Source organism: Nicotiana tomentosiformis, chromosome 10, assembly GCF_000390325.3.
Source record: "Nicotiana tomentosiformis chromosome 10, ASM39032v3, whole genome shotgun sequence".
Classification (NCBI taxonomy): Eukaryota; Viridiplantae; Streptophyta; class Magnoliopsida; order Solanales; family Solanaceae; genus Nicotiana; species Nicotiana tomentosiformis.
Window position 1 is genome coordinate 31,447,166 of NC_090821.1, and position 72,089 is coordinate 31,519,254.

The 72,089-nt window shown below is 37.7% G+C and overlaps 3 protein-coding genes across 20 annotated transcripts; 1 reads left to right on the forward strand and 2 right to left on the reverse strand.

Annotated features, from left to right (window-relative positions):
- Window positions 1-16,943: 16,943 nt before the first annotated feature.
- Window positions 16,944-17,768, reverse strand: LOC138899955 (uncharacterized). Its single transcript, XM_070186657.1, has one exon. It carries the CDS (start codon window positions 17,766-17,768, stop codon window positions 16,944-16,946), a length of 825 nt encoding a protein of 274 aa, XP_070042758.1.
- Window positions 17,769-19,939: 2,171 nt separating this feature from the next.
- LOC104088935 (calmodulin-binding transcription activator 4) lies at window positions 19,940-37,846 on the reverse strand. Of its 6 annotated transcripts, none has more exons than XM_009593709.4 (13): window positions 37,599-37,845; window positions 32,954-33,079; window positions 32,668-32,783; window positions 32,303-32,391; window positions 31,999-32,044; window positions 31,190-31,625; window positions 25,279-25,409; window positions 24,895-24,982; window positions 24,533-24,753; window positions 23,464-24,149; window positions 21,653-22,238; window positions 21,128-21,418; window positions 19,940-20,277 (listed from the first exon to the last, which is right to left on the reverse strand). In XM_009593709.4, the coding sequence occupies exons 1-13, from the start codon at window positions 37,609-37,611 to the stop codon at window positions 20,209-20,211; spliced, it is 2,898 nt and encodes a 965-aa protein (XP_009592004.1). In that variant the 5' UTR covers window positions 37,612-37,845; the 3' UTR covers window positions 19,940-20,208. The 6 variants fall into 6 exon arrangements, with proteins under 6 accessions (XP_009592004.1, XP_033510084.1, XP_033510083.1 ...); XM_033654193.2 differs by lacking the exon at window positions 37,599-37,845 and adding an exon at window positions 35,526-37,529 and having other exon boundaries at window positions 31,190-31,616; XM_033654192.2 differs by lacking the exon at window positions 37,599-37,845 and adding an exon at window positions 35,526-37,529.
- Window positions 37,847-43,141: 5,295 nt separating this feature from the next.
- Window positions 43,142-56,652, forward strand: LOC104088933 (uncharacterized). Of its 13 annotated transcripts, none has more exons than XM_033654186.2 (11): window positions 43,161-43,390; window positions 46,013-46,042; window positions 49,865-49,966; window positions 50,060-50,135; window positions 50,215-51,336; window positions 51,422-51,669; window positions 52,793-52,999; window positions 53,083-53,175; window positions 53,256-53,354; window positions 55,894-55,951; window positions 56,416-56,652. In XM_033654186.2, the coding sequence occupies exons 5-11, from the start codon at window positions 51,309-51,311 to the stop codon at window positions 56,448-56,450; spliced, it is 768 nt and encodes a 255-aa protein (XP_033510077.1). In that variant the 5' UTR covers window positions 43,161-43,390; window positions 46,013-46,042; window positions 49,865-49,966; window positions 50,060-50,135; window positions 50,215-51,308; the 3' UTR covers window positions 56,451-56,652. The 13 variants fall into 13 exon arrangements, 12 of the variants coding, with proteins under 12 accessions (XP_070042405.1, XP_070042407.1, XP_070042415.1 ...); XR_004505001.2 differs by lacking the exon at window positions 55,894-55,951 and adding an exon at window positions 53,436-53,767 and having other exon boundaries at window positions 43,165-43,390; XM_070186307.1 differs by having other exon boundaries at window positions 43,160-43,390; window positions 55,894-56,652.
- The last annotated feature ends 15,437 nt before the right edge of the window (window positions 56,653-72,089 follow it).

Consider the following 72,089-nt stretch of genomic DNA (forward strand, 5'->3'; position numbering starts at 1 on the left):
TCCCTCATACGATCACCAAATTCAAAGAGTCTTTTTGCGTGGTTCCATAATTATGATACAGATCGAATGCTCTAATCAAAATAGAATTTAGAGCTCATTTGCTTAACGTGGTACCATTATGCTTAAAGAAATGACGTCGAAACATCAAATACTAGCGCAACACAATCCAAACATATCTGAAACTCACCCAAGCCCCTTGGGACCCCGTCCGAACATACTAATAAGTCCCAAAACATAACATTGACCTGCTCGGGGCCTCAAATCCCACATAACTGTCATGCCCCAACCTCGAAAAATGCGACTGGCGCTCAACCGAGTGAACCCGATCGAGCAAGCCTGTTAGATACTTTCTACCCAACTCAACTATGATCAAGAGAAGACATGATTTCATTAATTAGACAGTAAGAAGATCATATATACAATACTAAATCATCTTGTTGGTTACATCATTTTAAAGTCTCAAAATACACACATTCTTATGATTCGAGTGGAACAAGAGATCAAAACACAACATAATATGTTTGACTTTTCTAGCACCTATGTACAAACTACATAGTGTCTACGGAGCCTCTAAAAGATACAAAAGGGTGTTATGATAGTGTCGGCAACAAGGCCCCGGCTATATCTCGATACGTGATAATAATATGAACAAAAGATACAATACGTGACCCCGGGATGAAGTGGGGCTCACCAAGTCTGCTAGGAAGAGGATGTACCACTATCGTTGATAAACACTGCCTGCTATAGAACCACCTACATCCATTTAAAGATGCAGCACCCCCGACAAAAGGGACGTTAGTACTGTCAAATAGTACTAGTATGTAAAACTAAACACCATCTTAATAGAATGAATAATAATACAAGGGAAAATAGTCAAGAATTCAATAAGAGCCTCAAATAATACTAAAACATCAAGTTAAGGATCACATAAGTTTTCAAGTTAATTTCCATGTTATTAGGTTGGGTGATCTTTAGTGCCGATATACCATAATTCACAATACCACTGTATTCTTACACGGAGTACGATCACAACCCGATCGGCTAGGTCATCTCATTTGAGACATCAACCATAATCACATTTTCAATTATCATTTCCAGCATAGTTACCACCATATGTGCGGCATGGCGTCCGATCACGGCCCAATCGGCTAGGCCGTCTCACCCAAGACATTATCTTTTTCAGTCAATCATCTCACATCATACTTCTTTTATATCTATTCAATTCATTGGCACTTATGGCCAAAATTATAATACCGTTCTTGGTACTTGGCCGAATTTCATATTTCATGCTCCCCTTTTCATTTTCATACACCATTACCATTATCGGCCACAAGACTCTTCAATTCAAGGCTTTTAGGTACACATGAGAGCAATTAAGAGTCTTAGACATATATAGAGATTTTGTTCACATAATTTGGCATGATAACCTTCACTCAAGCATAACTTGAAATTGTAACAATTATAATACACACAGCCACACTTTATACTCAAAAGATAACATAGCATGAATAAATGCATTTGAAACACATATTGAACATGTATCTCTCAACACCAGATTACTCGGGATAACCGATTTCATAATGATCAATTAGGGTCTTTAATAACTTACATGAACACCGTGGAATTCGATTCTAAGAGAGGGGTTTTAGCCAACATACCTCAATTGAGCTTCCTTAAACCTTTAAAACGTTCCGGAATTCTTAGCAACTTCAATCTATTTTAGAAATATAACAAGTTGAACCAAAATTAGGAAGATGATTATGATTCTAGCTCATTTTAGCATATTATCAAGCACTAGGTGTGCATTGAGGTTTTTAAGGCCCTTTTACGAAAGATTCAATCATCCCTCAACCCATTCTCTACCATTTTTAGCTCACAACCTTTCTACATTATTTGATAACACATGCATGCAAGATAACAACTCCCGTACCCAAAAATTGTCTTGCTAATTACTCCCTTTTTTAGTAGATTTTCGAAATTAAGAGCTAGGGCATAGATTCTTACCTTTAAGATGAGGACTTACTTGTTTAATGATTGAGCAAGAATTGATGGATAATAGGTTAAAGGTTACTCCCCTACTCTAAGCACTCTTTCTCACTTTAGAAGTATCAGAAATTTTACTCAAAATGGACTATGGCATATGTTTTAACGAAATAGGGTCGGGTTTAAAAACTCCAAAAATGAAGCCCCAAGACAGGATTTGCGGTCCGCATATCGGCCGCATAATTTGGTGCCAAAAAAACTGGAAAACTCTGTTTGGGTCTGCGGTCGTTATGCGGCCCGCAGACCTGTTCTGCGGTCGCATAATGCGCTGTAGAACCTCCCTCCGCAAAAATCTCAAAGCTAGATATGCGATCAGAGTGCGGCCCACGAAATGGTTTTGCGGTTGCATAATGGGCCGTAAAATTGACATAAAAAATGGCCCAGAAGACTGTCTCACTCCGCGGCCATTCTGCGGCCATTATGCGGCCCGCAGAGTGATTATGAGGCCGCATAATGGGCTACAGAAATGCCTATTTCTGCCAAATGTTTCCTTCAACTCCCCAGCGCACTGTTCAATCTAAAAAGTCCGAACCGCGGCGAGCAAGCTTGGCGCAAAGAATTTCTACTATTATTAACCTCTACGCCTACCCCGGCATCACGGAACCGCGGTTTTTAGAAAAACAAAATTCACGGGGCCTTACAATAACAATATTTGTTCCACGAATCGCACATCAAATCAAGCTTAGTGAACTATTTCAAATTCCAAACTTACACCGAACACGTCTAAACAAATTGGAATCACCTCAAATTTTGCACACAAGTTCCAAATGACATAACGAACCTATTCCAACTCTCGGAACAACAATTTGAACCCGATACATCGAAGTCAATTCCCGATCAGACCTATGAACTTTCCAAACTTTCAAATTGCCAACCTTCGCCAATTAGGTCCAAAACTTTCTAGAAACATCCAAATGCAAATCCGGACATACGCCCAAGTCCAAAATCACCAACCGAACCTAACGGAACCATCAAAACTCCGATCCGAGGTCACATACACAAAAGTCAAACTTTGTCAACTCTTCCAACTTAAAGTTTTCAAATTGAGAATCATTCTTTATAATTAATCCTGATGCACTTAAAAACCAAAATCGACCATACACACAAGTCATAACACATCATATGAAGCTATTCAAGACATCAAACCTCCAAATGGAATGCAAATGCTCAAAATGACCTGTCGGGTCGTTACATTCTCCCCCACTTAAAATACATTCATCCTCGAATGTGCCAAGAGTCGTTCCAAAGCCATCAAAACTCCGTATAGACTCACCATACACTTACCAATGGGTGATGCCACGTCACCTCAATCCACATAAACCCGTCAACACCACCCAACCGAAGATTCTTTCTTCAATCTTAGTCCATAAACCTTGGAACCCCATCTCAAACATCCGAAATTAATTATAAGACCCGATTCTCGCGTCTATGCAATGTATAAGTCTGAACAAGGTGTATCAACCACAACCATATTCTAAGATATAATCACATGATATACCATATAACTCACGTACTCCTAGCAATAACTCCCGATCACAATAGTTGCCCATTAATAAACCCGGTACCGATGATATACCTCATATCAAATAAAACCTTGTCCTGAACCTTCGTACACTACCAAGGATGAAAGAAACATGTAGAAACTCATAACCACTCATCATATCAGCTAGTCATGGAGCTCTCTCAGCCGGCAAGAATCATAGCCAAATGCTAAGCTGAATAATAACATTAAACTTCCAAACATACCTTAATCAAACCCGATAGCACTCATTCGAGTTACAATAACCTTATCTCATCCAATACAAGCTTCTCGACTGACACGTCACACCAGCACCACCTTAAGCCACAACGTGCAATCCGTGCACCAAACGAGCAACAACTTGAATGTACCCAATGATGGAAAGAGAATCAAATAAGAGAACTGTCTCGCAAGATCAACAGATACCACCACGAAGCGCAATGCTATGAACCCATCGCACAAAGGAGAAACCACGAAATAAGAACAAAGGATCATATCCCAACATAACTTTGTTGTGATGCGTGACCCAATCTAAATACCGGTCCACATGGAATACCTCGAGCCATGATGCTCACAATCAACAACCATATGCATATCAACCGCAAGCACGCGAAGTGTAGGACTGTGAACATGGAGAAATTGATAGCACAATATGCCACAAACAGCAAGACCATAATAAAGGCACAATCCATCTATTCAACACCCCAAGAGCCACCTTGCTCGAATTTCACCCCAAAGCCTAAACAGAACCGCATCATGTGTGTAAATAGTTAACAATCTCACAACCCATCGTAGCATAGAAGAGAAATACATGGAACATATCAAAATAGGAATAAGATCAACTTTAGCTGATGACACACTCATCAACAATAGTTGTGTTGAGTAAACAAATCCGACCCGATATAGAACACACATTCTCATTAGGCCTACCAGTAGCCACCAAATCAATTTTGATCCTCCCAAAGAAGGTAGATAACCTCCGAAAAATCAACAATAATCTATCCATAACATATTCACTCAGCCGTCAACCTCTCAATATGTCACTGTCCATAACCAAGGAACAATCTGCCTCTAAGAACCCTCCTATTTTTCAAATCCCTAGAATACAAGAATCTCCATGACTGATCCCAACTCCACCACTCAAATGACTTACACATCCCTCACACGCAATCATCTCACGAGAAATATTTCCATAATGCTTTCGTGCGACATAGCAAAATCTAAACATCAGCAGTCGACCAACCAGGCGATTACCATAATACCAGTCAAGCATCCACAAGTCAAAATATTCAGAAGGCGCACCCTTCTCAGGTAATACTAGATAGTGCTAGCATTCTTCTAAATATCTAAAACCATCCATGTTGTCTAGAACTCATGACCTTCCCTTCGAACGAAATGGCAACCTCGTACATGCAAACCTCAATCCCACATGCCATACCACATCTATCATGCCATTATATGAAAGCGCGAGAACCCCATTATCAACTCTAAATTACAAGCAGGATACATATTCCATCAGCCAGAAACCTTTCACTTAACCCTATCACTAAAAAGATCACCACACGTAACAAAACTCTCTCATGCCTGCAGATAACATCCGCCCCAAGCCGTGGTCAAAACCATCGAGAACTCTTTGAACCCTATTTGCACATAACCAAGCCAACAGAACTGAATCCCTCTAACCCAACCAAGTCATGTAGGTCGCCAAGTCCAAGAGTATTTCCACAAAACACCTGTAGAGTCTTACTACACCAGAGGAAACGATCACTTCTATTACTATGCTGATCCAACCCACTACTAAGTTGTCCTATTTTTTCGAGTTCCTCTCTACTTGCCTTCAACACTACGGTCCTTAACCCAAGCTCACCCCAAGAGATCCTAGCATGAAACCATGTCGTCCTAAGGCCCATAAGCCAATGTATTCCCTCTTAAGCACCCAATAATGGCACAACCGAGATACCCACTCTGAAGAGACCTTCTAAGAATCTTAAGTTGTTTCTTTAACCTCTCTGATACAGAAATGTAGAATCACTAATGTTATAGAAATACCGCAAGTATCAACACTACCCACTGCAAATCTCATATCTTAGCCATATGCACAATCCAGGGAAACCCTCAAATACCACATATGAATCATGAACTCAATAGAATCTTCTCGAGAGTCATTCCATCTACTCCAATATCCAATGCACCGCCTATACGAACCGAAAGACTTGTGCCCCATTAGCATACAAACACCTAAAGAAGTAATCCTCGTCTCTTAAGCAACCGAGTGAATTCCTTCTCCTTGCACACTACGTCCACCACAAATATCAAACTCGAATCACTCCAAGATTTCCATTTATCCATGAAGTGTAATACATCATACATCCAAAAAATTTCTTACTCGAGTCATCCTCGAAATCAACCTCTTCAAGTCATAACTCATCCACAAGTATGCCTCAGACCAAAACTAACATGACAGATGACCACGCAATCTGATTCGATAGCAGACTCCCCCACTTGACTCGAAGCTATAGAATATAACATCAGATAACCCATAATACCCTTACTTTATGACTGCCATAGCCACGTACTGTAATTCAATAAAATCCTTCATATGCTCATGTAGCACCAGCCATAGAATACCTCAAATCTTCTGCTAAACACATCTCCATGTTTGTGACAGCTGTGCAAACTCCTTCAAGCGTTCAAAACTCAAATTGTAACACATACACATCCCCATGGTTAGAAAGAAAATTATTCACAGAAACATCATAGGGATCACAAAACCTCAGAACAACTCGCAGGAGATAACCCACTTGCTTAACCTCGAATTGGTATCTCTATATGCCCTTTCATGGCCACAACCACTATGCAATCACTTAATCCTCCTGAGTCTGAACTCGTTAGCAAGACACAAGAATCTACTTCATTCCACAAATAAGTAACTAAAAGACCCCTAACACACTCATAACTCGAGACTATCTAACACATCAAGACAGAAATCGAGCATCCATAATCCTTTCGCATCCCAAGCAAAATTCTTCTCGTCACATCCAAATCAGCTAAGCATAGTCCTCAGTCACACAATACTCATCATATAGCTATCCAACAACTCATTGAGCCATCAATCTCACTCCTACGGACACTACCAGACATATAAGTCCAAAAGCACATACTCACACAATTGAAACCACCGAGCCCAAGTTGCGGTCAGAACTTGGCCTCAAGTTCTCCAGGCTAGCCTACCTCCACAATCACAGAGAACATATCTCGCATCACATCCATGACATCACAAGTCGTCTTATGCACAGCTGATACCGAGTGCTCAACATAACATACGAGTGGATGGAAGGAATTCAAAGAGATATGCTTCAAGCTAAATCGATGTCGCACGATAATGAAAGAAAGATGGGAAATTTTCCTACATGCCCTGTAGCCTCTCGAAGATAGGTATGGACGTCATCATACCGATCTGCGAGACTCTACTAGACACTTGTTCATGACTCATAGAACCTATGAACCTACAGCTCTAATACCAACTTGTTACGCCCCAAAATCCACCTAGTCGTGATGGTACCTAACCCAACCCACTAGGTAAGCCAACACAACTCTAATGAAAATAATAAGAATTCAATAAGTGAAATAACTGAATTTCCATACAATAACTCAAGGATTTATAGTACAAGTCATGAGCCACTAAAACTTAGATTTACAAGGCTGGTATGAACATAAATGCAACATTTATTTAGAATATACATAAAAAGGTTACAAATCTGAAACTACCAGGGACAAATGGTAGTTATATCCAGAAAGCAGGTACATATTCAATGACAGCTTCCGCCATCCACAACAACTTAGCTCCAAGATTTGCACGCAAGGTACAGAGTACAATCGACCATCTGTACTCAGCAAGTATCATAACTAACCTTAGCGAGGTAATTGAAGCAAGAATTACAAATGATACTCGCTAATCACCTGTACAGTTCATAACTCCAACAAGTGTAGAATAATAATATGATCAAGTCATGAATCATAGATAAAATCACCTTGGTGCACACAATAACTTAATATACTCTGCCAAGTCACTAATCCAACATATAAAGAAGATATGCAAATAAATCAGGTAAGCAGCAATCAAGGAAATTACAAGTAGAGATGAAATGCAATAACCAAATCAACCACTTGCCATATTTCCTCAGAAGCACAATAACTGAACCAAATAACTGATCAGCTTTTTCAAAAGTCCACATCAACCAGAAGCCCGCCAGTTTCTCACACTCTGCGTGTACACTATCAAGAAGGAATATGAGAGGGTGTCCCTGGGGGGATGGATCCATATCCACACGCTGCACAGATAACTCATGTGCTATCATAATCTATCCGGCGTGGTTACAGGCTCAATATCATAATTTGCCCAGCGTGGTCATAAGCTCAATATCACAATCCATCTAGCGTGTTACAGGCTCAATATCACAATCTACATTGTGTGGTCACGTGCTACCAGTCAAATCCATATCACACTTAAAGAAGATATACAAGAATACATATACATGATCAATGAACATCAAATTTCATACTCTAGGACTGGTATAAGTGATATGCTAAGGTGTATGCATGTTCAAAGTATGTTATCATAGCTCAAATCAAGCAAAGACATCATGAAAGTAGCAATTCTCAGGTTCAATCAGGAGATTAACCTCTATGTAACCTCAAACATGGCTCAAATAGCTCACAACAGGGGTACAAATATAAGAACCATCACAGCATAAAGCTTAGCAATCAATCCAAAGCATATCATGACCTAAACACTACCCCAAGCATAAAAAAATACCTAGATGCACGTGCATGGGCTCAATCCCACACATGTGCGCCAACCATAGCACGTAGCTATCACAAATAACTCAGGCAACTAGTTCCTCAACTAAGTTTAGGTAAGATACTTACCTCAAGCAAGTCAAAATAATACTCTAAACACGTCATCCCGCGCGAATCGACCTCTGAACGGCTCGAAACTAGCCAAAAGCAACTCAAAAATATCAAATAGTGACATAGGAATCAATCTCGAACGATAAAGGTCGAATCCTTAATCAAATACTTAAAGTCAACTAAAAAGTCAACCCGAGCCCACACTCTAGAAACCGATAAAACTTACAAATTTCGACACCCATTTGAATACAAGTCAAACCATATAAGTTTTATCCAATTTTGACTCTGAATCAATGTTCAAAACTAAAATATTCACTTTAGAAATATTTTTGACAAAAAATCCCAATTCTCCAATCAAAATATGGATTAATTCATAAATTAACTAGTTTAATAATGTCAAAATACAAACAAAATTGAGGTTAGATACTAACTCCCATGAAAATATGAGAAGAAAGCCGCAAAACTCACCTCAAACGGAGCTCTAGAACTCAAGATATGCTCAAAATACTAAATGAATGCAGCCTGATTTTTTAATATATAGAGAATCCGCTTCTGCGCCCAAAAAGCTGCACTTGCGGTCTGCCAACTGTCATTTTCGCACATACGGACCATTTTTTGCACCTGCGGGATCGCGGGTGTGGATCCCACTTCGCATCTGTGAAGCACCAGCACCAGCTATCTTCTCTGACACTAAAATCGACATAACTCCCTCATACGATGTCCAAATTCGATGATTCTTTTTGCTATGGTTCCGTAATTATGATATGGATCTAATTATTCAATCAAAATAGAATTTAGAGGTAATTTTCTTAATTTTGTAGAATTTATGCTTGAAGAAACGACATCAAAACATCAAATACGAGCACAACACAACCCAAACCAATCTGAAACTCACCCGAGCCCCTCAGGACCCCTTCCCCCCTCCCTCCCCCCATCTGAACATACCAATAAGTCCAAAAATATAACACGGACCTTCTCAAAGCTTTAAATCCCACATAACAACATCAAACTATGAACCGCACCTCAAATCATGCTTAATGAACCATTTCAAATTTTCAAATTTTCAAATTCCAAACTTACGCCGAACACGTCTAAATAACTTGGAATCGCCTAAAATTTTGCACACGAGTTCCAAATGATATAACAAACCTATTCCAACTCCTGGAACAATAATCTGAACCAAATAACATCAAAGTCAACTCTCGGTTAAAATTATGAACTTTTCAAACCTTCAAATTGCCAACCTTCGCCAATTAGTGCCAAAACCTTCTAGAAACATCCAAATGCAAATCGGGCATATGCCCAAGTCCAAAATCAACATCCGGACCTAACGGAACCATCGAAACTCCAATCCAACATCACATACACAAAGTCAACTTTGTCAACTCTTCCAACTTAATATTTCCAAATTGAGAATCATTCTTCCAAATCAGTCCCGATTCACTCGAAAACAAAATCGACCATACACACAAGTCATAACACATCATATGAAGCTACTCAAGATTAACCACCAAACGGAATGCAAAAGCTCAAAACCGGCCGGGTCGTTACATGGCCCATATTAACCCATCCCCTGTGATACTTAAGCCCCATCTCTCAGACCCCGATCTAAACCCCAATCCTTTATACCTTCAGAGACCATCGCCCCCATTTCCTCTTCTTTCCTCATTCCTCTCTATTGACCATCAGTAACCACCAGTCGTCCACCGACCTCTCCCATCTCTCTTCTCTTTACCTGCTACAGAACTTTGCACACACTTCTCCTCCCATCATATTTCCCACATTCCACTCTTCTTCGTCAAACCTCTGAGGTTCTAGAGATCTCAGAAGCTTCGAAACCCTATGAAAGGATCGAATCAACCGAATCTTTCAGAGATAAGATCGAATGGTCGATTTGATGAATCCACTTGAGATCCATCAAGTAAAGCATCATCATGTCTCAGAACCTCTAAAACCATCAGCGATTCAAACTTCTTTGTGAGACCTGAGCCTAACGGTTCACTTCCTCTCAAATCAGTCTCTCAAGATGTCCAAAAAAAGTGAGTTTCTTTGACCTCCTTTCACCTTTTTGTAACAACATGGCTAGTCGTTTTGAGTATTTTAGCCCGGTTCCCCCTATTTATTGTCTCCTCTATATTCTATTATGGTTATGTGACTTGTCGGAGTAGTTGTTTTGGTTTCAAGAGAGTTTCTAAGTGAATCGGATGTGTTTCGGATGAAGTTTGGACCATTCATTCATGTGTTGTGACTGCTGGTTTTCTGTGCTTCTAGTTTCCTTTATCGCGTTCTCGAAGGATTAGTCGCAATCGCGTAGAGTCCTTGTTGGCTGATGGGCTTTTGCTCTTCGCGTTCGCGAAGTATATAATGCGATCATGAATGTTGGGGTGCTTGTGCATCGCGAATGCGGGTGAGGGATCGCGTTCGTGTATAAGGAAGGAGAGGTTTTATGGTGGCACGCATTGTTCATCGTGTTTGCGTGGACTCGACCGCGATCGCGTAGCCTGAGGATGACTGGTCATCGCATTCGCGACTATAGTCTCGCGATCGCATAAGAGGCTGGAATTTGTTCTCCTCGATCGCGAGTGCTTTTCTGCGATCGCATAGAATAATAACTGGGCAGATTAAATAGTAATCTATTTCGAGGGTTTGGTTCATTTTAGCATATTTTAAGTTGTAGAGCTCAGTTTTTGGCGATTTTGGAAAGGATTTCTATTTCTTTTAAATAAGTCTGTTAGTAATAAGGGCATAATTGTGCCACTAAAATAACGGTGAGAGTATTTTTGGCTCAATAGATGAATGGAGGTCATTTTTGTACCAAATCGAATAGTGTAGGGACAGTTTTGGCCCTTTTCTGTTTTGCAACTTGTCATGAGTTTCTCTAGTTAGTTGGTAAAAGCTGCAATTCCACTACATAATTTTACTGCTTTATTGTGTTAGATAATAAGTAAGAAGTAACAGCACCAAAATAATAGAGAAGAAGATTCAAATCTTTGACTTAAGAGGACAAAGCCAGGTGTACGAAAATTATTTAAGAATGGGATAACAGAAATGGGGATAAGGGCAACTTTGTCTATATATTTACTATGTTATATATAATAAAAATAAGAATGAGTAGGATTTTTGGTAAGTGTTGATTTAAAAATACATATGGTGCATCTAAAATTATGTCATATTATAAGGACACTTAGCGTAATTTGTATCTTGTAGTTTAAAAAATCTCAACCGTTAAATCAAAATTAGACACTTGGATCCCATCCACCACTGAAGAAAACTCTACTGGAGAGGATCTCATCCTGTATATTAGGGCATTAAAGGAGATTTCGTTCTAAGATTTCGTTATTGCCGTCATCATTGTGAAGCAAATATTTATGACAAGATAAATTTCCCATGTTTATTGAGCTTGTGTCAACTGTACACTTGCACAAGTTTGATCCATACGGATGAAGTCCTAATTTGTACTCCCTCCGTTTCAGTTCATGTGAACCTATTACTTTTTTGATCCGTTCCAAAAATAATAACCCTTTCTAAATTTGAAAATAATTTAGCTTAAACTTCCAATTCTACCCTTAATAAGAAGTTTTTATAACCACACAAATACTCTGGCCCCTTTTTAACTTATTTAGGACCACAAATTCCAAAAGTTTTCATTTTTTCTTAAATTTCGTGCCCAGTCAATTGAAACGGATGGAGTATTAAAGTACCATCAAATACACTACATTGAACCTACTAGGTATGTTTTTAAGTTTATAGTCACATAGCTCATTATTTTCTTGCAACCTTATTTATACACCCAGTATGCAATATTATACATCATTATACACTTACAATAATGTTATATAAAAATTGAGTTTCATCTCCCACAAACTCTTCAACTCACTAAAAACATCACCAAATAGCTCAAGTCTTCACCGAATAGCTTTAAATTTTAACCACAAAACTTCAACATGACATTAGAGCAAACCTCAATTATCAAATTGTCACAAAATTTAACAAATTACAAAACCCATTAATCAGTTTTTGAGCTTTTGAAAACCACAATAATAAAAAATTTAGTTTTTCACTTTAATTCACCCAACAACCATTTAAATCTATAATGATAAATATGAATATTAGTCTCAAATCAGTTTTTAACACACACATCTTCTTAATACCCTGTTAATAGATAAAAAGAAGATTTAAATTATATACAAAATAGCCTAAATAGGTAAGAAAAAAGAACATAAGCTATAATTGATTAGTAAAATAGACCACATGTACATCCCCGTATATATTTCTTTTAAATACACTAACATGACAATAAACTAAAGATTTTGAAGCCCGTGCAAATAACGTCAATCAACATGTAACGTTTAGCTAGAATCTCCCGCGCTACTTCTTGGATAACTAAATTGAATCTATAGTCAAAGAGTGCGACATGGCATATCTCTTAGCCCAAAATTATTATTTATCTATTCTCGCCTTTTTTGCATTTTCCCCTTATTTTTCCTTATTTGTTGTTTAAAAAAAATCTTTTCCAATCTTCTCTAATAAGTGACCAATGCGAACAGACGCTTACGGTTACAATTTCATCCATGCGGCTATTTAGTCAATCACTTGAGAGAAACTGAAGGAGCTCTTCACCCGCCATTAAACATTAATTTCGTTAAAACAATCGTTTCAACCTTCGACGGCCAAACGTTATTACTAATAAAATTATAAAACGAGTAATCGTGTCTATTAGCAGCCAAAAGCCTCTATAAGTAATACAATTCTCTAATTAGAGCCCACAAAACCCTCTGCTAAATAAAAGTTGAAACTAGCGGTTTGCTTTCTTTACGAAAGCCAAGATACCTGCAAATTTAGTAAATACAATAATTTATTTTACCTTATATATCATGCCAACTATCTGCTGCTCTCTTTTTCAGTTCTAAAACCTTTTATTTCCATGCCTTTTAATTTCCTGGCACTAAATGAAGAAATTTAATGGTGGTCTATTCCAAACTATTTAATGACACAGTGAAGAAATCGGGTATGAAGGAGCAACCAATAGTCGGAGATATGAAGACAGCAGCAGTTATGAAGGGATCAGAAGCAGCTAAAGAGGAAAAGAAACCAGACATTCCTTCTTCCCTTAATATTTTACGCTCTCTTTGTTTTCTGGGTAATTACTAAGTACTAATATATTGCATTCTCACCTTTTTTCTTTTAATTTCTTAGTTATTATGCCTAACTTACTCATTTTTGTCATCTTCTGGTACTTGATGTTGAATACGTTTGTTTTGTAACGCCATTTATCTCTTGTATTCTCGAATTTTAACTTTTACGTCTTTTGCTATGGCTAATTTGTGGGATACAATCATCAGGTTGTTTTATTCGAGAGATATGAAACAATATTGTTTATATTCCAATATTTTTATATTTTACCTTTTTTTCTCTTTCTCATTATTTTTCATTTTCATTTCCTTTGTAGTTTTTTTTTTAGCATAAAAAGATATTTATTTATTTATAATAACTAGAGAACGGGTGGTAGCGTACTACCGTCATTACAAGTGCCTCGATAGGCTATAGTTATCCTAAGGCAGCCAACTTACAACACAAACTATTGGAAACTTTCCTTACACAAACAAAGCCTCCCTGATCTTTGTGATAGGCATCTATCACTGATTCAGGAGGTGAAACAAAAGTACACAATTTATTATAACTAGACTGCATAAGAGCTTCCTTTGCCAACAGATGTGCCACACTATTTGCTTCGCGAAAGTTATGTTTCACCACGATCTCCCCCATTTGCATTGCTGCTCCATTAACCACCTGCAATCATAGATTAATTCATTGTAAGTTGGGTAGTCGTCATGAAGGAAGCGTATAATCTCCGTTGCATCTGTCTCCACTTCTTGTGGTATGCCATTACCCATTGCCCCTTGTTGTTGCGGATGGCTCCGCTTATTCCTCCCTGTAGGCTCTCGCTTTTGAAAGCACCGTCAATATTTATTTTGTTCCAACCCGTAGGAGGAGCCTGCCAGTTGATGCTAATGTTTTTTTTAAGTTATTACTTGTTGGATTAGGCTCTCGCTTATGAAGAAGTTTGTGCCACTTAATAGATCCCTATTTTCCCAACTATATGTTACAAGATTAGCAAAGTCAGGATGAGAACACCAAAATGTTTCTATTCTAAAGGGTCTGTCTTGATTGATGTCATTTTTTTTAAGGTTGATAAGAATGGGGTTATGATCCGAATGTGTCTTTGGAAGGTGAGTAATAATAACATTTGGAAAAGCATCAAGTCAATCCACATTCGAATATACCCTATCTAATCTTTCCATAATTAAATCATTTTTCTTCCTACGGTGGTTAGACCGAGTGTATTTACAGCCCTTGAACCCTAAGTCTACTAGGTTATAATAATTCAGGTAGTTAATAAGAGAATTGGCCCGTCTTTGATTTATATGTCTACTACCAAATTTATCCCTAGAGTCAATTAATTCGTTAAAATCACCACCAACTATCCAAGGACCTTTATAATAGTTAGTAATTCTTTTTAAGTTATCCCATAAAATATTCCTATCTAGTATGTCATTACTATCATATATTGCACTAAAAAGCCAAGTAAGATTTTTGGGTTTTACCTCAATCATTGCATGAATTTTCTGCCCCCTTCTAGTGAAGTTATTGGCGGTTACCATATCATGGTTCCATAAGATAACTAAACCGCTAGCATGGCTAACAACGAGAACTTCAATCATCTCAGTGAAGTCGAAAGCCTCCAGAATATGTGTGTTGCTTGCCATTTTGGTCTCAAACATAGCAACTAGGCATGGCCTATGGGTGTCCATGAGCTCTCTAAAGTTCCTCCTAAAGTTGTCATTATTAGCACTTCTAACATTCCAGATTATAATATTATTTGGTTGGTTCAGTATTGGGTTATTGTTTAGGTTGTTGTTGGGGTTTCTCCTTAGGGATGAAACCAATATCACCACATTCTTCCCCACTGTAGGGACATGTGGAGGTCTTATGTCCAGTGAGCACTTCAAGAGTGTCACTGGATAGCTGAAGATAGATTTTCTGTCTAGCCTCTCCTTGAATATTAGTATTTTTACCTCGCTTAGGCTTGAAAATACCACTGATGGTTCCCCCAACTATGGCATGATGTCCTCCTCCTCCTCTTCCTCGTGCATTCCTTCCTGGTTTTGCATGTTTGGTAGTGGAGCTTGATCTTCCATTGGGTCTGCCTGTGGTGCCATCGGTTGGTTTTCCCTATGTTGTGCAGTCCATTGGGTGAATATTGGGTTCATTAATGTTAGTTCCTCCGGTGCAAAGAATGGGAGGTTTAGTGGTGGATTTTGTAGAATCTGTTGATTGGAGCTGCTTGGTATATTCCACATGTGTTGCATGGTGTGAATTAGATTTTGGTTCATTGAAGGTGCAAGTGGTTGGAGGATGTTGTTCATCCACATTTGGTTTATATAGTTGTTCATTGTTCATTCCCTCTGAGATTAGTTGTGCAAGATAGTGAGTGTTTTGGATTATCAGTATGGATTCTTGGCCATTGATCTCCAGATTGAATGAGATTGCATGGCCCAAGAGACCTAACTCCACCCACGATTGGGGTTGGTGATTTGGTGAATTTGGTGGTTGGGCATATATCACTGGGTTTGAGGGGAAGTGAGGAGGTAGAGGGGGAAGATTATTCATGTTTAGTTGGCGAGAGAAGTGGCAGAGTTGGATGAGCCTATATCTGCGCCTTAGTGTTAATGGTACTCTTGGCATTTTGGTATTTTTCCTTCTTTATATTGGAGCTATTGTCTATGAGATTGGGAGAGGTTGTAATGATGGACTCTATTTGCATGGGATTTGAGAGGGTTGGCGTAAGGTTTTTATCCAAATCTTGCATGGATATGGCCTCTGCCACTTGGCTAGTATTATCATCCATGTGTTCGATTGTTGGTTGGTTGTGAGGAGAGTGTTTTGCATGTCGATTATTATTGGTTAAGCCCATGGTAATAGTGTTATCATTGTTGATAGGGTAATAGAAGTAATCTTAGTGTGTCCGGTTGATGGTTAAGAAATTGTTTATGTTTTTTTTTTTTTTGGTTAAGCGTGGAACTAATACTATTAGTGTAGCAAGCATTTGTTGCCACATTATTGATACTTGTAATGTCAGTAATTACTGGTTCATGCATGCGTTTAGAGATTTTACTATTTTCATTTTATTTTTTTTTTCAAAACCATGTGCTCTTCTTGCAGCATGGCAATACTGCTCCTCTGTCCATGAAGTGGTTTTTCAATATTAACATGGTAATTTTTTTGACTGTTAACAGGCGTTGTGGGATGAATTTTTTTGGGTCATTGTTGGAGTCTTCAAGGTGTTGTTTGTTGACATATTTCAATTGTTGAGTGTTAAAGTACTTACCAGTAGAAGAAGCATCATAGATGCGTACATTAATACCTAGCACCTTTGATGAGCTTGCAATATTATTGGAGTACTTGAATATTATAACCTTGCTTTTTTGGGAAAAGAAACCGTCTGCCACTCTTGATCTTCTTCTTGCACGGGTTGAGATATCTTCAATAGTTTTTGTTCTCCCTTTTGCTTGATTGGTTGATTAGAGTAGGAACAATTATGGCACGTATGCCCTATCCTTCCGCAGGCTTTGCAGAGTATATTTTCTCCCTCGTATAGGATAGCTTGCTTGTGATGTCCAACCAGTATATGATTTTGTACTGGCTGTTCCAATGGCAATTTCAGGCACAGCCTTGCGTATCTTCCCCTTAGTGTGGCTGACGTACACACGTCTACTTTAAGTAATTTTCCAATACTGTTTCCAATTCTTGTTAGGATAATTTTATCGTAAAATTCTGTAGGAAGTTGTGGTAATCGTACCCATATTGCAGTGTAACTTTGTTGTGCTTTCTTAGCTACGAAATTAGGCACCCATTTTTGTACTGATAAGAAAAAGCCATTTATAAAGCAAGGTCCATTTTGAAGCACCTTGATCATGTTTTCTTCTTTTGCAAACTTGACAGTATAGTAGTCTTCTTCAACGTCAATTAATGAAAAGTTTTCATTATGCTTCCACAAGTCTTGTACTTTTTGTTTGAGATAGTGGTGCATTAGGCGCTTCCCCATAAGTTTTATAATGACTGAATATCTCCAAGGATTGTAGATGCGTTTCCTGTCATCCTCCGTTAGAATTATTTGTCTCACATTTTGTGACGATTCCCCCAGCTTAGTTGCTTCTGTCTCTGATGATTGAAATCTCCATTGGAATTGCTGAAGTCCTATCCATTGAGTATGTATTGGCAATAAAGACTTCATCTTTCAGCAGTTTATCCTTGTAGGATGGTGCGGGTGGGACTGGGTTTGTGATTATGTCAGGAGGTTTTGGTGGGATTTGGGTTTGGTTTCCTGGTCGATTTCCTTTGTAGTCAAATTCACATAAATTGATTTAAGTATGTTGTTTCATATTTAACCTGTAATTATGTATATAAAATGTTAAAAGAAAACTAAAAGGATGTCTAATCAGTAGTGATGGATTTTCTTTTATAAAAATTAGGACAATAATACTCTACTATATTTTAATTTTTCTTACATAATCTATCCATGAGTGTTGATGATGGTTATATATTTATGAGTTTCATAAATCTTTCATTTAATGTTTACATACGAATGTCTTTGGGAGTGTGGTGGAGCTCTGATTTTGAAACATTGATTTACGTATATTTGCTACGACTTATAAAAAATCCCAAGGTAATAAGCCCATAATATTCTGAAATTTATCTCATAAAATCACTTTACAACAACAACAACCCAGTAAAATCTCACTAATGGGGTATGGGGTATGGGGATGGTAGTGTGTACGCAGACCTTACCCTTACCCCGAAGGAGTAGAGAGGCTGTTTCCGAAAGACCCTCGGCTCAAAAAAACAAAAAGACAAAAGGGCAAAAAGGAAGACAATATTAGTATCACAACAACAATCATAGGATAAATAGGAACATCATGAAATCCAGAAGAAAGATGTAAAGTAAAGGGAGACAATATTAGTAAATATTAGTATCACCACAACAGTCATAAAAAAAATAGGAACACCATGAAATCTAGAAGAAAGATGTAAAGCAAAAGCGATAGCTAGTAAATAGGACCTGCACTGAAAAACGAAATAGTAAGCCACAACATTCTCACTAGTTATCTTAGACAAAAACCCTACATGGCTAGTCCCAGCATGTTACGAAGTAAGGCACGACTCAACTACCTCCTAACCTACAACCCTAATACTCGACCTCCACATCTTCCTATCAAGTGTCATGTCCTCGGAAATCTGGAGTCTCGTCATATCCTGCCTGATCACCTCTCCCCAATACTTCTTAGGCCGCCCTCTACCTCTTCTTGTGCCCTCCGTAACCAGCTGCTCACACCTCCGTACCGAAGCATCTGGGCTTCTCCTCTGAACATGTCCGAACCATCTAAGCCTCGCTTCCCGCATCTTGTCATCAAATCACTTTAATTATCATAAGTTTCTTGAGCCTTTTCATATTCTTAACACTGATGTACATGTAAAATGTTGTCACGGTACTTTTGTTGTCACGAAGTTTTAATTTGTTTAATATATGGTCATTAGTTTTATTTTTGTTTCCCAGTTCAACTGTCTAGTCTCTATAGACCTAATTAAGAGCAGCATATATATTATTAATTGTTTTTAAAGCTTTACAGAACTTTTTACCCCTTGAAAATGAAATTGACAGTTCAATTGAGACTTGAATTTCTTTCAAATTTCGAAATTCTTTGTTTTCGTTCTTAGTTAAATGAGTGGAATGGAATAAATCCTAAGAAATTTTGAAAATCAAGCAAGGAAACACCTATTTTATTTTATTCTTTCACTTAATGAATTACGTAACAAATCTAGCTGGAGTGGCAAAGTAAGTCCATCTTTTACTTCCTTATTTTATTATTCCTACACTTGGATGAAATGTTTATTAAAGTCAAACTTATAACTCAAAGTGAATTTTTTTATATATTCCTTACCTATAATAATTCAAAAATACCATTTTGTAAATTCGATGATGATATTTTTTATGCCTGCGGGAAGAGCAGGTAACTATACTAGTTGTCTGATAAAATAGAAGTTTTTAATAAACCATTTTCGTTAAATTAGAGTCTGCAAAAGTATAATCAATGTTTTGGCAAAGTGGCTAAATTTCTGTCATTTGGTTGGGAACAAGTTATCACAGGATTATTATCCCGAAATAACATCCCGAGATTAGTTATTTCGAGATATTATCCCATCTTTCCATAGGGATTAAAAAATATTACAATCCCGGGATTAGTTATATCGCGATTTTATCCCAACCAAATGTGGGATAAACTCATCTCAGGATTAATTATCCCTTATCCCCGTAGATCAAAATCTAAAACATTAGATACATTGCTTATAATATTTCTAAGCTTCCACAAAAAAAAAAAATATTAACAGAAGAGGCAATAACATTCATAGTAGAACAGCTGAGTCTAACATTTACCCTTTTTTTTAGTGGACAATGCACCAAAAAACATAAGAATATGTACAATAGCAAAAGAAATTTCAAACTGATTTGTCTGGAGGCACAAAAATGAAGAAAAAAGTTGTTTCCACCTATACAAATTATGAGCAGCACCGACAAAATACTTTACACATAATAACAGATTACATTTAAAACCAAACTGAAGTAGGAAAGACAATGAGAAATTCAGGGGATGTATAGACGCTGTTTGATTAGGCACCTATATATCACTGTTTTCCATGTCACCATGTGCAGTGGATACTGTATCACTCTTCACTCCAAGCTCAGCCTGCGACATGGTGAAGAAGATTAATTGCATGATTTTTTTGATTTCAAACTACAATCAAGGAGCCAAGAAGCTCCCCCTTGCCCTGCTCTGAATAAAAAAGGTGTTACAGGAACTACACTGCTGGTTAAAGCCACAGTCGGTTGTAATTGAAAATAAACTTCTGTGCTGCTAGGGAATGTATAAAACTAGGTAGTCGAACAGGAGTCGGTGCAGTTATCACTATTATCGTAAAAGTACAGAATAGATATGATATGGACGAAACACATAGATCGATGAAGCATAAGCTTCCATGTGTCACAAGTTATAAGGAGAAATGGAGACAGATACACAAGAATGTCCGTGGATTCAGTTTTAAAAAATAGAATGAATTTGGTTAAATGGATACCACTAGGCAACTACCGATTCCCATGTATTGACCCACAATAAGATTTGAAGCTGTATTTTTTCAATCATATGTCACGCTTCATATCCAGGACAGAAAACCTATGCAGTGAGTGGCACGTTATCAACAATTCCCGTATTTATTTTATACTAGAAAATATAAACTTTGCACCCGAAAAACTTTTTAGTTTTTGACAAGAAAATGGGGAACTTCAAAAAGTTCCACGGAAATATAAGAAACATACCGGTGGATAAACTTCACTATATGCTCCCTTTCACAGAATTTTACATGGGGATAGAGGGAGGATTTCCAAACGGTGTGGGTAAGCATTTCCACAGGTAAACTACCAAGTGAGCTTGCATCTACCGAAAGATGCTGAACAGCGTTTACATTTGAGTTGTTGAAGTCAGCAGATCAAGCAGATTTAACTATTTCAATACTATGATAGTAGATGGATGCTTCACTAACCTTAGCTTGTCGGTACTTCTCAAGAATTCGATGATATTGTTGGCGTGCTTCTGGAGAGTCAACCATTGATAGCACTCTAGAGACGGCCTCATTTATAGCAGCATCCACTTTCTGTTTGCGGAACAACTTGAGAATGTCTTCGTCCTCGCTTTCCTCGATGGGTTCTTCCTCTAGTCGGAATCCCCGAAGACCAACACCCCGTCGACGCCACCTTAGCACCACCTTCTCTAATATTCCCACAGCCCAACATACCTTGTATTCCTTTCTAACCTGATATCCTCGTACATGAGCCTGCCATGTTGATCACAAAGGTCACAACCTCTCTCTGCTTAACACATTATTTTCTACTTTGCAACATCCCCCCTCCCCTCCCCCAACCCCTCTCAAAATAGAAACAAGAGCAGCCAAAAAATATAACATCTAAATTGGTGACACCTTTTCTTTTTAGATCTGTCATCTTTAATTTTATAGGTTGTTACAAATGAGGTTTGAAATGTCTATTCTGCTTTCAAACAAATAAAGCACCTGTATCTTCACAACTTTCTGGCGGAATGCAAGGAAGTCTTTCCGGCATTTCCATCCACGATATTTCTTCTGAATAGCTAAAGCTGCTGAGTTATAATCCCGCATGTTGCGGAATGCCAACTTTGAGGCAGCTGAAAGTCCAAGAACATCGTTTGAGAGGACACAATATTCATCTCCGCTAGTGGTAGCAGCACGAGCAGCTTCTCTCTGTCGTCTCTTCCGGAATGAATGTGCTCGGAATGCAGATTGTATACGAGCAGCAGCCTGAGCAGCATTACGGACTGCAGCTAAAGTGTCCTTCAGAGAAAGCTGATCCTCATGTGTGGCAGCACTTGTGGTTGATATACTACTGATAGTTCTTTCTGCTTCCACATCAGCAGTCCCCTTTGAAAGCTCATTTTCCTCTAATGTGAGGGATGAAAGATGACTGGTGAGAGCAACCTCTGAAAGATAACCTGCAACTCCCTTGTGACCGCAGCTAGAAGCAATTGACGCAGCAGTTCTACCAAATGGATCTTGTGAAGAGGGATCAGTAACAGCTCCAGCAAATGCACTAGATGCTACGAGGGATGCGACCATTTTTTCCCTGTCACAAGTAAGCAGTTTGAACAAAATCAGCTTACTTATGTACTAACGCATCAGGCACTGTAAGGAATAATCATAGCAACAGCACTGCACTTGCAAACATACACACACAGAGACAGGGAGACGAGATCTAACAGGGACTACTTTGATGAACAAACAAGTACTCTAAAAATGTTATAATCACCATACGCTAAGGAAGCAAAGAACACAAGGAATATAAGAACATGTATTCCCATCAGTCCAGGCTTCTCTCCGCCTTTCTCCAAAACATTGCTAGAAAGCGCAAGGGTAAGCAATTCATATGCATAAAGACCCTCAATCTGCCTTATTAAAATTTAAAAAAAAAAAAAAATACCCTCATTCTGCCCCCAAACCATTCAGAAGAGTTCACCGTTGTCTCTGGAAGCACTAAAGAAAGAAAGCATAAAATCTCAAGCAAAACATGGTAAACATTAACAACTGTTTTTCCACACCTTGGGTTCTCATCACAATCAGTATACATGAAGTATTTCAAACCTATCCTTTTCATGTTATCAATATATTACGATAAATTTGGAAAGTGCAAATTGTGCATGACTGCACGTTTCTTCATGTAAAGATGCTATAACTTGAGTGATCGATTCCAAAAACGTTCATGCTTATTTTTCTTGTGAACTAAAATTTGCAGAATAGACCAATTCTCTTCAATAACAATTCAAGAGGTATCGTAAGAAACTTCATGTTTGCTATTCTTCCGTACTAAAAGTTGCAGAGAAGACAAATTTCATTCAATAAAGACATATCATAAGAAAATAGAAAAACTTTTTCTCCGGTCCATAAAGCCGTAAAATTCATACTTTACAATGTTAACAGATTTATGTAAAACAATACATGTTTCTCAGCTAGTCTTTCTAGGATGAGTCCTTATTTTTTTTCTCCGGTCCATAAAGCCGTAAAATTCATACTTTACAATGTTAACAGATTTATGTAAAACAATACATGTTTCTCAGCTAGTCTTTCTAGGACGAGTCCTTATTTAGGGAGTATAGGAGAGGTATTACTTCCAAATCCAAATAATTCTGGCTTTTCCTAAGGATTGTTTCTTGTTTATCGCCATTACTCTATTTATATCTAACTCGCATATTTGACTTCCTAAAGATCCTTAAATGTAGTTTATATTGTTAATTGAGTACCAAGCGAGTCATGGAAGCCAGCAGTTTGTCAAGCAACCAATTTTATTCAGTTACCTTCCAAAGCGTGCAGCCCAGTGCAGGGCAGTCCAGCCATTAATATCACGGAAGTTAACACCTACTCCAGCATCTAGAATTGGGTGCAAGGCCCACTCGAACCCCAGGCCAGCAACCATGTGTATGATCCCTTGTTCTTTCCTGGAGAAGGAATAACCCATTTGGTTATTTTTTACTTGCAATTTGGATGAAAGCCACTGCTTCAATCTGTCCTTCAAAAGCTCTTGAAGAAGCCAATCAACGGTTACCATTGATGTTGAAGTTCCAAATAAAAGAGATTCAATAACTTGGCTCCATGAATCTTCGCTCGCCTTGGAGTTTTCCAAGATATCATTGCTTGATCCAGAACCATCTCCTTTCTGCACTGATGAGTCAGACAGAAGCATCTGTACAAATCTGACAAGGAGCAACAGTTCCTCTGAACTCTTACAAGCTCCTCCTACTTCAGCTAAATTCTTTTGACCATGATCATCAAACTTAACCCGGTATTCAAACTCCCATACTTCACTGCATGATACCCTATTGCCAGTAGTAACACAGAGTGTGACTTTACATGGCAAGTGAGGAGGCGCCTGGCAACGGATGGCACCTTCATTGATGATCTGAACAGGAACTTCAATATCATCAAACATACAAGTCCATGTATACTCTGATGGATTGCAGAGAAACGATCCAACTATAACTATCTGCACTAAATAGATGAAGTTCAAATAACTGGATAATGAAACATCTCAATGAACATATAAATATCACGATATCCTACGATGGAGCATCTGACACTCCAAGATTTTCAGAATATGCCTTCATCAGGGGCAAACTGCAAACATGCCAGATTATTTGATGATGGTGAAAATTCATTTACAATGTTCCTCCACTTCAAGAGTTGCTTTGTTAGAGCATAAAAAACTGAAACTAAATTTTGATGTTAAAAACATATGTAAGCAGTCAGTTGCAACGTCAAAATTAATTGCGCAAGCTGAAAAGAAATATTCAACAAGAACCACAAAAAAATGGAAAGTAGAAATGTTCAACAGTAAACACGCAAAGACAACTAAATCATGAGATATACCTTTGTTGCCTCAGATGAATACCCCCAATCAGGAGATATATCATGAATAGTAAATTTCTGCTTCTGGGCAATGGTTAAGCTCATATCATCTTCAAATGATGTTCCAATCTGATCTTGGTCAAATATTGTTGTATATTGGTCAGAATAGGATCCATAAGTATTTATTCGTGCACATGCAGGATACTTGAAATCTTCAACTTGCTTAAAATTTGTCAAAGAAGCTGCAAAGCAACAGGGTTTATTTTTCGGAGATCAAGAAACTGCACAAGATTTTATATGTAGTAGATATAACTAATCATCTGGATTTTCCAACTTATCCCCAAAACAAAAAAAGAACATCTGGATTTTCAAAAGGAGCTCACATTTCAGAGCTTTTCCACCAAATTTAAGCCACCTATCACTTTCGGTTGCTTCTATCGGTCCCACTCCTGACGAGGTTTGTAGCGTTCCCTGAGTGAGCGCAGACAAGTTAGGCGGAGGACGGAGAATAGAGACAATGTTGAAATAAATAGCTGAATAGGTGGTTATAAGGGGCAGCAGAATTATTTAGAAATGCCAGGAGATAAGGTCAAGTATGGTTTATATAGTGCCATATTGTGCACAAGCTGCTATTCATACACAGCTTCAGCCGCAGTGACAAGTCAGCAAGGACTCAATATTCCTAATGAGACGCAGGTGCAAAAGACCATGCCAATAAAAGATACAGGCATATGAAATAAAAATTAATTTCAAAGACACTTACTCACATTCTCATCCAACTTTTCAAAACATTTAGCTGGTGACTCAGCAGCCGGAAAGCTTCTGCAGTGATCCAGCATCTCTTTCCATATGTTACCATCCAGGTTCAAGAGTTGATGCTGCGATTCACTGCTCTCTCCTACAAACAACACTATCATCAGTACTCCTCAGTATTTGTTGCTTCTAAATTAGAAATGCATGAGTTCTTAGTATTTCTTGCTTCTAAATCAGAAGCATTGGTGCTAAAGAAAAGGCAGATAGACAATCTCAAGCGTGGCAGTAAATGTCCACGTGGAAAAAATCACCAGTTAGATTCTGTTAAAAATTCTTAGCTTATTTATCTATATCTACATATCTTACACTTTTATTTTATAACTCAAGCACAATTTTTAGTATTTAATTAATAAATGTTTTTTTGAAAAAAAGACACATTGTGACGGTACACGTGCAGCGCATATAAGCTAAAACTAGTAACCCAAAAAGGGTTCACTTAAAAGAATTATTTGTACTTAACATAAGCAAATCAAAACTTTGGGGAAAAAAAGGTACTCTTCCTTGATTTGCACCTTATAAAAAACTATAACTAGTTATGTGTTCAAAATAAAATTTTCCCATTCAGGGAAGAACTAGTTATATAAAAAATTATAATTAGTTATGTGTTCAAAAAACTATAACTAGTTATGTTTTCAAAATCATATGTACCGAGCTTGTTACCTATATAACTAATACGAGGACCAGTGTGGGACTTCGTGAAAATATCTGCAAGCTGATCATTCGACTTCTGTAATATCTCCTGAGAGTATCTTTTCTCTGACGAAGTGACAGTCAATCTCAATGTATTTAAATCTTTCATGGAACACCGGATTCGATGCAATATGAAGGGCAGCTTGATTATCACACACAAGTTCCATTTGGCTGATCTCACCAAATTTTAACTCCTTGAGCAACTGTTAGATCCGAACTAGCTCTGATGTACTTTCAAGGTTTTGCACCTCTCAAGTACACATAAGAGAGAAAAACAAAAGCACCCCGCTAAAGTTTTTCACAAAACTAACGAAAGCGTTCTTCAAACTCACATTAGAAGAATGTAAGATGGAAAGAAACCTCACCCACACGTTCCTCAATCCCGCAAGATTGCAAGAAGCGTTTAACAAAGGAAGAACAATGAAATAAAAGATCAATCACGTTTTTGAATCAAAAACTTAGAAAAACTAATCACCAATGTTTATTTTAAGCATATTAAGCCCTTTAAATAGGCCTTACAATGAGTAAAGTTGACAAGGTTAAGGAAAACTAATCCTAATTAAATTAGAATAAGAATAAGGCAAAAAAAATCTATCCTAACTAAAATAGGAAAAAGAATTCTCGTAGGAATAGGATACCAACTAACTATCCTAATTTGACTAGAACTACAAATATAATCCTACTAAAACAAAAATTAAATTATTAGGAAACAACAACAACAACCACCCAGTATAATCTCACTAGTGGGGTCTGGGGAGGGTAGTGTGTACGCAGACCTTACCCCTACCATGGGGTAGAGAGACTGTTTCCAATAGACCCTCGACATCCCTCCCTCCAAGAACTCCCCACCTTGCTCTTGGGGTGACTCGAACTCACAATCTCTTGATTGGAAGTGGAGGGTGCTCACCACTAGAGCAGCCCACTCTTGTCAAAAAAGTGGGTTGAAAAGAAATAAGAAATCTCAATCTTTAAGGAAAAGAAATCCTAATCTTGAATGGATTCTTGGACTTCTTCAATTGCTTGAAATTCTTGGGCCTCAATTGGACTAAGGCTAATTAGTGTAAGCATTTTAAATTCGTGGCCCAATTCTCCAAATCCATTGGCACCTTCATGAGCCCAATAAGCCTCCATTGTTGTAGAAAACATGGCCTCTATATGTTCATCAAGCTCACATGTTGCCATCGCCATTGCTCGATATTCTGCTTCTGCACTAGACCGAGCAACGACATTTTGTTTCTTGCTCTTCCAGGATACCAAGTTAGTGTAAGCATTTTAAATTCGTGGCCCAATTCTCCAAATCCATTCGCACCTTCATGAGCCCAATAAGCCTCCATTGTTGTAGAAAACATGGCCTCCATATGTTCATCAAGCTCACATGTTGCCATCGCCATTGCTCGATATTCTGCTTCTGCACTAGACCGAGCAACGACATTTTGTTTCTTGCTCTTCCAGGACACCAAGTTACCTCCTACTAAAACACAATATCCAGACGTAGAACGTCTATCAGAAGGTGATCCTGCCCAATCAGCATCCGAGTATCCAACAATCTGCTCATAGCCTCGATCCTCAAACAATAGTATTATGCCTGGAGCTGATTTTATATACCGAAGAATGCAGACAACGGTATTCAATGACTATCACAGGGAGAATCCATAAACTGGCTCACAACACTCACAGGAAAGAAAATGCCAGGTCTAGTCATTGTAAGGTAATTTAATTTACCAACCAGTCGCCTATATCTTGCAGGATCGCTAACCAGCTCCTCCTGTCCTGGCAGAAGTTTAGGATTCGGATCCATAGGAATGTCAACAGGTCTGCAGCCTGTCATTTCTGTCTCCTCAAGAATGTCTAAGGCATACTTCCGTTGTGAGATCACAATACCTGAGATAGACTGAGCAACCTCAATACCCAAAAAATACTTCAATCTACTCAGATCCTTAGTCTGAAAGTGCTGAAAGAGATGTTGCTTCAACTTAGTAATACCATCCTGATCATTGCCGGTAATAACAATATCACCAACATAAACCACTAGATAAATACATAGATTTGAAACAGAATGCCGATAAAACAGAGAGTGATCAGCTTCACTACGAGCCATGCCAAACTCCTGAATAACTGTGTTGAACTTACCAAACTAGGCTTAAGAAGACTGCTTTAGACCATAGAGGGACCGACGCAACCGACATACAAGGCCATTAGACTCCCCATGAGTAACAAAACCAGGTGGTTGCTCCATATAAACTTCATCCTCAAGGTCACCGTGAAAAAAAGCATTCTTAATGTCCAACTGATAGAGAGGCCAATGGCGAACAACAGCCATGGATAGAAAAAGGCGGACTGATGCTATCTTAGCCACGGGAGAGAAAGCATCACTGTAATCGAGCCCAAATATCTGAGTATACCCTTTGGCAACAAAACGAGCCTTAAGTCGATCAACTTGTCCATTTGGACCAACTTTGACTGCATACACCCAACGACAACCAACAGTAGATTTACCTGAAGGAAGAGGAGCAAGCTCCCAAGTACCACTCGTATGTAAAGCAGACATCTCGTCAATCATAGCATGTCGCCATCCTGGATGAGACAGTGCTTCACGTGTAGACTTAGGGATAGAAACAAAAGACAAAGATGATACAAATGCATAATGGGGTGATGACAGACGATGATAACTTAAACCGACATAATGTGGATTAGGATTAAGTTTGGACCATATACCTTTCCGAAGTGCAATTGGTGGACTAGGAGGACACAAGTCCGCAGTAGGAGCAGGGTCAGGTGCAGGACGTGAATCAGTTGAGCCTGATGCTGGGCGCAGACGACGATGGTAAGCCAGGAGTGGTGGAGCTATAGAAGGTTGAACTGGACTAGGTGATGGAACTGGAGTTATAAGTGGTGGAGCTGGAACTGGAGGTGCAGATGGTGGAGCTGGAACTGGAGCTGTAAGTGGTGGAGCTAGAACTAGAACTGGAATTGTAGGTGGTGGAGCTGGAGTTATGGAGGAAGATGAATCGGAGATAGTGACTGAATCTCCAAAAGATGGAACTGATAGTACCTCAGAAATATCTAAATGATCCCTTGGACCTGTGAAGTATGACTGGGTTTCAAAGAAGGTAACATCAGCAAACATAAGGTACCGCTAGAGGTCAGGTGAATAGCATCGATATCCCTTTTGTGTTCTCGAGTAACCCAGAAATACGCACTTAAGAGCACGAGTAACTAACTTATCTTTTCTTGGAGTATGGTTCTGAACAAAACACGTGCTCCCAAAGGCAGGGGTGGAAGAGAGAACAAAGGTAAATGGGGAAACAAGACAGTGAATGGAACTTGATTTTGGATAGCTGAGGATGGCATACGATTAATAAGATAACAAGATGTGAGAACGGCATTCCCCCAAAAACGCAACGGAAGATGATATTGTATGAGTAGGGTACGAGCAGTTTCAATAAGATGTTTGTTCTTTCTTTCAGCAACCCTATTTTGTTTAGATGTGTACGGACAAGATGCTTGATGAATGGTTCCATGAGAGTTCATAAACTGCTGAAATGGGGAAGACAAATACTCTAGGACATTATCACTACGAAATGTACGGATAAAAACCCCAAATTGATTTTGAATTTCAACGCGGAAGGTCAGGAAAATAGAAAACAACTCAGATCAATTTTTCATCAAAAATATCCAAGTGCACCTAGAATAATCAATCAATGAAACTGACAAAGTAGCAGAATCCCATGGTAGAACTAACCCGACTAGGACCCCAAACATCTGAATGAACTAAAGTGAAAGGTGACTCTGCTCGATTATCAGGACGCCGAGGGAAATGGGAGCGAGTATGCTTACCGAGCTGACATGACTCACATTCTAGAGTGGACAAGTGAGATAAACCAGGTACCATTTTTTGAAGTTTCGACAAACTGGGATGTCCCAACCGTTTATGTAATAAATCTGGTGAATCAGTAACATGATGAGTTGTTGAAGGAAGATAAGATGTGAGTCCATATGTTTTTGCAAGGATAAGGTAATAAAGTCCATTTGATTCACGCCCGGTACCAATAATCCGCCCCGTACTGCGTTCATGTATAAAAACAAGGTCATCAAGAATTAAACAGAGCATTTAAGTGATTTGGTTAAGCAACTAACGGCTATGAGATTAGGACTACCGGGAACATAAAGAACTGAATCTAAAGGTAAGGAAGGAAGAGGACTTGCTTGACCTATTCCGGTTGCCATGGTTTGAGACCCATTGGCTATTGTGACTGTTGGAACTTGGAAGAGATTGAGAACATGAAATAGTAGTGAAAAGAGATTTGTTACCAAAAATGTGATCAGATGCACCTGAATCAATGACCCAAGACTCGGAGGTTGAAGACTGGGAGACACAAGTCACACTACTACCTGTTTGAACAACGGAAGCTATACCTGAAGATGTCTGTTTACATGTTTTGTACTGAAGGAACTCAATATAATCCGGTATTGAATTCAAGCATTGGATCCAATGGATTGTAAGTCAAAGGCTTCTTATACGAATGCCATTACAATGTTTACGCCGGAAAAAGCAGAAATTTTTCTGAAAATTACTGTTTACGCCGGAAAAAAAAAATGACTGAGCTAATAGCATGTAAGAATGCACGGGAGAAAAATCTATTATTGATATTAATTGTCATACAATAAACCCTATTTATTTATAAGTACATATAATATATATAATCTACTCCTATTACATACAGGACTAGAACTAATTACATATATATTCACATAGATATTCTAACACTATGAAAGGCCTAAATGGCCTTAGTTTATTTAACTCATGACTGAGCTAGCAGAAGCCAAGTTATCAATCAACATTCAACCGAGCTTGATGATTAGTGAAAACAAAAGGTAGAAGAATTCTATTGTAGGTACTTCTTTCTCAAACAAGCTATCAAAAGGACTAGCATTCAAACAAAAGATATCAACCGAGTATCGAGTAATAACATTTTCAAGTCTAAGCACAACTAGCCAAGTGCACTAATCAAATTGACAAAATAACCACCTTGTTCCCAACAAAGTACAAGGAAAGAAGAAAATCTCTGAGTTTCAGTTTGCATGATTAAAACAGGAATTTAATGCAGTGACAAATGATAAGCGTGTATATCTGCATTTAATAATAATCTTGTGGCAGGAAAAAATGAAAGAAACCTGAATGAGGCTGCAACAGAAGATTGTTTGACTTGTGCTGGATCTGGACTAGTGAATTATTATCATGTACAAAATTTTCAACATCATCCGAGTTCTCAATTTCACTATATAGTGGATCAATTTGTTCCAAACTATCATCATTTAAACTTAACTGCTCCTCAAGTTTACGCAATGCTTGACTTATCTCAACCCGTGGTGAGCTGCTCACCCCCTCCGTTCTCCCGGTGATGTCTGAGATGTTCATCCCTTTACCATTGATGCCTGCATCAGAACAAACTTCCCCAGATCCAGGGCTAGATTCATTCGGGTACTGTTGATAAGATTCACTGCCAAAAACAGTAAAGCCTGGATGTTGAGTAGAATATAAGCTGGGACTCAGAGAGAAAGTAGAGGAAATTGGAGATGACTGTGACATGAACGCTGCAATCTGCATCCCCTAGGGTCATAAGTGAAACTAGTGCCGTTAAGATTGCTTAAATAGCTTGACATACTAGATCCTATCATATTCAAACTGTAGCTAATAAACTGCTTAATAGAGATGCACCAAGCAAATATTAAGTTCCCTGATATAGCATTAGATGCTGAAATCAATTATAGAAACTTTTCTGGTCCAGTGTCAATTTTTTAGCTTCTTTTACATGAAAAATTACAGAAACAATCAAAAAGAGACAATGACTGGACTAAGATAGAAAAACTTTACAAAGCAGGAATCTTTTCATGGATGACTTGATGAAAATAGAGTTAAATTAGTAGCAAGATTTCATGTCAGAATATGGGATTTTTGTACAATTGGGTTCCTGAAGACTGACCTCAGTTATATCTCTGTAGTGAACCAGGACAATGTGCTCGTATGCACTGTCAAGCATGCAAAATTGAGAACAAAAAAGGGGAAAAAATAATCAGTTCCTGGTCCAAACTTTGGTCTGAGAGAGAGAGAGAGAGAGAGAGACAGAGATGAAAGAAAAGGGAGCCCTAGAATTTTAGTTAAATTTCTCATGTGTGCTCCTTATCCATTCAGAGCCCTAAATTCCTAAGGAGTTCAGAACTTCTTTCTTAAACTGCTCCAAATCTAGAAGCAAAAGACTAGATTACAGATTTAGCAAATAAACTCACGGATCCAACATCCAATAGCTTCGCCGCTGGAAGTTAGGATTCTTCTCTCCATGTGCATAATAACAATTTAGGGCTTCAGCATTCCCAACCTAGCCACAGCAGAGACAAAGAGAAACTTCTCACCCAATGAAAAATATCGGGAAAACTGAAACACGAACATCATAGGTTTTTTTTTCTTTTTTTTCTTTTTTTCTTTTTTTCTTTTTTTTTTCAAGATGTCATTTCGAGAGTCAACCAACAAAAATGTCCCTAGCCGGGATGACTAACACCTCCCTCCACGTGAAATATACAACAAATGTTTAGACAAAAATGTCATTTGTGTTGTTCAATAAAGAATAAACATGACGTTTTCTACCAATTGTTACCTTAAGCCGCTCATGTGCCTCCCCTACAGTTCTTCCATCCTTCTTCTTACGCCAACTATGACCATCTTTACGGAAGTACCTGAGGACCCTCTTGTTAAAGAGAAACATAGATCCACCTGCGGATATCAACCAATTTTGTAAGATAGCAAAGGGAAGAGAGGATAATATGACATGGTTCTGTCAGAGGATTATCACTAGATATGCTTTTTTTAATTGATCAATGTTGTCAATAGATATTTTACATCTTACTGAAATGGAAACAAAAAGTAAAGAGCGAGGAGACTACTAGCTGGCTTTTGAGGTGGTTGATTAGCAAGCTGCTGGTCCTCATGATTCTGTAGTATAAAGACAACTTCTGCAGGTCTCAACCACCTAAAATGGCCTTCTCGAACCAAATCATTTATATTGTATCCTGAAACATGAAATAGCAACAGTTGCTAAAATCTTCTATTGCAGCAAATAACCAATTTACAGAAGGTCACAAACATAAAAGCACACATCAATATTTTCCCAGGAAAAACAACTGTTTTCAGGAAGACACTGTTTCAAGTGCTTATGCTATGACAAGCTTTCACAGGTTGGGTGTGGATGAGCGGATGACAATAATGGCAACCGGACAGAGGTTTTCTGCGTGTTGCCGAAGTAAAACCTTTTTATGCTAAAAGCCAAGAACTTGTAACCATCATGTTCCTACCTAATCACCTCTCCCTGATTTCTTCTTAGGCCTACCTCTCCCTCTCCTTAGACCCACCATGGACAACCTCTCGCACCTCCTCACTGGGGTATCTGTGCATCTCCTCTTCACATGCCCGTAACATCTCAGCCTCACTTCCCGCATCTTGTCCACCACGTCGGCCACTCCCACCTTGTCCCGAATACCGTTATCCCTAATCTTATCTCTCCTGGTTTGCCTACATATCCATCTCGGCATCCTCATTTCTGCTACTTTCATTTTCTCGACACGGGAGTTCTTGAATGGCCAACAGTCCGCCCCATACAACATAGTCGGTTTGACCACCGCTTTGTAGACTTACCTTTAAATCTTTGTGGCACATTCTTATCACACAAAACACCAGATGCGAGCCTCCATTTCATCCACCCTGCTCCAACACCATCTGCGACATCTTCGTCAATCTCCCCATTACCTTGGATTACGGACCCAAGGTACTTGAAACTCCCTCTCTTGGGGATGACATGTAAGTCAAGCCTTACGTCCACGTCCACTTCATGAGTTGCGTCACTGAACTTGTTCTCCAAGTATTCTGTTTTGGTCCTGCTCAACTTGAAACCTTTCGATTCTAGGGTCTATCGTCAAACCTCCAGCCTCGTGTTAACTCCGCTTCGCATCTCGTCAATCAGTACTAAATCATCAGCAAATAACATCTAAGTTGCTCGGACTCTTCACTTTCAGTGCCGCACCCGTGTCGACACGACGTGGGTGTGGGTATGGGTGTGGGATCCGTGTCGGATCTGGTCAACCGGTTTTGGGTACTTTGGTTGAGAAATTTGGGACAGATACAATGATTTTTGAAAACAAATCAAAAGCTAGGGTAATATGGAAGAAAATGGAATACCTTGTATATATAAATTTCTATGTCAGTCATTTTCCTTTTATCTCCTTCTAAAATTCTACTCTTGTTCAATATTTTCTCCTTTTCGGAATACCTTGTAAGTTTTCCACATAATGTCTCATAATTTAGACATTTTTATAACTCTATTTTTAAATAATTGAATTATTTTTAGCCGAATCCCCTCACCCGTATCCGTACCCCCGAATCTTTAAATTTAGATCATGAAAGATCTGATCTCTAGATCCGCACCCGTATCGGACACCCGCACCCGAGTCCGAGCAACTTAGAATAACATACACCATGACACCTCCCCTTGAATGTGTTATGTCAGTACGTCCATCGCCAAGGCAAATAAAAACGGACTAAGAGCTGACTTGGTGCAACCCCATCACAACAAGAAAGTGTTCCGAGTCCCCTCCTACTGTCCTTACCCCAGGTCCTTGCTCCATCATACATGTCATTAATTACCCTAGTGTATGCTACAGGCATACCTCTAGCCTCCAAACATCTCCAAAGGACCTCTATAGGGACTTTGTCATATGCTCTCTCTAGGTTTCCAGAAAGTAAAAGAAAAAGGAAAATGTGATAGTACTATATTTTACTTTTTTAACTCCCTTTTTCCTCATTCTCTATCCTCTAACTAGATCCACATGAATATACGCTCAATCGGAGAGAGACATGAGCATAGTGGAAGAAGCCAGTTTCAAGTAATTCCTCACTATCCAATGATACCAAGCTCCAAATGTTATGCTTCAAGCTTAAAAAATAAGATGTTAGAGGTAGAAATATTACCAAGTACAGTAATTCGTTGGTCAAATTGCAGTTAGTTCATACCATTAGGTACTTCTTTTATAGGTCATTAGGTACTACTTATATATCTGCTTAGGTTTTGCAGTTATATGTTTCTCAGGTGTCAATATCTCTCCTGATGTTCCTGATACATGGATTTGGGATGCCCAGAGTTCAGGAATCTTCACTGCTTAATCTTTTATAAATGATAACAGAAAAGGGAAAACATGGCGGATGGCTCTCCCTCATTTGGATCCCAGGATGTTCACATTTCTTTCATACAGACAGCTGATTGCATAGCTATTTACTGCCAAATTATCATAACAAGGAATAACTTCTCAGTAATTGGTGCTTCATGTGTAGAAAAGGTTTGGGGGGGGGGGAGGGGGGACAAAAAGCACTTATTACTCCGTTGTCCAGTCACCTCCAAATTGCAGACAGCAGATTAAAACATATTTGGATTAAAACGGGTGATGCCAAAAGACGTTGAAGACATACTTTTCTGCTGAAAATTCAGACAAAGGAGTGGAATGATAAACAGAGCTTGAAAGATTGCTCCATCATTTATGGACCATTTGGAAAGAGAAAGAGAGAGATCTTGTTTTTTGTGATGAACCAGGCTCATTAGTTTCACTGTCCTGCGAGGGGGACTAGCTGGCCCTTAATAGCTTAGGACAAGCTGCATCCAGCTTTTGCTCGTGTTCCCTATGTCGTCAATAGGCTTCAACTGAAGTCACTCATGTGCCTTAGTTTTCAAACAAAAGAAGGCTCTTAGAATTGCAAGTAGTCTTTGGCAGGTCAGTAAGCGATTTACTAGACAATGTTTCCTCAACGACCACTTTTCTTTTCAGTCACCGACTCACTTGTGAATATTAAGAACTAATGCTCCTTGGCCAAAGCCACATTGAATTATTTTCACACTCTTCATCACTTACTCCCTTTACTTTAGTAGGTGTCTGCAATTTTCTTCTGGTTGTACTCTGTCAACATAAGAAGATTTTGATCCAAGCTGGTGCTACCCATGGGGCTAACTACATTAGGCATTGATTCTTTAAAGGGCGCTTAAGCTTATGTCTTTCAGTCTGCCCACACTGGCTCCTGATAGCAGACATATAACAAGCCTAATTGACTGATCTCAAAAGTGAACGCCTATTTACATCGCAAGTATCTTTTAGGCGAAACAACAATAAGAACTACTAATGCTGCTAGTAGATAGTCCTTAGACCACCCTAACCCTACAAGGAAAACAAGCGCACAATCAAGAAGCCTGTATGTAAGTCTTCAGTTGATGATTTATTTTTTCCTTTGTCAAGAGGTATTTCCTCTCAAGGCAGCTTACAAATCCATGTTCTGTCATTAGCATACATACTACTAAATTATGGCTTAATTCTTGCGCAAGTGACAAATGGTCAAGTGAAATGATTCTTCATGATTTCTATCAAACTTTGTCACTTTGTTGGCCGGTTAACGGGTCACATTTTTGGGATGATGGATTAATAGAAGAAGAGAGAGTTACAGGGAAAAGGATCAATAGAAAGAGCTCACTTGGAGAAGGTAGACGGGGATGGAAAAACTACATCAGTTCAATCGAGAAGATGGATTCGAGCAAACATTTCTGCTAGACACTGCAGTTCGGCATGCTTAATTTGCATTTTGGGCAATAACTGGATTGCAAAGTACAAAATACAAATAGTGATTGTCACAACCATGTCGCTAGAAGAGGATAATCTCATATTCTCAACAATTTGACCGATTAGTTCAGAGATACCATCTAGCTATACTGAGTGCCTCAGAGGGCTTAGTATCCCGTCCAGTACCCCCTGCCAGAGGGCAGAGCCAAGGCAATAATTTATCATTTATTGATATCTTCCCATGACCAAGTTAGCAAGGGGAAATGAGTACCACAGCGCTCAAAATGGGATTAAGAAAGCCTGGGCAAGGCAGTCTATATTTTTCTACCCCTGCTATGGGCATAGGTCTATCAACTAAATCAGGTGAGCTTTTTCCTTTTGTCTATGTATTATCAAAAAACTACTTCTCGGTTCCAAAGTAGTCGAGAAACTCAGGCATGTACAATCTATTTTTGAGGTTGACTGATCTTTTCAACCAGCAAAAGGATTAATGCTAAGATATACAAGTGACAAAGTGAAAATATGCAAGAAACAGTGGCCACATGATCCACTCATTTGACACATGGTAATTGGTATCTATCTTCTAATCCCTCTAGCAGTCCAGAGGCGGATCTAGCCCTTGGTAGTATATTCAACTGCTTTCGGGTAGGAGGTGCAGATATCACACCAGAAAACAGTAGCCCTAGAATGAAACATCTAATATCCGTATAATAAATGGAACAAAAAACCCAATGAGACCATCAAATCATGGTATTCCAACAAAACAAGATCGTTGGAAAAGAAGTTGGGTCTTGATTGACCATTAAGACGAAGCAACTATAAGTGTAACCAACTCCACACATGTCAAAGTTATCTAAACCATAAGCAATAAATTCTTAATAAAAAACTAGTAATATAAACGGACTTTGCGCTTGAGTGATTTAGTAAAATTAATTCTTACCTGATTCTGCCATACTTATACTCAACAATAAGATTTCACGGTGATGAAGAATTGCTCTCTCATTCCAAATTCGGTTTCCACTTTCCACCTGAAATCGGGAATATTTCACTGTCTTGTATTAGTATTAGGTGAAGAGACGGAGGAGATGGTGGGTTGCTTGTTGTGCAGCTCTAACATCACCGTTACAGTGCTACGTTCAACCAATTATATTATCTAAGTCCCCAAAATTATTGTATTTCCTATCTCACCTAACAGCCTACCTTAGATTCATTTTTTAGCAATGTTAGAGCCCCTTATTTGGCCAATATCAAGTGCCAAAGTTCATTTTACAATAGGATAATTTAAACAGAGAAATTATTTTATAATATTTATTATGGAGGATACTGATTAAGTTTTTATTTCTATTTTAGTAAAATTTAAAACATTAAAATAAGAAATACACATTAAGGTTTTAATCAATATAATATATAATTCAACCAAAACAATAGTATTAAATATCCGATATAATAACTTTTGATATGATAATCTATATATTATTAGAAGTAGGAACTCTAAAACTAAAAAGTCAAACTACTAAAATACTCTTTTAAATAACTTAAATACCCTAACCGTCCTAAATAATCTAAGGTCCAAGCACGCTTCATAATTAAAATTTTCATTAATGTTACAACGCTTCATATACAACGAAGCATGTATGGGCCTCTCTTCTTCACTTATAGTTTAGATCCTTTTAAAGAACAACCAAACAAATTTTTGTTCACCTTTTGTTCTTCTCCCATTAAAATAATTTATTCACCTATATATTCTTTTTTCTTATGTAAAATAATTTTTAAATAGATTTCTTACTATTCCAACATCGAAGATATGAAAACTCATTGAAATGGCTGCCAAATGACATCTCTTCGAACAAACACAAGACTAACTTGGTTGTCCTTCTGTGAAATTAAAAGATAAACGACGGCATAAATGTTGCAGTAATCAAAGATATAATTTAGTTAAGTAATGTGACAAATCTACTTTCCTGATGATTGTATTTTTCAATTTGGATTTTAATTGGTTTTCATTTGCTATATATTTTTTAATCTGAATTTATTGATTTTCCTTTCAAAATATTTCTGTTTGGTTAAACAATATATTAGACATAAATACTCCAGACCAATAATGCTTCTTTTTGTGGTAATTTCTTTTTGGTCTTTTGTGATCTGATTCCATTTTTTCCCACCTATTTTAGATCTCTTTCTCTTTCATTTTACAAAAACTAAAATGAGATGCTTTACCCACAAAATTTTGACATTGTTTTTTGAGCAAACTGGAAATATTGATATTAAAACTACATAGTGTTTAGTACATCACTTCCATACTTTGTGTCACTTAGGACACATTGATTACCTAGGTTTGCTAATACATTGCAAGCATCATAAGATAAATTTTTAACAAAAACATATTGTTCTTCTAGTTCATTTCTCACAAAAGATTCTACATAAGAAGGCGGTTGAACAAAATGTCTTTTCCCCTTTGCTTGAGTATTTGCCTTCTTTGCCAATTGATGAGCTACATTATTCCCTTGCCGGAATACGTGCTGGAGGGCTACTTCCTTCTCTTGGCGCATTAACAACCTGCATTCATTAACAATGTCGTCATATAGTCTGTTACCTTATTGTATAGAGTGAATTACCTCCGTGGAGTCTGTTTCTATTTCAAGAGGGAACATTCCGCATTCCTGCGTTGTTCGGAGTCCCTCTAGGAGTGTCTTGATTTCTGCCTCTAATGATCCGTTTGCATGGGTAGATTTTGCAAAACCAACCACCCAGCTTCCATTAGAATTTCTGAATACACCACCCAGGCCATATTTTTTGTTGTTGTTTTTGAAGCTTGCATCTATATTTAATTTGAAGCATCCTCTTGGTGGTTTGTGCCATCTTACTTTGATGGGGATTTTGTTTTGAGGGTTGTGGCTTTTTCCAGTTAGGAGATTGAATTCGGTTGCCTTTTGAATAATTAGATCACAGTTAATAGGATTATCAGTGTTGTTTTGATTATTGCTATTCCTATTTAACCAGATATACCAGATGGCAAAGGGAAAGAAAGATTTCCAATTAATAAACTTGTTCTTTAGTACGTAGTCAAAGTCTTTTAACTGAAGAAGCTAGTGGTAGCCTTGTGGTTTAAAGAAGTTTTGCCATCCTAGACTATCCCAAAAGTGTTTGGTGGTTTTACAATTAAAGAAAATATGGGTGATGGATTCTTCTTTATTTCTTTTGCATGTAGGGCAGTTTGGATCTATGTTTATACCAATATTAGCAAGGTATTTCCTACATGGTATCCTATTGTGAAGACATTGCCATAAGAAGAATTTAATCTTATTAGGACAACTTAGATCCCAAATCCATTTGAAGTCTAATTGGTTGTTTGGAGGGGGCTCTATAAGGTTGTAGCAAGTCTTAGTAGTGAAAAAACCTTTGTAGTTAGTAACCATATAGGAATATCACTTGTTACTCTCTTTGAACGAATTTTAACTTTTGAAATTTTTTCTTTGATGTCATTTGGGATGTTAATAGTTAATTTACTGAAGTCTCATTTTTTTCCACTATAGATGTCCTTAATTTTTAGGGAATAATCATTGATCGAGAGGGGGCCTTCCACAGCATTTCTAAGGCTTCCTAAATTGGGAATCCAATGAGTATGCCATATGTTCATATTAGTATGATAGTGGAGTGACCATGTAATACCCTTTGAACATAATTCCCACACCTTTTGAATGCTTTTCCAAATGAAGGAGTGCTTGTTTTTAGCAATACTAGTTCCATAAGAGGTGATGATAAGTCTAGACCAGGGGGTTGTGGCATTGGTAAGGATTCTCCATACTAGGCTAGCTAAGGTGCACATATTTTTAGCATTAGCATTATGGATGCCAAGACCTCCCTTGGATTTTTGTTGGCAAATATTAGACCATTTTACTAGGTGAATTTTTTTCTTTTCTGTGGTAGTACCCCATATAAAATCCCTTTGAACTTTATCTATGTTGTTTAGGATCTTTTTAGGAAGTAAGGTGTATTGCATGTAGTGGTTTGGTATTGAGTTAAGGCACGAGTGGGCTAAACTAGTTCTTCCCGCTATATTAATAATTTCATTTTCCAGGCAGCTAGTTTTGTTCTCATTTTATCAATTATAAATTGATAATCTAATGGCCTTGGGCTTTTGATTAATATAGGAAAACCTAGGTAGGTACCAAAATTTTCACTTTTTTTAATACCCAGGCTATTTGTAACAACATTAATTAAAGAAGGGGGACAATTTTTTGAAACAGGGATTTTTGATTTTGAGGTATTAATATTTTGTCCTGACAATTTACAAAAATAATCTAAACCATTTTTAATAGCTTGGCATGATTTGTTATTAGCTTTAGACATTAATGTAAGGTCGTCTGCAAAAAATAAATGAGAAAAGTTTGGGCATTTTTTTCCTATGGTTATTGGATCTCATTTTCGGATATCAACCTGATGATTTATATATCTGGATAACATTTCCAAGCATAGGATGAAGATATAAGGTGATATGGGATCACCTTGCCTGATACCTCGACTTGGCTCGAAGAATTTAGTGATGAAGCCATTAACTAATATTGCTATAGAACTGGTATTGAAGTACCTAAGAGTATGATGTACAAAAGACCATTTTAAACGATCAAAGGCTTTTTCTAGATCAATTTTTAGGATCATGTGGACTTGTTTGCCTTTCACTTTCTTTAGATTGGAAACTAATTCTTGAATGATGATTGCATTATCAGAAGCTTTTCTATTTTTCATGAAGCTGGCTTGAAAAGGACTGATAATTTATTCTAAGAATGGTTTTAGGCGATTTGCAAAAATTTTTGTAATTAATTTGTAAATAGTATTGCAAAGGCCAATTGGTCTAAAGTTTTTAATATTATTAGCGTTTGGGATTTTTGGGATAAGACAAAGATAGGTTCTATTTATGTCTCTGGGGATTTCCTGACTTTTGAAACTATCATGACAAAGATTCATTACAGAATGTCCTATAATTTTCCAGTATATTTGGGGAAAAAATGGGTGAAGGATATCTGGCCCTGGGGCTTTGAAGGGTTTAAAAGAGAAAATAGCCCTCTTAATTTCAATGTCTAGTAAAGGATTATCTAGTGATATAAGGTCTAAATTAAGGTGTGTGAAATGACTTTTCAGTGGACTATCCCGGTCTATTAAAGAGTGAGAGGTGGTGAAAGCATTAGTAAAGTAATTAAGAACGTGTGACAAGATCAACTGGTGTTCATTGAGCCAATTTCCAGGATCATCTTTAAAGTAATTAATCTTATTTCTTCTTCACCTATTAGATGCTGAAATGTGAAAAAAACTTTGTGTTAGCATTTCCTTCATTTAGCCACATTATCCTAGATTTCATTTTCCAGTAGTCCTCCTCTATTCTAAGGATATCATTATATTCCTTTTTTAAATTATATTCTAGTGTTTGAAGGAAATTACTATAGGCATAGTTGCTGGATTTTTGGATTCCTTGGAGCCTTGCTAGAATTTTTCTTTTTTTTTCCCATTATATCACCAAAGGTTCTGTCTTTCCAAGGCTTAATACTAACCACAAAGTTTTTGCTAGCACTACAATAATCTATTCCATACCAATTTTTTTTAACAATTGTTTGAAATTCAGGATGCTTACACCAAAAGGTTTCTAGTCGAAAAGGTTGTTTATGACCTTGTTTATTTCAAGGAATTAGTTCTACTAAGATTGGGTTGTGATCTGAATAAGTCGTAGGAAGGTGGATTATAGAGCTTTTAGGGAATAATTCTACCACTCTTCATTTCCTAGAATTTTGTCTAATCTCTCCATAATGAGGCCCTTATTTCTTTGTCTATGATTTGACCAAGTATATTTGCACCCTTTATAGCCAAGATCTATTAAATTACAATTGTTAATCTTAGACCATAGGTAATTAGCTCTATTATTGTTAATAGGTCTTCCACCAAATTTCTCATTTGAACCCAAAATGTCTGTTAAAATCTCCTCCTACCATCCATGGCCCTATATAGTTTGTACTAATGTTCTCTAGGTTTTCCCACATAATGTTTCTATTATACTTATCAGTACTAGCATATATTGAAGAAAAAAGCCATTTTTTACGAATAGGTAGTACCTCTATTGTTGCATGAATTTCTTGATTCCTACGGATGAAGTTGTGGACAGTGACCACTTCATGATTCCACATTACCACCATGCTGTCTGCCTGTCCTTCAGCTGGCACTTCTATCATCTCCGAGAAGCCAAAATCATGAAGCATTTTAGCATGATTTCCCATCCTAGTCTCCAACAAAGTCACCATGCAAGGCCTGTGTGTGTCTATCATCACTACAAGAAATTTAATTTTTAACGACCACTTCTTAATGAAGGTACTAAAATCCGGTCGTTATAAGTGTACTTATAGCAACCAAATTTTTTTTCGGTCGTTAAAACTAATTATTAGCTCAACATTAACTAGGGGATAATATTCTGGCCTTAAAATATAACATAGCTTGTCATTATTAAATAATAAAAAAGTGGCGCTAACTTTTTCCTCTTTTTTCCCACCCATAACTGGATCCGTCAACCACCCAAAAAAGAAGAAAAACACCCTGAGACTTCTCCAACTCCTCTGTTATGAACAGTTATTTTGTAAACCGCAACTGTTATTTCTCATGCAATGGCGAAGTAAAATTCAGCGAAATTAGAGAAATTGCTGGTCACCTTCATTGAAACTAGTGCTCATCTTCGAGTTTCTTCTCATCAAGGTAAGGTTCAAAATTGTACCCTTTTATGTCAATTTTAGTGTAGATGAAATGAAACCCCAGTTCTAAACCATGGCTGTTCAAATTCAATTATTAAGTTTTAAACATAAAAAGTGAGTGAAAAGCTAGGGTTTTAAGGGCAAAATTTCTTCTCTGCTTTTAGGTTTTCTTCTTTTGATTTTCTGTTCGCATTTCAAATTACAGAAAGAGATAATCAAAGATTTAAGTTTCTTCTCTGATTTTCGGATATTACTCCTCTGATTTTGGAGTTAAGTTTCTTTCATATACATAGATATAAAATAAAATATATATATATATATATATATATATTTTGCCCTATTGATCTTCGTTCATGGATCTTGCTTGAGCTTGGTTGGTGTTTTGCGGGTTCGGACGTGACTGTTCGAGGATGAAGTTCACGGTTCCGAGTTCAATTAGTCGCTTTTTTTCTCGCTTGAATTTTGGAGTCAAAATCTGTGTAGTTGTTGATTATTCAATTGCTATTAAATAATCATCTGGACTGATTGATCGTCTCGGTGATTGGTAACTGGTTGAATGCTAAAAATGAGAAAAATGCAAGTTAGAATGTGAGGAAGTCCATGATATCCAAGTTTTAGTTTTTCAAAGTGAAAGATTGAGAAATTGCGGAATATAAAGCTGCAAAGGGTAGTTATGAGAAAGTGGAAAAATAAGTGTTTGAATGATTCTCATCTTAGGGAGCTTAGAGCTGGTATTAGCAGAGGTTTCAATATATCTTTTAATGCCTAGTTAGTATTTTTTGCATGTGTTAGTGAGTAAGAGAAACTTAAGGTCTCATGTTAAACTTGACAACAACATCTCCGGTTTCCCTATTTTGCTATATACTTCCTTTAAGTAATATACAAAGCGAATAACCACATATAGTGTAATATCTATCCTTGTTTTATGCACCAAACTCCAAAGCAAAATCCAGTATATACTTCACTAAATAGAAAGTGCTTGCCATTGCAAGTGTTATCTTACCATTTCCTGAAGATCCCCTCTTGTCTCGTTCTTTGCTATGCAAGACTTGTTTTGATTTTCTACTAGAGTTAGAACTGCGGGCTTTTTATAATAGCATTTAGTTTCCTTCAAGAGTTCCTTTTCTTCTCAAAGATCTATCCTAATAAGTCTCATGCAATTTCTCTTGTTTCCTTAATATTTCATGTGTTCCATTTTATTTTTAGTTAGTGTTTAATGTACTTATACTTTCTATGATACTGGTTAAGAATCTTCCATCACCATTGAGATAAATATATTTTAAAAAAAGGAATGTCTGGTCCTCCTTATTTTCAATAAATGAAACTTTCTGTGATGGAATTATTTTTGGCTCCTGTGAGAAACCTTTTCCTTAATAAGAAAGTTTGGCTGGCATTCTGATTATGCGTAGTGCCTTCAATGGCAGTAGAATAGGTTCCCAAATCCTAAGGCCATGCTGCCTCATTTCAGTTGGAAATATTTCTTTGTAATTGCAATATACTAGAAGTCTATCTATCTGTTCTTATTCGTCCGGTCCTGGCCTTATATATGACAAGTAAAAGTTGAGTTTGGTACTGTATACATTGTTTTCCTAGCAATGACTTCTATCACTCCCGTTCTATTTTATCTAACTAATTGTGAATCAAGCTTCAAAATGAGCCGTTAATGATAAGCCGAGTTTGGGATATAAATTGTTTGGTTAGATAATTGATTTCTTTACAAATCTATTCATTTAAAATTAAGTAAAGCTTTCTTGTTGATTCTCTGGATTTGTTTTAGAGTTTCCCTTTAAGAGAATATCTTGATAATGAATTAGTTGGAAAGTCTTTGTTCACTAAAATAGTATGTTGTTGGATTTCGCTTTTGATTGGAGCCGTATTGGGTGCTTCTGGTTTGGTACTGAAATAGCATTTTGTTAGCTAGTTCAAGGAGGTGAATTTTCGTGGATTAACTATTGGTTCTAATTCCTAACAGTTTAATGATAGTTGACGTTGCTCTGTAGTTGTGAACATTAGTCATAAATAGTGCACTTTTAAGAATCATAAAGATAATGCAAGTAAACCTTTTTTATTACCGATCATTGTTAGGCTCTTTAAGCTCAATACTGCACACTGAATCAACCACCATAATGTCTTTTTAATATATCAGATGTGATCTTTAATGTATTTGGTATTCTTTGAAAACTGTCAAGCTCTTTGTATTACATCTAAAGGAAATTCATGGCATATTTTAGTATAGTATGATCATTCAGATGGTCAACTTTTACTAAGACCTTTGGTATTCTGTGCAAATATGTGTATCTACGTTTTGATGAATTTATTTTTCTGCGGTAATAGAAAATAATTAATGATGGTGCATTAAAAAGTGCAATCTTTCATATAGTAATGGAAAGAGCAATTGTTAAAAAAATCAAAAGGCAGTCACTTTCTTCATTTATCTCATCAGTTGAAAAAAAATCGACAGTCACACAATTAAATTTTTATTGAATTACCTCATCCGCTGAAGAAACCCATTAATAATCATTTAAATTCTGATCGAAGATTTACTTATATATGATCAATTGAAATACTCTACTTTCTATATGAACTTTGAATATTCTTATTAAACTTATCTATTCACCTATTGCAGCATACATATCTACTCTGCAAGTGTCATCAGGTTGGTTTATTTTATTATTGTAACTTTCTATGAGCATTCATGAAATTTTATATTCTTATTTATGTGAACTTTAACTTTCTAGTATTCTTTAGTATTAAACAGTATCATTGTTCTGATAACCATATACCAGTAACAAATAGGAGTAATACATTAGGCATTTGGCAATTTATTGTTGTTTTTGTTGTGAGAGGTAAATTTGTTTGGATATCAGAAACCATCAAGGGTCATTTTTATCACAATATCTTAGATATTCATGGTATCTATTGTTTGTATACAATAATCCTTCAATAATACTATCAGATAATGCCTAGGTGTAGTACTGTGCATATGTTCAAGTACCAGAAAATTCAACCTTGAGCCTCTTGTTTTGCCTCTACATCTTGCAGCCACTGTCTTCTAACTTCTAACGCTCTTACAAAGTTAGAAAATAGAAGAATAAGAGATGATGATTTATATTTCTATATGAAAAAAATATAGAAATAATGCCTTTGCTTTTTCTAATAGTATCTTTATAACAAAAACAAATTCTTTGTATACATTATTTATGCTGTTTTAAAAAATATATATTCTCATCGATATAGGATAAACGCGCAACGCGCGTGCACAGAAACTAGTATAATATATTTGTAGTAGGTGCTAGTTTAAATATGTATTCTTTATTTGCTAAATTCAAATGCTAGTGTAGTAACCTGTGAGCAACTTAACTGGGTCAAGTTTTTCCTTATCTTCCCTCCTAGATTTTTTTCACCTCTAAATTTGGAGTTGTGCAATATTTGTGAGCTTATCATGCTTTAGTCTCTTCATTCATTGTACCCATGTATTTCATGTAAATTAAATGTATTGATATGCCCCTACCTAAGAAATTTATATCCTTTATGTTGGTAGTGTTAATAGCAAAATTAGAACATGTAAAAATTGATTGTGGAATTGGGTATTCTTTTATTGTTTCAGTGATTTCTCTGTTTGAAGATACTGATTTTATTTTCAAAACCTAATGCGTTAAGTATTTTGGATTTTCTTCTTAGAATTACATGTTTGTCAAATATACAGAGCTTCTTTTTAATGATATGGGTTACCAAAAAATATTCTCAAATATGAAGAGTATTAGAAATTTAACATATTTATTTATCCTTTATTGTAAGGATATTAAGGCTATTACTTGGATTATAGGTCATTGATAAAATAATCTTTGAAATAGATTGACTAATATTCCTTGGTAAAGGTGACTAATATATTTTTGTTCGCTTATGATCATTTTTTACTCCTTTTGTATTGCTATACTAATATTTTTTGGTTGAATATATATGTATATAAATCTTGTGCATGTACCAGATTATGGCACCTGATAAACAATGGATGAAACTTATTCATGATCGACTTGATGATGTTTACATACTTGGGGTGGAGAACTTTTTGGATTATGCTTTTACAAGATTGAAAGAAACACGTGAAATACGTTGTCCATGCATCAAATATTGTAATGTAATTTCAGGAACACGTGAGTTGGTTAAATCACATTTGATAGTACATGGAATAATCCAAAACTATACTTTTGGTATCACCATGGGGAGAGGTTAGGTGAGCCATCATTAGATTTTGAATTTGTAGATGATAATAACGATGAAGAGGATGATGGTGAGGATGAAATACATGAAATTTTAAGAGATTTATACCCTGCTTTTGATGGAGATAATATGAACAATGATGGTGATGGGTTATTTGCGGAGGAACTAAATCTTGAAGCAAAAGGATTCTACAGGATCTTAAAGGATTTTGAGCAACCACTGTATCAAGATTCAAAAATTTTCAAACTTTCTACATTGGTAAAGCTGCTTCATATTAAAAGTATTGGTAATTGGAGTAATGCATCATTTACAATGTTACTAAAGATGTTGAAGGAAGATTTATTGCCTGATGGATCAAACTTGCCTGATTCATATTACGAAGCAAAGAAGGTAATCCGGGGCCTTGGGCTTTCTTACAAGAAGATTGATGCGTGTATGAATGATTGTATGTTATACTGGAAGGATGATAAGTCTCTTGAATCATGCAAAGTTTTTGGTGCATCTAGATGGAAGGAGGATAAACGTAGTGGTGAAACCAAATTTAAAAGTGGGAAAAAGTTACCATGCAAGATTTTACGTTATTTTCCTTTAAAGCCAAGACTACAAAGATTGTTTATGTGCTCGAAAATATCTTTTTTGATGAGATGGCATCATGACAAAAAAAGTTAATGATGGAACAATGAGGCACCCAGCTGATTCTAAAGCGTGGAAGACGTTTGATGAACTTCATCAATCTTTTGCATCTGAGCCTCGTAAAGTTTGACTTGGACTTGCTAGTGATGGTTTTCAACCATTTGAAAATTCTAAAATTTCATATAGTATTTGGCCCGTGGTACTTATTCCTTATAATTTACCACCTTGGCTATGCATGAAGAAAGAGAATTTTATCTTGTCGATAATTATTCCTGGTCCTGAGAGTCCTGGAGATGCTATTGATGTTTATCTCCGGCCTTTGATAGAAGAATTAAAAGAATTGTGGGAATCTGGAGTGGAAACCTTTGATGCATCAACTAAACAAAACTTTATGTTACATGCTTCTTTGTTATGGACCATTAATGACTTTCCAGCATATACAAATTTGTCTGGATGGAGTACAAAAGGAAAATTGGCGTGTCCATGTTGCAATAAAGAAACTTACTCAATCAGATTACAAAATTATAAAAAACAGTGTTATATGGGCCATAGACGTTTTCTTCCTCTTAATCACAAATGGAGAAATGATAAAGCGTCATTTGATGGTACTAAGGAGCGAAAATTACCACCAAAACAGTTATGCGGTGATGATATACTTGATCAAGTGGCTTTATTTAGATGGGTTACAATTAACAAAGGATCCAAAGAAGAAGATTAAAATATCACATGAGAGTAGGAGTGATAATTGGAATAAAAAGAGCATTTTCTTTAATCTTCCATATTGGAAAACTCTTTTATTGCGGCATAACTTAGACATAATGCACATTGAGAAAAATATCTGTGATAATATTTTGGGGATAATCTTAAATATCAAAGAAAAAACCAAAGATACTATAAACACTCGGTTGGATTTGCACGCAATGAACATAAGGAAAGAACTGCACCCAATAAAAATTGGGGATAAATATGACTTACCAAAGGCATGTTGCACATTATCTTCTGAAGAGAAGCACATGCCTTTTAGTTTCTTGAAGAACCTAAAGGTCCCAGATGGATTTTCATCAAATATTTCTCAGTGTGTCAACCTTAAAGATCGAAAAATTTCAAGTTTAAAAAGTCATGATTGTCATGTTCTTCTACAACATTTGCTTCCACTTGCTCTACGGGGTATACTATGCAAATCTGTGTTTGAACCGCTTATTGAGTTATCTTTATTTTTTAATGTGCTTGGATAGAAATGTTTAAGCATGGATGAATTAGAGCAGATAGATTCTCAAATCCCTATAACCGAGTGCAAGTTAGAAAAGGTCTTCCCTCCTACATTTTTTGATGTCATGGAGCACTTGCCAATTCATTTAGCTAATGAAGCTAAGATTGCTCGACCTTCTCAATATCGATGGATGTATCCTATGGAGCGATATATATACTTTATGAAACCTTTTATTCGTAATAGGGCTTGCGCAGAAGGTTCTATTGCAGAGGGATATTTAGCAACTGAATGTATGACCTTATGTTCAAGTTATTTATATACAATGGAAATAAAGTTTAATCGCCTTGAACGGAATTATGATGGTGGTGTTATAGAATCTGATGGAGGTTTAATAATTTTTTGTCAACCTGGAAGAGCTTTAAGAGGTGGCAAACCACACAAACTTGGTTCAAAAGAACTGGAGCAAGCACATTTTTATATTTTGAAGAATTGTGATGAAATTCAACCATTTCTCGAGTAAGTAATAACTTGTTTCAATAATTTACTTTTATATACATCCTCTATTTTTTCATTTAAAATGACATGTAGTTATGCTCCAATTATTTGTAGAGAGTTTTCACTAACTCCTGTTGACACCTCTCAAGAAAATTCGGATAGGCAATTTATTAGTTGGTTAAAAGAAAAGGTGAGACCAGCTAACATTAATATTTTTCAAACCAAGTATGTAAATATTATTTTCTAAAATATTTGTTTGATCTTGATAGATTGCAGGACTGCACAAAAGTGATGATAGTAAGAAAATGACAGATTTGCTCTTGTTGTCACGCGGTCCCACGACATATGTGACAAGTCATCATGGCTACCTTATTAATAGATATAGGTTTCACGTGCAAGATTATGATAAAGGTTTGACAACTCAAAACTGCGAAGTGGTTGTAGTTGGAGAGATAGATGAAGCTAATAAGATCATTAATTACTATGGAGAACTAAAAAATATTCTAGAATTACAATTTATTGGTGGAGGAAGAGTAGTTTTATTTAAATGTACGTGGTTTGATGTATATGACCAAGAAAAAGGAGTTAAGATAGATGAATATGGCTTTGTAAGTGTTAACCGTCAGCGTTTTCTAAAAATAACTGAGCCTTTTGTATTAGCCAACCAAGCATCACAAGTTTTTTATGTTGACGATCTTTCCAATAAAGGTTGGCATGTTGTACGAAAAGTTCAACCTCGTGATACTTTTGATGTTCTACAAGAAAATATTAATGATCTAGAGGATTCAGATAATTCTTCACTGAAAAGGAAAAGAACTCAGGAAGGTTTGGATATTTATCAACTCTTTATTTAATTTGTCAACTCATTATGATAATGAGAGTTTCATACTGGATTCCATTTGATTTACTAGTTCAGAAAATATTTCTAACACTCTACTAGACTGATTACATGTTCTTATATGATGAATCTGATGTCCTAAATTTTTGTTATCTCTAAGTTTTTCTATCATATGCTCATATGTGATGAACTGACATGATAGACATCTATTACTCAGTTTTTTAATTGTACTAGGTTGACATGAATACATCAAAATCTCAGACGTCTAAAATGGAATCAACTTCCAAGACTGTGAAGCCTGTGTATGTTCCTCCCGGTATCTTAGCAAGGGGACGAGGGAAAAGCTTTAGAGCATTGAGATCTGTAAGAGTAAATGCTGAACAGAGAGGTTCGATTGGCAAAAGTAAAACTTTAATTATATTAGCTTCTGATTAGAGTAAGCTAACTCATAGTGATAGTTTTGCGCCTCCCGATTTTGAACCAATATTGGAAGATGATGGTCCCCTTCCTCATGAGGAAGAATTGATGCAAGACACTCAGAGAAACGAAATAAGTATCTTACTGTCCCAAGCTATAATATATTTTTTTTGTTATTGTACAAAAACTCCTTTATATTTAGCTTACATTGAAATTTGTAGGGCCATGTGAATCTGGAAAGGCAAAAAAAGTGAGAGGAACAAATAGGTGTAAAAAAGTTGCAGGACTCAAAGTTGGAGAAAAGTTGAGCGTTACTTTTTACCACAATCGGGTTGTTGGAAAGAATCATGTCTCATTTACGAGACACTTGGGTATATTGGTTCGTAATCGTAATATGTGTCCACTGCGTGTACACTCATGGGCGGACATCGAAGAATATAAGCTGCAACACATGTGGAAAGCTGTCACTGTAAGGATTTAAAGCATTACTTTATTAATTTTTCTTCTCCTTTTCTTCTTTTACAAATGAAAAGGAAATACTTGTGAGCTTACATCATTGCATAGAATGGTTGGTTAATTACAAAAACAAAATTGAGTTTTCGAAGTTCTTTCCAAATGATCTTTTTGGGTAATTTGGTGTCAGATGAGATCTCACATTGTTTAAAGGCAGTCTTTTTGGTGTCTATGTAATACAAGGTGAACCTCCACATTTATCTCTTTTTCAGTATCTCTATGCTTCTTGATTGTTATAAATAATTTTTACTTACCAACCAAATATGTCTTGATAATCACCAGTAGGACATAGCCTTGACCTTTCAATTGGGATAGAAAGTTTATCACCAAATCATGTCCTTTATTGCAAGAATATTACATGGCAACAGTGAGTTTGCTTGAACATAATATAATATCATCAGTGTTGGCACTTCATTATCTATAGTTCTATAAGCATCCAGTATGCCATGAACAACTTGTCGTATAAATTAGCCAACTCTAATCATATTTCTTCTCTCCATATGAGTTTGAAGTTTCTCTTTAGCATGCCTCAGTGCATCAAGAACTTCTATCACAGTGGTTTCAAGAACAACGGGATCATTGTTTTCCTTTGGCTTTGGCAAATTTACAGGAACTAATGCCAAAGAGTGATTGTCATTCTCCTCTTACTGATGTGTTTCATCTTCTCCATTTTTTCCTTGATCTTTGAGTGAAGATTTTGAGCTAGCACAATAACAGATTAAAAGTTAGACCAACTTTGGTGATATTACATAGTAATAAAGAACTGAACATATTTATATTGTAATAGCTTTTTGACTGATCAATATAGGGAACCAATATGTGCAACACATTATGGTATGAATCTGTCATGGCTTATCTATTACTTTGTTGTGGATGATAAAATTTTCACAATAGAACCAATCTCCCACTTTCATATCCAAAGTCACAGACTTAAGAATCTGCCCTCTCTATCAATTAGAACTCGTATAATAACCTTTATACGATATTTATCATCTCTTTTGATACACATAGGTGGTTAAATTTTTATTTTCTAGTTTACTGAATAGTTTCATATTTACTGACACTTGTGAATATTATAGGACAAATTTGATAGTGATGACATAAATGATCAACGAGATCATGTCTTGAAATATATGAGAAAGTTATGGAACAATTGGAGAGGATCACTGCACAAGAATATTAAGTCTAAGTCATTTCGTGATGCTCTAAAAGATGTGCCAAATGGGGTAGACACGAGTGATTGGGAATGGCTTGTCAAGGAGCATTTTTTATTAGAAAAATTTAAGGTATGATTTCATAACTATTTATTAACTAACATCTTGTTATATTAAGTGGCTGACCATAATTTTTTGGTGTGTTCTTAATTTAGGAAAAAAGTGCAAGAAACTCTGTCAATAGGTCTAAGTTGAGTATGCCTTATCGTACGGGTAGTAAGCCAATTAGAGAGATCATTTATGAATTGGTGAGTAAATCTTAAAATTCTGTTAAGAAATCTCATCCTTGTTACAAATATTTCTTTGCCTTGTTTATTTTAATGTGAAGGGAGGTAAAGATGGCAATCCACCAGATGTGGCAATTATCTTTTTTGAGACTCGTAAGAAGGACAGGAGGCTTGTTGAACCTGAATCCAATGAAAAATATGTATGTTTATTGATAAATTTTATTTTACATCATTTGTTTACCGTGTTGCAGTATTTTAATTAAATTATCTTTCATTTATAGTCTAAAATCTAAGAAGTGGTGCAATCTAAATCGTCTCTTACAAACATTGAGGTTGTAGAGAGGTGCTTTGGACCTCAACGCAAAAGTCATGTAGTTGAATTTGGTGGTGGGATAACCTCTAAGGAGTTGAAAGGTGGTAACTCCTCGAAAGCTGCATTATTAGAGAAGTTGAATGCTACTAAAAAGGAAAATGAATCACTAAAAGGACGACTGGAAGGGCTAGAGAGTAAATATGATATGTTAGACAGTAAATACGCACAGCTTGCAAGTGCAGTATTTGATCAGCCTTCATCACCATCTTCAATTGAGCAATAAATTAAATCATTTAACAGGTTAGTAGATTGAAATCCTATTGTAGTCTTTAATAAAATTATTGCAATGCTTATGTGGATTTTTTTTTTTAATGTTATTAAGGTTTATGAATAACAAAAATATAGTCATTGAAACAAGTGCCTTTAAGTAAGAATGAAGTTTCAAATATTTGTACATGTTTAGCTAGATTACAATCTTTATTATCCTGTTATTGATAAGTCTAGAAATGTTAGAGAAGATTTTCTTGGCAGCTATTCAGTTTCAAGAACATATTGACTACATTTCTATGGATCCTTTTGATCAGAATTTGTCTTAAGAAATATACGGTAACTCGCAAATTGTTATATATCTCAAGAACAAATTGCCCTACAACATATGTTTAGCCTAGAAGCAACTTCTTGATGGTTAGAACTGCAAGTCTTGTTTGTGACAAAAATTATTTTGCTTTGCTGATATTCTAATGATTAATCTTGTATGTTTCCCATGTAATCATTTGTTCTATGGTTAATGGAATCATCTATTGTATATATGTCGCCAAACTTGGCAGGCAGTCTGTAGAAACAGTAATGTTGGGTTGAATAGAAGAATATATCTCAGGCTAAATGCTTATATTATTACATAATTTGCTAGTATTAAGCTATTTTGGATGAGAAGATCTCCACATCCTTTGGTTACTTGAAGGAGATTTTTCCTTGCTGATATGGGTGAAGGAATATAGCTTAGGTTTAATGCTTATTTCATGCATGTAATTTGCTAGTATTACTAGGCTAGTCCAAATTCTTTTTTGGTTGAATAGGAAATTCCAGACTAATGTGAAGCCAGAAAATAATATTAAAGCTTTTGAAATGAACACTTAATAGACAGAATTAGTTACAACCTATAAACCAAAAATATACAGAGGACAAGAGATAATTAGCAATTTAAAAGAGAAAAAAAGTAACATTCGTTCTATTGGAAAACATACACGAAAAGAAGAACAAGTTTTTAATATTCTATCAAGAATATCCAGTGTTCACAAAGAAGAAACTTTTTTAAAAAAACCATTTACAGATTAAGAATAAAACTCTATAGCACACACCTGTTGAATATTAACATCTCTGCTGATAGAAAATAGGCTAAGAAAATTGTCCAAATGTATCTGGAATTCTCTGAAAATGCTTATTATATAAGTCTGTAGTTTTTAGAGAAGGTTGTATCAACAATATGTGCAATTTTTTTTATATTGGAGAATATGCACAAAGTAAACCAATGTCACACCCTTTCGGTATGAGGATGTTAAGACAAATAAAGGTCTAACATAGTTTACAAATGAATTTCTTGAAGATTGAAAAGGATAGTGTTTTGGATTTGTCTTCTATTTATATGTTTAAGGAGTTATCTCGAAAGACCTATAATTTCTTGGAATTCATACAAACCTAGCAAAAAATATAGCACAATGTAAAGAAAAGATCTATACATGTGGTAGTAAGTTGAGATTACGTCTTAGATCCTTTTATTACAATTAGTCTAGGTCCAATATTTGCTAGGAGTCTTTTCATAAGCTTACCCAACTTGATTGAGATTGAGGCATTGTTGTTGTTATATACTTTTATTTGTGTGTTTGCTTTGCATTAGGTAATTATATTTATGACAACACGTCTAATAAGTTGTCCAAATGAATGAACTCGTCATACAGTGAATGAAATTTTAATGAATGCTTCACTTTCTTATGCTAAAGATATTCTTGCAAAAAATAAAAATTGATAGTTATATTCTTGCAAAATTATTTTTGGTGAGCTAGCTCTAATTTTTAATAATTAATGAAAGGAAGCTCTTTGACTACTTCAATTACTACCTTAGCAGATTAAAAAGAATAAGTACAAAGACTTCTCTAGAGGTTGCTCTCTATGTTTCTTGTTCACAAAGCCCAGTCCTTGTTACCAAGGCCAATCATTTCCCTACCAACTCTTTTAGTTTCTCTACTAGAAATTAATTTTGGGCATTGTTTATAAGGTATGTGATGATAGTGAGCCACAAATATTGTTCTCCAGAAACACTTCCATCACAATTTTCTAAATCTGCATAAAATACATTTTCTAGAAAGTTTCGATGCCATGAAAAACCTTCCAGTTCATCTCTACAATATGATATTGTACTCCTATTATAGGAAGCTGGCAAAGGGAGACTGGTGACAATCTCCCGCAGAGAGCATACATGGGGACAAGGTGATTGTGAATATGTTGGTTATGCATGTGTGGATATCTATTTTTCTCTTATTCTTCTACTACTTGTTCTTGTCTTTGTTACCAATTATGACTCATTCTGATGCCTTTGACAGAGTCTAACTCTTTTTAGTGCCAGTACATTGGTTTACTTTCTCTTTTATACTAAATGTACTTAATGTCATTCTGGCCCCCTTTAGGGGTTGTCATATTCAACTGACTATATACTACCATGTATATTGTAGCAAGTAAAGCATGGATTTCCAAATGGATAAGTTTTGGCTTCTTCTTCTCTATTGTTCATATCTGTCAACCTGCAATATATGGAACAAGTCATCTGATCGTTGTATTATTTCAATTCTTGTTTATGGCCATTAAGTGTAGCCTTTAATTTAATGGATCTGATATTTCTTCTTTAGTTGTTTATTCTTTGTTACTAAATTGGCATACCTTTGTTATGTTAACAGATCAAATATTTGAAGTCCGAAGAACCTATCCTTGAAGAAAATTTAGAGCAAGTTGAAGTACAAGAGGTTTATATTTTGTTAGGGATGGTTTAAAGACACTGTACATATGCTGCAATTTTATTTTTCTCTTCTTAGGAATTATTAAAAATGATGTCATACGATTTAGATTGGTTTCTCGTAAATATGATACTTTATTTCTTTATATTGACAAAGATACCAAGTATTTGGTTTATTTTAGAGTATTGTTGGGTGTTTATTTGCATATAAATAATTAGTTCTATACATCTAATTTAAATTTTTGTACTTATATTTAGTACAATTTTACATTAGCAAATAAAAATGTGGCCATTGAAACTTCAATGATAGGTTTCTCAAACAGATTAATGGGCATTAATAAAGGTAAATTTGGTTTTTAAAATTAATATAAATAACGAAGGGTATATCGGTCACTAAAACCACTTCTAATGACTGAATTAGTTGTTGTCATTAAAGACTTTTAATGACTGAATAATAATTTAGCGAAGCGAAAATCCGGTCGTTAAAAAGGATATATAACGACCGGAATTTATGTCGTCGCTAAAGGATCTTTAACGAACGCATTGTAATCCGGTCGTTAACTTTTAACGTCGTGGCTTTTAACGACCGGTGACGACCGAATTTTTTCTGGTCGAATTTTTTCTGGTCGTTATAAACTTTGGTCGTTATAAACTTATATCGGCCGGATTTAGACTTTTAACGACCAGATTTTCCCTCGCAAAAGGCCTATTTTCTTGCAGTGCATCTCCCTAAAATTCCTCCTAAGTTGTCATTGTTCCCGCCCCTTATGTTCCATATAATGAATTAGTTGGACGATTCATAGATAGGTTTAGGTTCATGTTTGCTGGATCCCCATTCTCCCTCACTTCCTCCAGAAGGACGGGATTCCTTCTGAGTGATGGAACTAGAATCATGACTCTGTTGCCCACTGTTGGATCCTGGGGTGGTCTGATGTCCATCGAGCACTATACACATCGAGCACTTGTATAGTGCTAGCGGGCAGTTGAGCACATGCCTCTTCTCTTGCATCTCCGTGAAGAGATACACTTTTACCCCGTCTAGGTTTGAGAACTGTAGGACTTGTTCTAAGCCTAGGTTGAGGGGTTCCTCTTCCTCCTCCATGGCTGCTTCTTCGAGTTCTCGTTCCTGCATTGCTTGGTGGTGTGGTGGTGATGTTTGTTGTTGTATAGGAGCAACTGGTTGCTCCTGGGCTTGCTGTGTGTTCTCCTATGGCATGAAGATAGGATTTAGTTGGGATAGCATTTCCGGTGGAAAGAAGGGCATGTCTAGGAGGGCATTCTGGGGATAGATTGGATTGAAATGTGATGGAATATTCCACTGGTTTCTCATTGCATGCACCAAGTGTGGGTTCAGGGATGGAGTTAAGGGGTGAAGAATATTGTTTAGCCAAACCTGATTGAGGTAGTTGTTCATTGCAAGCCTCATTCCCTCGGTTACCAACTGGGCTAGGTATTGAGTGTTGTGGAGGATAACTATCGACTCCTGGCCGTTGATTTGAAGATTGAATGAGACTGCATGTCCCATTAGATCCATTTCCATCCATGAGACAGGCTGGTAATCTTGAGCTTGTGGAGGTTGGACATAAACAATTTGAGGATTTTCTGGTTGTGGAGGGAAGGGAGGTAAGTTTTCCATCGTTTGAGCTCTATGTTGTCTTAGTATTTGGATGAGTCTGTGCCTTCTACTTAGAGTTGATGGGAGTCTTGGCATTTTTTATGGAATGTTGTATACTTATAGGCTCACTGGCAGGCGTGGGATTAGAGCTATCAGCGGTGAGGGAGAGATTGGTGGATAGGGTAATGATTGGGACTTCAAAATGCATGGCTTTTGGGTGGCCAAGATTTTGCTTTATAGCTTGATCTTCCATGGATATAGTATCCATTTCGTGTTCTAGGGTGGAAGCCATTTGTTCATCACTACATTCTTTAGATGACATTTGGACGACATGCTTTGGGGGATATTGTTTTCTTATCTAATAGAAAGATTCATTAGAATTGGTTAAAGAAGGATTAGTATCAATCTTTTGATTTAGTTGGTTGATAGGCAGTGTAGGTTTATTATTAGTTAGGGGGTTAATTATGTCTTTAGGGGTAATTTGTTGCATGGCACTATTTCCGTTATTACTAATAGTAGACACGTAAGCTTCCAGCATATCCATGTCCTCCTTTTGAGTGAACATGTGTTCATTTGCATGCATAATTTTTGATTTAGTATTTTTATTATTATTAGTGGTTTTACCTTAAACCATTTGCTTGATATCAAGGAGAGAGAAGTTGTTTTGGATTGGGATGGTGGTTTTTTCCTTAACCATGGTGGCCGGAGTCTTTCCACCATTGTTCTCTAGGAATTTTGTTGGATCTTTTGATTTATATTGCAAAATTTGAGTGTCCATGTACTTACCCGTATTTGCATTGAACAATTTAACCGAGATACTGGACCTCTGTTGTTCTCCACCGTATTATTGATGGTTTGTTGATTGCCTCTCGCTCCTTGCTTCTTTCCTTTGTTGAAAGAAACTGTTTTCCATTCCTCTTGTGGATTTTCCACCCTTGTTGTAGATTGTTCTTTGGCTGGGTATGATCTTTCTTTAATGTTCTTTTGAATATGAATACATTGTCCTAATGTGTGGCCAAGTCTTCCACAATTTTTGCAAAGGAATTAGTTTTCACCCTCATAATGAATGTATTGCTTATGGTGACCAACATACAAGAAAGGTTGCACTGGAATTTCCAACGGAAGTTCCACGCAAAGCCTTGCATAACGACCCCGTAATGTGGTTGATGTACAAACATCAATTTTTAGTAGACGTCCAATTGCATTTCCAATTTAATCATAATTGAACGAAACAGAGTATATTTTGGGAGTTGCCTTATTGGAAGGATAATTTTCTCCGACACAACCTTGATGTCATGCATATTGAGAAGAATTATTTTGATAATTTGTTTAACACAGTGATGAATGTTAAAGGTAAGACAAAAGATAACCCGAAGGCTAGAATGGACTTACAAGAATATTGCAGGCGGCCTGAATTATACTTGCAGACAGCAAACAATGATAAGGTGTTCAAGCCCAAAGCAAGTTACACATTCACTTTGGAGGAAAGACGACAAATTTGTGATTGGGTTACGAAATTAAAGATGTCTGAGGGTTATGCGTCGAATCTTGAAAAAAAAGTATATATGGAGGTAGGGAAGTTGAGCCATTTGAAAAGTCATGACTGTCATGTTTTCATGGAGAATGGTTATAAGTTTCATACAGAGGATTGCTCTAAAAATAAAAATAGCAACAACATCGGGGTGTGGGTTCAAGGTGGTGATGGCAACCAAGTTGAAGATATTGATTATTATGGTGTGGTCAAAGAAATATTACAACTAGAATATACAGGTTGGCCATATAAAAAATTGATACTCTTTAGATGCAAGTGGTTTGACCCAAATCCAACAAGAGGTACAAGAGTACACAACCAATACAACATAATTGAGGTTAATCATACGAGGGAGTATGATCGCTATGATCCTTTCATAATTGCACATAACGTTAGGCAAGTGTATTATGCTCCTTATCCATTGCGGCGGAATAAGTCCGATTGGTGGGTTGTAATAAAAACTAAGCCTGTAGGTAGGGTGGAAGTCGAGAATGTGTTAGATGTTGCATATCAAAACGATATCTCCAATGTTCACCAAATAGTGGACGATCAGTTAGAAAATGATTTGGAACATCCTGAACGCATATTGGAAGAAGTTGATATAAATGAAGTAACAATTATAGAAAATGAGGACGAAAAATCAACTGATGAAGCTCAAACAAGTGAGGACGAAGAATTCTCGGACGAGGAACAATACGTCGATGAGGATTAAAAAGTTGGTTTTTTAAAGCACTCTCATTTTATAGCTAGTTTCTTATATGTTTCAATCTAAATGTGTATTATATTATGCAGATGGCAGGCAAGGGTCAAGGTAACAATGACCCTACTAGTTCTCGGGGTCGAGAAAAGGGTAGGAAGGGAAAGAGGAGGGTAGAAAATAATACTCCCTCTTGTCCACCCTTTTCAGAGATGCCTATGTCTTATCCTCCACCACACGGCTATACTGAGCTGCCACAGCATCACGAGCCGTACATCTTCATTCAGACACCCAGTCTTCCATCACAGGGCCATAGGACTATACGTCTGACATACAGTCCAGCTGCCTCACAGCCATCTGTATCACATCCACATGGATCACATCCCTACATATCACAGCCACATGGATCGCATCCATCCATGTCACAGCCACTCGGGTCACAGCCATCGGTATCACATCCACTTGGGCCGTATCCAGCTATGTCGCAGTCACAGGGATCGCAACCATCTTCATCATCGACTCCATCTATTGCAGGCCTTCGCCTGCAAGGTAGTAGCTCTGACCCGCATACACCGTCTTCACATGCCTTTGATACACATGCTTCGGATGGTGATGGCGAGGTAGTGCATTATGATCGATATGGCAGGATCATCATAGTCCCTGAGGGTGATGGGTAAGTGTTATTCATTATTTTTGCGTCTATTGATTTGTAACATTTTTACTAAGATATTAATGTATTTTTATTGTTAAATTGCAGGTTCAGGCCGGGTAATAAGACTACGAGGATAATCACCAATGCCATCAGAAAGCTTTATGATGGCCCTTATGCGACTTGGACTGATTGCCCATTCTCACTGAAGGAGCAAATTTTCAATCAATTTAAGGTATAAATGTTCTTTTAAACAGTTTAATAATTTATATTTATGATGTTTCCATCTAATATTTAACTTTTGAAATACAGAGCAAGTGTGTATGGGAAGACCGCTATAGCGCGGAAGTGGCTACAAATTTTCATCATAAAGCTCGCAAGAGATTGGCGGATGCTTTCTCGGATGCTAGAAAGAAGAACAAGAGGCCTGGCTGGTTACTTGAGAATTTGTGGAATGATTTGCAAAGGCAATGGCTTACCGCAGAGTTCTTAGAGAGGAGCGAAAAAGGAAAGAAAGCTCGCGCATCCGAGAAGGGAGGCTCCTTGCACACTGGAGGTGCAATCAGCCTAGGGATAATAAAAAGAAGATTGGTACGTAATTACTTAAATTATAATACTTTTCTAAGTATATCTATTCTGTTTATTAACTAAATTAATTTATTTTCAGGAAAAGAAGTATGGGCGTCCAATGAGTCATGATGAGCTATTCAAGGAGACACATATTGTGAAGAAGAAGAAAGAGGGGGATCAAGATAGTGGGTCGAGGACCGGGCCTCGACTGCTTATGTAAGCTTTCAATTTTCTTTAAGTATTATAATTTACTTTTATAAAAATTTTGAAATACTGATTTAATTTAAAATAATATAGGGTCGCTATCAAAGTAACGTAGAGAAATTCATCCGTAGTCATCCAGCTGGTGAATCGGGTAAGCCAACCCAACCTTCGGACGAGGATGCTGAAAGAATATGGTTGGAGTCTGTTGGCGGTCCAAAATGGGGGAAGGTATACGGGCTTCCTACTAAAAACTTCCATCGCTATAAGTGTGGAATGCGAGGAATAGGGACTTCCTCGCAAGGCGAGCAACTTAATAGGGAGAGCCTCTCCGCTATGCGGGAGACAGTGACAAAGCTCACATCAGAGCTAGAAGCGGCCAAGGAAAGAGAAGGGCTTAGAGATGCTCAATTCCTTGGCATGCAAGCTCAGATCAGAACTCTCCTATCTAGTGGAGTTTTTCCGTTGCCCCAATCTTGTGAGTCATCTCCAGAGGATCGACCTCCACGTGATCGTTCCTCCCGTCCTGCTCGTGATCGTTCCTCCCGTCCTCCCCGTGATCGTGCTTCCCGTCCTCCACAAGACCGTTCTCTATATCGTCTTGTAAATAAAAGTTCATCAGACGGTGATGATGATGTTGTAGAAAATACCCCTTGACTTTTATATACTTTGAACTAGACAAATAGAACCAGTTTTGAACTAGTTGTAATTAGTTTTAATTTGGTTTTAGATTTTTATGTTCAATTGAACTTTAATTTGTTAGTTTTAAAGTATTTATTGAATGTCTTGGTGGTTGTTGTTGTTGTTGTTGTTGTTGTTGTTGTTGTTGTTGTTGTTGCTGTTGTTGGTGGTGGTGGTATGCTGGCAGGTGGTGTAGGTGCCAAAACAGGCATTTTATGGCAAAATTAAACCCAAAAAAACCGACCAAAATTGGTCGGTTTTTAATTAAAAAAATAAATTATTCCAAAATACCGACCAAAGTTGGTCGGTTAATGAACATTAAATTCTCAGAATTCAACATTACCGACCAACTTTGGTCGGTATTTTGCCTGCACTGTTGAGATTATCGATCATAGTTAGTCGGCAATGTTTAATTTTAATTATTTTTAAAAACTATATATTTTCAATTACCGACCAAAGTTTGTCGGTTTTTTTTTAATTGTAATAATTAATTAAAAAAATATAATTTAGTTAAACCGACCAACTTTGGTCGGTAAAATTAAATTAATAAAATATGTTTCCGACCAAAGTTGGTCGGTAAGTAATTAAACTTGTCAGATGGTCGTTTTAAGCTACCGACCAAAGTTGGTTGGAAATTTCCAACCAACTTTGGTCGGTAAGCCATTCCGATCATCAAAACACCGTTCACACCGTAATGATCGCGTTTTGGTTGGTAATTGGCCATAACCGACCAACGTTGGTCGGTTTTTTTGGTCGGTTTTTAGCGAATTTCTAGTAGTGTCTTCTGAGGGAGTTCCTGTCAGATCTATGTTGGATTGGCTCAGATTTGGTGCAAAGATCATTGGGTCGGAGGATATTAGCATATCTTTGAAGGATGCTTTGTTCTCCAAACCATTATGTATGGATTTTGCATATTCAATGTCAGGAGGTTTTGGTGGTATTGTGTTTGAAGTTTCATAGGGTTGTGGATTCATTTTTAGAGAGTTCTTCCAAGATGATGAGTTACTGGATAATCAGATGATCTATCCAGCATAAATGCTTCGAAATGTGAATAAGTGTCCACAAAATTTTGACATTGAAGAACGAAGTTTTTCCTTCTCGGAGAGATCGATTATCCTATAAGGTTTTTCGATCTCCTATTAGCTTTTCAAACATAACACAAACACGCACAATATGATGCTCCTGCACCTTTTATTTTGGCTTGATTTTTCTTTCAAAATAAAGTTGTTTACCCTTAAAATTGGATAACAATTAAATTTTAAGTGATTTTAAGGATATGTGATTTCACTTGGCGCAAACTGAGAAATATAAGAATTGAAGTTAGAAATTAACTGTAAAATGAAGCAAACCAATGTAACGCGCAACTTTGGCCCTCGAGCTAGGTTGCTCTCGAACCAACTGAGTATATTATTGAGAAGCAAGAACTGAACAACTGAATAAGAGAGCTTAAGAGAGAAAACGTAATATGTTCCTTTGTTATGCGTGAATCCCCCCTTTATATAGTAGAGGAGTTCTACATATGGTAAATATAGAAGAAAATCTTCTGATTGACTAATCAACCGGTCTTGACTTGATATATGCCGAGATCTCCGCCACAATCTTCGCTCGGTCACAGATTCCTCGGCTCTCTGTTATTCGATTTAGCAGGCCTCCTTCGATCTCGCTAGATCCCTAACCTTCTCGGTCTCGACCTTATCTGGTCTCGATCTCGATCGATCCCTAAATCACGAGCTAGGCAATATTTATTCACGCAACAATCCAATATAACTTGAGATTGAACCTCGGTCTGCCACCCCGGTGTAACGACCCGGCCAGTCGTTTTGAATATTATAACCTCGTTTCCCCATTTACTGCACAATTTATGTCTTGCAATTGATTTATGACTTATAGGGTTAGTTGATTCGGGTCCGGAAGGAACTCGGAGTGAAATGAGACACTTAGTCTCATAATTTAAAAATTTACGTTAGAAAAGTGAACCGGATATGGATCTATGTGTAAATGACCTCGTATTTGAATTCTGATGGTTCCGTTAGCTCCGTTAGGTGATTTTGGACCTAGGAGTGCGTCCGGAATGTGATTTGGAGGTCCGTGGTAGAATTAGGCTTGAATTGGTGAAATTGAAAATTTGGCGATTTCAGTCGGCGGTGATTTGATATCTGGGTCGGAATGGAATTCCAGAAGTTGGAGTAGGTTTGTAGTGTCATTTGTGATGTGTGTGCAAAATTTGAGGTTTTTCAGATGTGGTTTGGTTGATTTTAGCATCGGTTGCCGAATTTAGAAATTTAGAAGTTTTTAGGCTTGAATCCGAGGGTAATTTGATGATTTGATGTTGTTTTGAGTGATTCGAAGGTTCGACTAAGTTGGTATGTTGATATATGACTTGTTAGTATTTTTGCTGAGGTCCCGAGGGGCTCGGGATGATTTCGGATGGGTATCGGGGAGTTTGGAAGTTGGAAAATGCAGCTGGAAGCTGCTGGTGTAAGGCTACTGGTGTGGCCGCACCTGCGGATGGTGAGCCGCAGGTGCGATGATTGCAGGTGCGGATGGCATGTCGCGGATGCGGAAAATGGAGGCCTGGCATTGAGCGCAGGTGCGGAAGAGAGGATCGCACCTGCGAGCCCGCAGGTGCGAAGCTTGGCGTCTAAGTGACTTTCGCAAATGCGCACCTGGGACCGCAAATGCGAGTCCGCAGGTGCAGAATCCCTGGGGCAGATCCTATATATCACACTTCGCAAATTGTGGTGCATTCTTCACCATTTTTATTAGGTTTTGGAGCTTTTGGGAGAGATTTGTAGAGGGAATCAAGGGGGTTTCGTTGAGGTAAGTTACTTGAGCCCTAATACTTGTATATATGGTGATTTTCCGTTGTTTAATCATGGTAATAAGTGAAAATGAGGGGTTAGGGCTTGGAATGTTTGGAGAGTAATTTAAGGATTTGAAGGACCAAACGATGTAGAATTTTGATAAATTTGGTATGGTTAGACTCGGGAGAGGTCAAGGTTTATTATTCTGCCATTTTTGACTGATTTTGAGACGTGGGCCCGACGGTCGGATTTTGGTCGGTTTCGAATTTTTGGCATAATTTGATAGTTTTTCTTGTGGAGTTCATTCCATTAGCGTATATTGATGGTATTGTACTGATTGTGAATAGATTCAGAGCATTTGGAGAACGAGTCCAGAGACGAGGGCATTCCGGAGTAGGATCTTTACGCTGTTAAGGTAAGTAACAATTTTAACTCTGGCTTTGAGGGTATAAACCCGGAGATTTGACATCACGTGATGGTTTGAAAGTGATAGCCACGCTAGGTGACGACCGTGAAGCTGTGAGGCCTAATGGCTATTATTTGTGGTTATGTATTTATTTGTTGTTGAACTTGTTTGCCTTCATGTTAGAGATCATGCTTAGGCTTTATTCATGCTCACATTATTTGTACTCAGTCATAGAAATTATTGTACCTGTTTACCTCAATCTCTATTATTTACTAATATACAGTGATACTTAATGTGGGCTGTATTCCCTTATTTATTGGTGATGATGAGGCTAGTGAGGTACATGATTGAATGAGGCCGAGGGCCTGTTTGTGAGGATATTAATACCATAGCGCATGAGTTATCCGTGTAGCACGTGAGTTGACCGTGCGGGTCCAGGTTTTGATACCATAGCGCGTGAGTTGTCTGCATAGCATGTGAGTTGATCGTGCGGATCCATATATTGATATGATGGCATGTGAGTTGTCCGTGATTAATGCTTGGGCTTTGGGAGCCCCTCCGGAGTCTGTACACACCCCCGTGAGCGCAGAGTGTTGAGTGTTTTGAGTATTGAGTGTTGAGTGCGAGTGATGAGTGATGGAGTGGCACTGCTGTGAGGTTGTATTTATTTGTGTTGTTGTTGCATTTATCTATTAAACTTCTTTGTGGCATTTGCTGAGTTATGAAATTTACCTGTTTATTTCTATTTATATTTAAATTGTGAAAAATAAATAATTGAACTGTTTTACTTAGCTCGTCACTATTACTCAGTTCCTTAGTTATTTCTGTTACTTGCTGAGGTGGTTGTACTCATGCTACACCCTGCACTTTATGTGCAGATTCAGGTGAGTTACAGCGCGGCGATCATTGAGTTCAGGCCGGCTATCTGTGGAGATTGCAAGGTAGCTGCTAGCGTCCGCAGGACCTTGTCACTCTTTTTATAAGTTCTTCTTTTGGATTGTATTGACAGTTAGACAGTTTCATTTCTTAGTTCATAGATTTAGACGCTCGTGACTTAGTGACACCCCGATGTTTGGGGCTCGTTTCCGTATTTCTAAAGTTATATTTAAAGTTGATTTAGTTTATGAGAAATTCAAATGTTGAAATGCTTTATTAAATTCTTATACTCAGTTGAGTAGTAATATTTTGGGGAATAAGCTTGCCTTGTAATATGATAGGCGCTATCACGACCATGGTTAGATTTTGGGTCGTGACAAGTTGGTATCAGAGCCTAGGTTACATAGATCTCACGAGTCATGAGCGGGTTTAGTAGAGTCTTGAGAATCGGTACGGAGACATCTATACTTATCTTCGAGAGGCTGCAGAACCTTTAGGAAAATTTTACATTCTTAGATTCTTATCGTGCGTTCTATATATTCTAGTAACTAAACATCTGTATTTCATTCTCTCACAGATGGTGAGGACTCGTGCTACCGGTCAAGAGGGTCAGCCACCAGTTCGGGCCGCAAGAGACCGAGGCCGCGGTAGAGGCCATGGTAGGGGCAGAGGTGCAGCCCGTACAACAGCTGGGGCAGTACCTGCAGATCCACCGGTTGCCCTAGAACAGGACCATATTCCAGTTGTTGATGCACCGGCTCAGGCACCACCTATGCCTATTGTGATTCCAGGCCTTCAGTAGGCCCTAGCTCAGATTCTGACAGCATATACCGGTCTTGCTCAGGCGGTCTCTATTTCGACGGCCGCAACCACTTCTCAGGCTGGAGGAGGCACTCAGACTCCCGTCGCTCGCATACTCGAGCAGGTTATTTAGGGACTTCAGACACCGGAGGCACCACTAGCCCAGCCGGTTATAGCTGCACAGGATTATGTGGTTCCTGCTATGCCTGAGGATGATCAGCGTAGGTTGGAGAGGTTTGGGAGATTCCAGCCGCCACCTTTTAGTGGCACAGAGAGAGAGAGGACGCTCAAGACTTCTTGGACAGGTGTCAGAGGATACTCCGTACTGCTGGTATTTTGGAGACTTGTGGGGTCTCATTCACTACCTTTTAGTTTTCTGGGGCTGCACTCAGATGGTGGGAGACTTACGAGAGGCGTAGGCCTGTTGGCGCAGCTCCCCTTACTTGGCAAGAGTTCTCTGTTCTCTTTCTGGAGAAGTTTATACCTGAGTCCCGCAGAGAGGAGCTGCGCAGGCAGTTTGAGCAGCTTTGCCAGGGTGAGATGTCTGTTACACAGTATGAGATGCGATTCTCCGAGTTAGCTCGTCATGCGGTCTGGTTGGTTCCCACAGACCGAGAGAGGATCAGGAGGTTTATAGATGGCCTCGGTTTTCAGCTTCGATTGCTTATGACCAGGGAGAGAGTATCTGGGGTTACCTTTGATGAGGTTGTCGATATTGCTCGACAGATTGAGATGGTTCGAGGTCAGAAGATGACTGAGAGGGAGGCTAAGAGGCCTCGTGGTCAGGGTGGTTCCAGTGGTGCTCCTCAGGGAGGCCAGTTTCAGCAGAGTCAGTCATCATACAGTGCATTGCCAGCACAAGGTTCTCATTATGCCCCGCCCGCTCAGGTATCGTCGGGTAATTCTTTTGGGCATCAGGAGCAGCAGTTTTATCAGAGAAGGGGTTGTTTCGAGTGCCGGAATTTTGGTCACATTGCGAGATATTGCCCTAGGATGTTAGGTGGGACTCCGCAGCGGAGTACTTAGCCTCCGACTACAGCACCAGTTACCTCACCACCCGCCCAACCAGCTAGGGGTGGAGTTCAGCCAGCTAGGGGCGGAGCCCAGTTAGCTTTAGGTCGCCCGAGAAGGGGGAGGCAGATAAGGGGGTGGTCAGGCCCGTTTCTATGCCCTTCCAGCTAGGCCAGACGCTATTGCTTCAGATGCTGTGATTTCAGGTATGTTCTTCTGTTAGACTCGTTCGAAGACGAACATTTGTTTAAGAGGGGGATAATGTAATGACCCGGCCAATTATTTTGAATATTATAACCCCGTTCCTCCATTTACTATACAATTTATGTCTTGCAATTGATTTATGACTTATCGAGTTAGTTGGTTCGGGTCAGGAAGGAACTCGAACTGAAATGAGACACTTAGTCTCATAATTTAAAAATTTACGTTAGAAAAGTGGACCGGATATGGATCTATGTGTAAAGGACCTCGGATTTGAATTCTGATGGTTCTGTTAGCTCCGTTAGGTGATTTTGGACTTAAGAGTATGTCCGGAATGTGATTTGGAGGTCCGTGGTAGAATTAGGCTTGAATTGGTGAAATTGGAAATTTGGCGATTTCGGTCGGCAGTGGAAAATTTTATATCGGGGTCGGAATAGAATTTCGGAAGTTGGAGTAGGTTCGTAGTGTCATTTGTTATGTGTGAGCAAAATTTGAGGTCTTTCGGACGTGGTTTGATTGGTTTCGGCATCGGTTGCCGAATTTGGAAATTTAGAAGTTCTTAGGCTTGAATCCGAGGGTAATTTGATGATTTGATGTTGTTTTGAGTGATTCAAAGGTTCGACTAAGTTGGTATGTTGATATATGACTTATTAGTATTTTTGGTTGAGGTCCCGAGGGGCTCGGGATGATTTTGGATGGGTATTGGGGAGTTTGGAAGTTGGAAAATATAGCTGGAAGCTGCTGGTGTAAGGCTACTGATGTGGCTGCACTTGCGGATGGTGAGACGCAGGTGCGGATGGCATGTCGCGGATGCGGAAAATGGAGGCCTGGAATTAAGCACAGGTGCAGAAGAGAGGATCGCACCTGCGAGCCCGCAGGTGCAAAGGGGCAGCTGCAGGTGCGAAGCTTGGCGTCTAAGTGACTTTCACAGATGCGCACCTGGGACCGTAGATGCGAGTCCGTAGGTGCGAGAAAGGGTCCGCATGTGCGGAATCCCTGGGGCAGATCCTATATATCACACTTCGCGAATTGTGGTGCATTCTTCACCATTTCTATCCGGTTTTGGAGCTTTTAGGAGAGATTTGAAGAGGGAATCAAGGGGGTTTCGTTGAGGTAAGTTACTTGAGACCTAATACTTGTATATATGGTGATTTCTCGTTGTTTAATCATGGTAATTAGTGAAAATGAGGGGTTAGGGCTTGGAATTTTTGGAGAGTAATTTAAGGACTTGAAGGATCAAACGATGTCAGATTTTGATGAATTTGGTATGGTTAGACTCGGGAGAGGTCAAGGTTTATTATTCTGCCATTTTTTTTTACTGATTTCGAGACATGGGCCCAGGGGTCAGGTTTTGGTCAGTTTCGGATTTTTGGCATAATTTGATAGTTTTTCTCATGGAATTCATTCCATTAACGTATATTGATGGTATTGTACTGATTGTGAATAGATTCAGAGCATTTGGAGAACGAGTCCAGAGACGAGGGCATCCCAGAGTAGGATCTTTACGCTGTTAAGGTAAGTAACAGCTTTAACTCTGGCTTTGAGGGTATAAACCCGGAGATTTGATATCACGCGATGGTTTGGAAGTGATACCCACGCTAGGTGACGAGCGTGTGGGTGTGCACCGCGAGGGATTGAGACTTGGTCTGTCCCGTGAGACTGTGAGGCCTAATGGCTATTATCTGTGGTTATGTGTTTATTTGTTGTTGAACTTATTTGCCTTCATGTTAGAGATAATGCTTAGGCTTTATTCATGCTCACATTATTTGTACTCAGTCATATAAATTATTGTACCTGTTTACCTCAGTCTCTATTATTTACTAATATGTGGTGATACTTGATGTGGGCTGTGTTCCCTTATTTGTTGGTGATGATGAGGTTAGTGAGGTACATGATTGAGTGAGGCCGAGGGCCTGGTTGTGAGGATATTAATACCATAGCACGTGAGCTGTCCGCGTAGCACGTGAGTTGGCCGTACGGGTCCAGGTATTGATACCATAGCGCGTGAGTTGTCCGCGTAGCACGTGAGTTGACCGTGCGGATCCAGGTATTGATATGATGGAACGTAAGTTGTCCGTGCTTAGGGCTTGGGCTTTGGGAGCCCCTCCGAAGTCTGTACACACCCCCCGTGAGCGTAGAGTGTTGAGTGTTTTGAGTATTGAGTGCTGAGTGCAAGTGATGAGTGATGGAGTGGCACTGCTATGAGGTTGTATTTGTTTGTGTTGTTGCTGCATTTATCTATTAAACTTCTTTGTGGCATTTTCTGAGTTATGGAATTTACCTGTTTATTTCTGTTTATATTTTAAATTGTGAAAAATAAATAATTGGACTATTTTACTTAGCTCGTCACTATTGCTCAGTTCCTTAGTTATTTCTGTTACTTGCTGAGGTGGTTGTACTCATGCTACATCCTGCACTTTATGTGTAGATTCAGGTGAGTTACAGTACGGCGATCGTTGAGTTCAGGCCGGCTATCTGTGGAGATTGCAAGGTAGCTGCTAGCGTCCGCAGGACCTTGTCACTCCTTTTATCATTTCTTCTTTTAGATTGTATTGACAGTTAGACAGTTTCATTTCTTAGTTCATAGATTTAGACGCTCGTGACTTAGTGACACTTCGATGTTTGGGGCTCGTTTCCGTATTTCTAAAATTATATTTATAGTTGATTTAGTTTATGAGAAATTCAAATGTTTAAATGCTTTATTAAATTCTTATTATCGGTTTAGTAGTAATATTTTGGGGAATAGGCCTGCCTTGTAATACGATAGGCGCCATCACGACCATGGTTAAATTTTGGGTCGTGACACCCGGTCTCGATTAACCATACAAAATCGGGTAAGCAGGATTTTGACCGTATATAGATAGTCCCCTCATTTTTTGGAGAGTAATGACAAGAAACGATTTGAGCCTTAGATCATGACGTAATCGTCGTGACATAAGCAGTAGAAGTGACAGAAACGTCTTGTCGATACAGTTTCCCAGGTATTTAATACGCATCAGCTGACAGTCGGCCATTACCAGTTTTGAACTGTCGTTGTGAAAATGATAAATAGCCCTCTTCTTCATTATTTCAAAATTTTACTTTCAAATCTTCTTCATTCCAATCTCCATTGTTCTTTGCTTTCTTTAAAGCTTCCTATCTTCAAATTTTTGTGTTTCTTTGCTTGTTCTTTCTAAAACACCAAATACTGCAGTCTCCATTCTTCTTTGCCCATAAAAACTAAATGGCCAAAACATCAAAAGTTGTTCAGCAGAAGGAGGATGCTTCCTCATCTAGGCTGGCCGGCGAGAAACCAGTGGTGGGGCCACGCCCTGAAGAACTTATTCCCGGGGTGTGTTCATAGATTCTGACTTTAGAGTCAAGAAAACCCCATCGGTTCCTGGTCGATGCGAGCCGATATCGAGATATATATGCTCGATACCCAAAAGCCTCCTCGACCAAGTAAATAAAGATTGCAAGTGGGGAAACAAAGAGGTTGTGATACCGGCACCAGAAGAAGTGATCACCACCCATGTGGAAGGGTTCCTGAGCGTTTACACTTATCCTTTCACGTTGGGTCCCCTTGATCCGATCAT

Excerpts from the sequence above, each read along its gene's own strand:
- LOC138899955 (XM_070186657.1), bottom strand. The coding sequence starts at position 17,768 with ATGAAGTCTTTATTGCCAATACATACTCAATGGATAGGACTTCAGCAA.
- LOC104088935 (XM_033654192.2), bottom strand. The coding sequence starts at position 35,652 with ATGAGCCTGGTTCATCACAAAAAACAAGATCTCTCTCTTTCTCTTTCC. Across the intron at positions 32,784-32,953 it reads ACCACCTCAAAAGCCAGCTA|GTGGATCTATGTTTCTCTTT; the intron begins GTAGTCTCCTCG and ends TGATATCCGCAG. Across the intron at positions 20,278-21,127 it reads AGAAGTACCGACAAGCTAAG|GCTGAGCTTGGAGTGAAGAG; the intron begins GTTAGTGAAGCA and ends ACCATGTCGCAG.
- LOC104088933 (XM_070186304.1), top strand. The coding sequence starts at position 49,488 with ATGGATGAATTAGAGCAGATAGATTCTCAAATCCCTATAACCGAGTGC. Across the intron at positions 49,967-50,059 it reads GAAATTCAACCATTTCTCGA|AGAGTTTTCACTAACTCCTG; the intron begins GTAAGTAATAAC and ends AATTATTTGTAG. Across the intron at positions 50,136-50,214 it reads TTAGTTGGTTAAAAGAAAAG|ATTGCAGGACTGCACAAAAG; the intron begins GTGAGACCAGCT and ends TGATCTTGATAG.